The following is a 72089-nucleotide window of genomic DNA, read 5'->3' on the forward strand; positions in this document are numbered from 1 at the left end:
TCCCTATTCTATAGGTCTGACAAGTTACTCCTTGTTCTCCTAATTGGCTTAAGGTATCACCTTTATATCTAAATCCTGTACACATTTCAGCATTATCTTGGTATACTGTATGATGTAGTTTTCTATGCCTAATTTCCCAGTATACTAAGCAGTTTTTTTTTTCCTCAAGAATCTTAAATTTTACTCGGAACATACAGACAAATAAATACAAAGGATAAACTGGGAGAAGCAATAAAGACTCCTTCTAAAATGTTGGCTGAACCTTGCTTTGAGAGAAGCTTGGAATTCTTTCTTTTTTTGTTTTATTTATTTTCGAATTATATACAATAGTAGTTTCTACCTATCATTTTTGTAATGTTAACAATTTTTCTTAAATAGGAAATTCTTATCCCAGAAGCTAAGGTCTTTGATTTAATCAAACAGTAACTTGCTATAGTCACTTACTACTGATTCTTTTTTTTTTACTAATTTATTCCACCAATTCACTTTGAAGACTTTCACTTTATAATAAAGTTTTAGATCTGTTTTGGTTAGATTTCCTTCCTTTGCCTCCCCCCCCACCATTAATTCACTTCATATTCTTGACATTTTATGCCCGATGAATTTTAACCCTCTTTTTTGTTACTAATTTGTTACTATATTTGTTACTCTTTTTCCAGCTATGTACAATAGATTTTTGGTAATTTGATTATTTAATTGCTATGGAACTGAATAAGTAAATTTAAAATAGTTAGAATTGCCATTTTATTTTATTTACTTAGGTAATATGATTAATTTTCCTAATTCCTAGATCTGACATTATTTATGTTTAAAGTATTTTGCTATTGTGTTCATAGAGAATCTGGGTTGATTTTGGAAGAACAATTTCCAAATATTTTATGTTCATTACAATTACTTTAAATAGAATTTCTGTTTCCATCTCTTTTTGTTGGGTTTTGTTAGTTGTCTATAAAAATGCTGATGACTTATGTGTGTTTATTATATACAGCTACATTGCTAAAGTACTTATTTGTTTCAAATTGAGTTTTACTTGATTTTCTAGGGTTCTCTAAGTATGCATTTATTTGCAAAGAGTGAGAGTTCTGTTTACACATTGCCTATTCTTTTTCATAAAATTATTTTTTTTTGTTGGATTATGGTTCAAACTAATATTCTAATACAATACTGAAGCATATTAATGATAATGACCATCCTTATCTTAATGGAAATTTGTTATTTTATGCCTGTCACATATGCTTGCTTGTGTTTTTAGATGGATTCAGATCATCATTTTGAGGAAAACTCTATTTTTACCCCTGTGTTCTCGATTTTTTAAAATGGGAACTGTATTTTTTGACCTTTTTCAGATTCTATTGAGATAATCAAATGATTTAATAAAGTTACACCAAAATTGAAATACAGGTCAAACTTTCTTCTTATAAAGGAAAATAAATAAGGGAGCATATTTGCATTCATCATATATAGAACAGTAATAGGAAATGTATCCAGGTTATGAATTGCAATAGGTATTTTTGGTGCCATCTCATTTAACCCTCACCAATATGAGAACTGGCTCAATAAAATTGTATTATTATAGAATTAAAACTTGAGAGGATCTTTGATAAGGAACAGTACTCAGAATATTTAAGTATCCAGTCTTCGCAGCATCACCAAGAATGTAAATAGTAGAGATAGGATTTGAAAACAATTATTTTATCTCTTTTCTTTTGTACCATATTGCCTCCTAGTTATACTTGTCAATTGTTACTCCACTCTTCTTAAAGTAAAATACAAAGAAAACTCACTATCTGACTGAATCAGTTCATTCATTATAGCACAGATCTAACATTGGGAAAAGTTATGGATGTTCATTTTTATTTTTTGATGAGGATGAGGAGGAACATAATTGTGGTTGTTGTTTTCCCTTACATAATTCAAAAAAATCTAATTCTTTGTGTTTCTTTTTTCCTCATTCTATGTTGTGGGACCAAGGGAAACAATTTTATATTAAGTGAAATACTTAGAGATAGCTCATATATTCTCCTTTAAATATTTTCTCTTTCATGATAAACACCTCTAGTTCCTTCAGATTATTTTCATATAGCACAATCTTAAAGATTATTGCTATTCTATTTACTTCTCTTTGTTTTAACTTCTAAAAGTTCAAAGGAAGAATGAAGTAGAATGATTTCACATCAGTCACCTGGAACACTCTATCTCCTGGGTTATCTTGAAATATAATCATTTATTTTTGATGTTACAGTGTGACTTTGTCTTGGATTTGTTGCTCACTAAACATGATATTATATATATATATCCCTGTTCTAATTAGCTTCGTCTAACTTTTTAGTATGAGATGTTTTACATTTTCTTCAATGTTAATTCTCTATACAAAGTGTATGTTACTTGATAATTTAATAAGAAAATCACCTATGCCTTAAAAAATTAAAGGTTTCAGAAAGAACTCTGGAGAGTTACAATTCATATTTTTCTAGCTGATGTTTATCAGCTGATGACAGCTCCCAGGGTATGATATTTTACCTGGATTCTAATTCATATAACTGCCTTAACCCCATATTATTCAAAAGATGATATGTTTACCTTATTTCTCTTATTCTCAATGTTAGTTAACCTTCCATTGAATATGTCTTTTTCATCAACCATCTCTCAACCTGAGAATGTTTTTAGCTGTCAAAATCAAATTAACTGACTGATATCAATACATTTTGATACCCAGTGAATGTGTTCCAAGGAAAGAACATAAAAAACTACATTAATTTCTTTGTTATCAGGATCAAGAAATTAAAGATTTCAAAGACATGATTAAGAATCATGGATATTTAACTCAATTATGTGATGCTGGATAAAGTGGAAAGAAAAAGATACAATTAAAATATAATTGTTCTCAACAGAGAGAAGATATTGGTAAATATAAATGTGTTAGGCATTACAGAATTAGCTCTCTCTGGTGAGATAATAAAGTTCCACTAAAGGAAATGCTAATCTGAATGCAAAATTAGAAGAAATATAAAGAAAAATAATATTACTGTAATTACATCAATCCATATCCAACTTGTTTCATCTGGTATTCATTATTATAAAATATGTGAGAGAAGAAACTTTTATTTAACATTGAACTTAATTATTTTATACCTCATTTTTTTGAGACTAGCAAAGTGCAGCATACTCAACAATATTCACTGGAACTGTAGAAAACTTCCCAAAATAATAAAGTTACTTAGACTCTGTCATAAAATTCTCTTCTTGGAGTCCACAGAAGAGTTTGCAATGACATTAGTGTTATACCTGTATAAGAGATCCAAGACTGGGGAGGTTCACTCCAAGGGTACCATAATTTCCCATGTATAAGATGCACTCTTTTCCAAAAAATTTGAGTTTAAAAACTGGGAATGTCTTGTATAGCAGTTCTAGATTTTTTTTTTTACTTTCATTTCTCACTTTTTCGCACTTGTTATCTTTGCCCTCATTTTCCCATTTGTTACCTGTATATTAGGTAATTTTGTCATGTTCAGGCCAGAAATGGCTCAGAAAAGATATAGTGCTGAATTTAAATTTTCAAAAGTGAATAGAAACTGTGCTGCTGAACATAAGTTTGATTCTCCTCCAACTTAGAAAACAAACCAAGACTGGCTCCATGTAGGCGAAACCCTACTGAAAATGCCATGGAAGAAGAATGCCATAAGAGGCAAGTCAGCAAAAGGGCCTGATATAGAAAGAGAATTGAAGATATGGATTGAAGATTAAAGCACAATTAGAATTCTTATGTCCACAAAGATGGTTTAGAATGAGGCAAGAATTGCTGATGCAAAAGAAGTGACTGATTTCAAAGAAGGACACATTTGATGCTTCAGTTTCATGAAGGAGAATGGACTAAGCATGTGTACATGCATCAAACTTGTCCAAAATATGCCTAAAATCTATAAGAAGTAGGTTTTTGAATTTCATAATGAATAAAACTTGAGACCAACACTTATGTAAAATTTTTTTTTCAAATTTTGGGCCCCCAAATAAAGGTTCATCTTATACTTGGGGAAATATAATACATACTCTCTTGTTTTACATAAGAATAAAATAGGGATAAATATACTTGACCAAAAGGAAAGGTGTTACTTTTTGAAAGCAGTAAAAAGAAGATGGTCAATGGATACTTTCTATAATTTTCTGTATTAGAAAGTAAGAGGAGAACTGAGGAAATTCTAGAGTATCTGTTTTTCATATTGTAGTTGTAAAATGTATGAAAAGTAAGTCAACGTTAACAACAATGATATCTCTTAAAATTTAAGTGCTAATTTTATACTGTTCATGTGGCAAATTGAAGTGAAACAACCATGACTGAAGTCATAGAAGTTCATTGAATCAAAATGAACTGTGATTGTGACATTACAAAGAACTAGATCATGACAACAAATTCATTTTTCATTTGCAAATAAACAAGGAAGTAAAACCTGTTGCTCTCAAATGCCTGAGTAGGCATGCAAAATGTAATTCCTAAATAATAAATTCAATTATATATATATATATATTATAAATTTAATTAAAATCACATTTCTGTGCAAATGTGCTTTAAATATAAATAATCAAAACTGAAATTATATTGTTGCTATGAGACAAATTTATAATCTATTATTTGTAATTTTCTTTTCTTAGAGAAAAAAATGCACTGAAGCAATTAACACTCTGCTTCTTCTGATTGTTTCTAAAATGCAATTCAATAAGTATGTCACGTATGAAAACAATTCCTGATCTAAATACATTTGCATTTTATAGGGAAAATAAAAATTTCATAAAGTTTAAATTCAGCATGAATGATTAATGATGGAAGATTTACTCATTCAGAGACTGTAGCATATATATATGTATGTATATATACATATATATATACATATATATTTAATTATAACTTGTGTAAACACTGCCTATGGAATTATACTATAACAGTTTATAGCAAGTCACAGTGTAGGTATATTAGGAAATGGATTCAGTCATCAAAGTGAGAAGTGATAAAGGTACAAATCATGGGGGAAGAAGAAAAAAAATCTATTGAAGAATGACCTTTTACAAAAGCTAAGTAGCACATTCTTTAAATTTGAATTTATACTTATAAGAAACCTATTAAGGCTATTTCCAGATTAATCAATATTAAACTTAAGTGGACAGAACTCTCTTATTTTACAACAAAATTTAACACAATTGGCAACTAAGAAATAGTTTTAACTAATCTAGATGTAAAATGAACTGAAAGGAACATTATCTATAAAAGAATTTGAATTTCTGTTCTTTGTTAACTATTAAACTATAAGGTTTTTATTTTTTTTTTACAGACTGATTATTTTAACTCAATCAGGTTCAAGTATAAGATATATCCAGCGCAAATTCCAATTTGTAGCAGACTGAAAAAATGTGTGGGGAGATTTAGAGGCTAGGGAATTCAGCACAGGAACTGATCTTGTAAGAATAACAGAGTAGGGAGATTGAAGACAGAAGAGAGAAGTGGAAATCAATCCAGTTTCTAGAAAAATATGACCTTCCTTAAATCTAAATTTTTTAAAGTTCAATCTCTATACTGAAATATTCTTCCTTTCTCTTTTTCCCCTTAGTTTTTGAAGAGGATTAAAGTCAAATAGCTTCAAGATACAAGGCACATCTTTTAGGACAGCAAATTTAGAAAGGTTTTATTTGAATTAAACTGGTGGTTTACTGGTGTTGAGAGAGCATATTAATAATAGACTCTAGGGAACTTTCTTTTTCCTTATTAAATCAATGAAATCTTCAAAAGTAGTGTCTTATATAAGTTTTCATTTTCCTTTTATCATGTAGAATTTTTTGTTGTTCAAGGATAGTTCGGCTAAAGGAATGCTGTAAATAAACTCCAACTCAATTCAATAAACATTTAATATATGCTTAAGATGGACAAAGCAGTGTGCTAAGTTGTAGAGGTAAAAGATATCTCAAACAACTTATCTTTATTAAAGGGGTATAAAATTTACACATATTAGTAAAACTAAGACAGTTAAGTTAGAGAGAAAAACATACATCTGGAAAATAAGATAGTACTTATTTCCCCTTGAGTGGAGATAGGGATTTCTTATAACAGGATAAAGAAAAAAATGTGTTTTCAATGGGGGAATTACGTATAGAATAGCTCATTATAAGAGTAGCACTTTAAAATTTTAGATCAATTAAAATGGTATTTAATCTAAATTTTTTGAGATGATAAAAGAGAGTGATATAAAATTAGACTATACAAAGGGACTGAAACAGATTTTAGAGGGCTTTAAAATTAGAAAAGTTACTATTGGACCCTAAATATAATATGAAATCCTTGAATACTTTTGAATGTTAGTGTGATATGGCCAGCCCTGTATTTTGCAAATAGTAATTCAGCAACTGTGAAAAGAACTGATTGTAGTGAAAAGAACCCAGAAACTGAAAGAGCAATTGGAAAACTTTCAGGAATTGAAGTAAGAAGTGACAAAGGCACAAAGAATTACTAGCCCTTTGAATACAGAAAAGTGGGGGCATCTTCAGAAGATCCAGTGAAAATAGAATCGACAAGATATTTTAACTAATTAGATTGGAATGAGGCATGAGGAATGAGGGTGTTAAATATGGTTCTGAGAAAAAATATGGATATGTTGTAAAGAGGGCTCATCTTTAATGATGGTTTGAAATAAATGGTTACAAAGACCCATTTCAGCTATCTAAAGCTGAGATACTAAGAATCCGAACATTAAAAATATTCTTTCTTGTCTCAAACATAGTGATGGGATGTTGGATCTTTTAAATTGATAGACAAAACGCAATCATACCTCTATGCTTTAGGTTCATTTTCTTCAAATATATTTTACCCTTTATTCTTAGAGAAGGAAAATTCTAAAGAATTAGAATTGTTATATCTTCCATTTCATGGACCAACATTTGTTTAAAACAGTTTTGAATTTTTAGTTGCCTTTTTCATTTGCCTTTTTTAATGCAACTCTTCAGTAGTGTGTTTGGCAATTGAATTCTCTGTTCAGTTCTAGTCTTCATGTAAAGAAGTTCTAGAAGTTCTGTATTTCATTGAACATCCCTCTTTTCCGCTGGCAGTATATGCTGAATTTTGCAGGATAGTACATTCTGGGTTGTAATCCCATGTCCTTAGCTCTCTGAAATATGCTATTCTAGTTACTATGATCCTTCATTGTTGAGGCTGATAGTTTTCCCTTTGTATTTGAATTGTTTTCTTTTTGCTGTTTGTAATATTCCCTCTTTAATTTGAGGGTTCTGGAATTTGGTTATAGCCCTTGGAGTTTTTATCCTTGGGGGTCTCTTTCTGGAGGGGGGTCTGTGGATTCTTTTAATTGTTATATTGTTATCTTCTTCTGATAGGTTGGGGGAGTTTTCCCTTATAATTTCCTGCATTTCCAGATTCTTTTGTTGGTCTATGCTTTCCAGTAGTCCAATGATTTATAGATTATCTCTTCTGGGTCTGTTTTCCAAGTCATTCACTTTCCCTTGAAAGTAGTTTAATTTTCGTCAGTTTTTTCCAACTTTTTTATTTTGTTTAATGGGATCTTGTAGTATTATTGATTCCTTAGTTTCTAACTGTTCAATTATAATTTTAGAATTTTATTTTCTTCAATTATCTTCCATGTTTCCTTTTCCAGTTGGTTATTTTTACTTTTAATGGAGTTGATTTCTTTGGTCAACATGTCACAATTTTCCTGCATGACTTTAATTTCTTTTCCAACTTTTCTTCTTCCTCTCTTCTTTTTAAACCCTTCAATGAGCTTTTGTATTTCAGTCCAATTTATAGACTGTTGATACTTCTCCTGTGACTAATGTTTTGTTACTTTCTTGTTTAGACATGGCATTGCTATCATCTTTATCTATGAAGTATTTTTATATAGTGAGTGCTCTTTTAGCTTTTTTGTTCATTTTTGTTGTTCTGCTCCTTGGGTACATGGAATACAAGATTTTATTTTCTGGAACTAAGTCCTGATCCCTGGCTTGTTATTGGCCAAGATATTTCATATGCAATACAGCCCTTGCCTTTGCAGAAGTTTGTTTCCTCTCTTATGCCCAAATTCTGACTTAACAAAAATTGCTCACTACACAATCCCATCTTTTACCCCTGTGCTCTAAGGGTTCAGATTGTGTTTGGGGTTTGGGATCCTCCCTTCTGGCTTGCTATCTAACTACTGGGATTTCTGTTATTATTAAGCTTTTAGGACCTGGAATGCACTGTGGATAAAAGATCTTGCTAACTTTCTCTTCTCTCCCATTTCCTGGACTTGACTTACCCTTTTCCCCAAAATAGACAGACCTTCACTGAAGATCCTCCATGATGTCTACAGCTGAAAGCTTCTTTGAATCTTCTCTCTCTTTTGGTGGTACCTGTAGCATGAATGTCAGAGTAGAGGCTTTTTATCTGTGGTAGGGAAAGGCTCTGGAAGCAGGTAAACTTCTTGCTCCCATCTTGACTCTGCCCTGGAAACTCATATTGGAAACATTCTTGAAAGAAAAAAACTGCAAAGGAGAGATATTTGAAGGAAAAAATAATTTAACATTATGTGTATCATAAATGTCAAAAGATGATCTATGCTCAAATGTCCCAAAAATCAGTTGATAAGGCAGGACCAGTGTTTATGAGACAGCATCAATTAGCTTCACCTGAAATCAATCACTATCACTACCTCACATCTCTTATCAGTTGTCAAATTTGTCTTTTCTAGAACATCAATTATTAGAATCCATTTTGACCCTTTTACAAAGTTGTCATCGTAATTTAGTGTTTGGTTGCCTGGATTATTAAAACTTCCCCTTAAGCAGTTTATTTTACTGAAAACTTTAGTCTATATAGTCACCATTATGATTTTCCTAATATAAAGGCCTCCCAATTTCAATTCTTAACCAAAAAATTCCAGAGGTTTCACATTAGCTCTTAGATCAATTAACTCTCTGGGATTTAATACTCTTTCCAACATCTCTTATATGATTTGTTTTTTTTTTCCATTACCTTTTCTTTTCTCTTTTAAAATCCATTATTGCATTTAACCTCTGGCAATTAGTTGCTATGTAACCTTTGGTAATTCACTTAGCCTCTGTTTGTCTCAGTTTTATTGACAAAAAAACCAAAGCAATTGAGTGACTTGTCACACAGCTAGCAATTATTAAGTGTATGATGTGGAATTGAACTCAGGTCTTCCTAACTCTAGGGCCAGTACTCTATCCACTATGCCCCCAGCTACACTTTTGTTCCAATTGCTTTTTTTTCTTTTATTCTTTTTCTAATTGATATTTAATTTTCAAAATATATGGTAGGAAAATTTTTCATCATTCATCCATATGTATATGTATATTTTTAAGTACATAATATCCTTCTGCCCTCTCTTCTCATGCTCCTCCCCTCAGTGATGAATAGACAGGTTAATATTTTCCATACCCATTTGTGTTGAACATGTTTAAAAGTTAGTCATTTATCGTATCAGGAATTACAAATAAGGGAAAGGAGTACATGAGAGAATATTTTTTGAAGTGAAGATAGTGTTCTTCATTTTCTGAAGCTTTTATTCTGTTTGCTTTGTTTTGTTTTGTTTCTCTTACTCTGGATAGGAAATGTATTATCCATAGCTAATCTAATAGGGTTGCCTGTATCAGTTTATTTATCTGTAAAATGGGAATAATAAATTTCAGAACTATCAGATAAAAGAGAAAATCCTGCAAGGAGCCAGAAAGAAACAATTTAGATACCAAGGAGCCACAGTAAGGATCACACAGGACCTGGCATCATTTACAATAAGGGATCCAAGGTCGGGAATGCAATATTCTGAAAAGCAATGGAGCGTGGAGTGCAGTCAAGAATTCATTATCTAGAAAAACCAAGCCATCTCTTCCAGGGGAAAAGATGGACATTTAATGAAATAGGAAACTTCCAACTTTTCTTGATGAAAAGACCAGAACTTAATAGAATATTTGGACTTCAAACAGGAGAATCAAGAGAAACATGAAAAGATAAACAAAAGGTGGGGGTAAAAAAGAAGGGGAGAAAATTGATATTCAATAAAAATGAACCAGGCTATATCCCTATGTGGGAGAAAGATTTCAACAACTGTCAAGAATTAGAGCACTATTAAAATTGAATTAGCCAGAAGAGATGGACACTCATGACTTATTTGAGAAACTGCTATTCAATAAGATGAAACTGGCTATATCCCTACTTGGGAGAATGACACTAACAATTCTCAATAATTGTAATTCTATTATAGAGATTATATTTAGCTAGAAGTGATGGAAACTCATGACCTTTCTGGGACTCTAAAAGAATGATTTAATAGCAATACCTCCTCAAAATGGAGAACAGTAAAGAGATGGGAGGATGAAGGAGACTGAATGGGATTAACCTATTTACTTTAAGAGGTACAAAGATCTTATTGTAATAGAGGGGAAGAAGGGAGGAGAACCACCTGAATCTTACTCTCATCAAATTGGCTTAAAATTAAGATACATACACTCATTTACATTAAGAAACTTATATTACCTTTAAAGTGGCAAAAGAGGGAAGGGGGAGGAAAGGGGGGAATCTGCAGAAGGATGGGAAGGAAGAAGGGGCAAAGGGAAAGGGGAAAAAGGGGGAGGGTAGTTGGAAACAACACTGAAGGTGGTGGTGTTCAGAAATAAATTACGAGGTAATATGTATAAAGGGGAAAAGGGGGAAAATAAAAACAGAAGAAAGATAACATGGAAGGCAATAAAGTGTTCATAATTATAGTTTTGATTCTGAATGGGATGAATGGTCCCTGTAAACTAAAGCAAATAACAGAGAGGATTAAAAACCAGAATCCTACAATATGTTGCTTCAGCTGAAATGAAAAACACAGGGGTAGAAATCCTTATCTCAGACAAAGCATCTACAAAAGTAGAGTTAAAAGAAATAAGGAAGGAAACTATATCTTCCTAAAAGGTACCATAGACAATAAAGTAGTATTAATACCACAGATATGCACCCAATGGTATAGCTTCCAAATTCTTAGAGGAGAAATTGAAGGATTTTCTGGAAGACATAGACTGGCAAACTCTACTATTGGTAGACCTCAACCTCTCTCTCTCAGATTAGAAAAATCTAAATGTAAAATTAGCACGAAGGAAATTGTGAAGGTAAATAGATTGTTTAAAAACCTAGATATGATAGAATTTTTGAGGAAATTGAATGGGGATGGAATGGAATATACTTACTTTTCTGCAGTAAATGGCACTTACATAAAATTTTTGCCATTTACTAGGGCATAAAAATCTGATAATTGCAGAAAGGCAGAAATAGCAAATATATCTTTCTCAGATAAAAATGCAATACAAATAATAGGAAATATTGGGCAAGGAATATATAGACCCAAAAGTAACTGGAAACTGACTAACTTCATTTTTAAGAATGAGTGAACCAAGCAACATATCAAAGAAAGAATTATTTTATCTTAGATAATAATGAAACAACATACCAAAAACTATGGGATACACACCGGGCAGCTGTCAGGGGATATATTATATCTTTAAATGCTTATATGAATAAATTAGAGAAAGAGGAAATCAATAAACTAAATATACAACTAAAATTATCAGAGAAAGAACAAATTAAAAATCCCAAGTTAGATACTAAATTAAAAATTCTAATAATTAAAGGAAAAATTAATAAAATTGAAAGGAAGAAAATTATTGAACTAATAAATAAAAGCAGGAGCTGGTTTTAAGAAAAAAACAAGAGTTGAAAAATTTATGGTCAATTCAATTTAAAAAAGAAGAAAGAAGAAAATCAAATTGCTAGTACATTAATGAAAAAGGTGAACTAACCACCATAAAGGAGAAACTTAAAGTAATAATTTGAGAATTATTTTACCCCAATCTATGCCAATAAATTTGGTAATCTAAGTGAAATGAATGAATGTTTACAAAAAAACATAAGTTAGACAGGTTAAATAAGGAGGAAATAAAGTAGCTAAATCACCCTATTTCAGAAAAAGAAATTCAATAAGCCATTATTATTCCCTAAGAAAAAATTCTCCAGGGTCAGATGGATTCATAAGTAAATTCTGTCAAACATTTTTATTTATTGTTTATTTTTAATTTTTGCAAGGCAATGAGGATAAGTGACTTGCCCAAGGCCACACAGCAAGGTAATTATTAAGTGCCTGATGCGGGATTTGAACTCAGGCACTCCTGACTCCAGGGATGGTGCTTTATCCACTGCACCACCTAGCCACGCCTTTGTCAAACATTTAAGGAACAACTGGTTCCAATTCTATATAAACTCTTTGGAAAATAAAAGAAAACAGAATTCTGCCTAACTCTTTCTATGACACCAATATGGTATGGACACCTAAACCAGGAAAAATTAAAACAGAGAAAGAAAGTTATAGACCTATATCTCTGATGCATATAGATGCAAAAATCTTAAATCAAATCTTACCAAAATGATTATATCAAGTTATCACTAGGATAACAAATAATTACCAAGTAGGATTTATCCTAAGAATGAAAGATTGGGTCACTTTAGGAAAACTATCAGTATAATTAATTATATCAATAGCAAATCTATCATAAATCATATGATTATATCAATAGATGCTGAAAAAGGTTTTGACAAAATACAGTGCCCATTTGGACTAAAAATCATAGAGAGTGTAGGAATAAATAGATTGTTCCTTAGAATAATAAGTAGTATCTGTTTGAAAACATCAACAAGCATTAAATGCAATGGGCATAGGCTAGAGGCATTCTTAATAATAATAGGGGTGAAGCAAGGATGCCCATTATCACGACTACCATTCAATATTGTATTAGAAATATTAACTTCAGCAATAAAAGAAGTAAAAGGAATGGAAGGAATTAGAATGGGGAAGGAGACAAAATTCTCACTTTTTTGCAGATGGCATGATGGTATACCTACAGAATCACAAAAAATCACATAAAAATATAAGAAATAATTAGAAAATTTAGCGAGGTCACAGGATATAAAATAAACTCTCATAAATCCTCGACATTTCTATATATGACTAGCAAGATGCTGCAGAAAGAACTACAAAGAAAAATCCCATTCAAGGTAACTTAAGAAAATATAAAATACCTAGGAGTCTACCTTCCAAGGCCAACTCAGAAACTTTTTGAAAACAATTATAAAACACTTCTCACACAAATAAAATCAGAATTAAATAACTTGGTAAATATCAACTACTCATGGATTAGTCAAGCAAATATAATAAAAATGACAACTCTACCAAAATTAAACTACTTGTTTAGTCCCCTAACAGTAAAAATTCAAAAAAAAATTACTTTAATTAGTTAATAAAAATAGCAAGTAAATTCATATGGAGAAATAAAAAGTTGGGCACCTCCAGGAATTTAATGAAAATAAAGTGCAAAAGGAGATGCTTAGCCTTACCAGATCTAAAAATACATTATAAAGCATCTGGAATTGGCTGGAATTGGCTAAGAAATAGAGTGGTGGATGAGTGGAATAGACTAGGTGCAATAGCAGGAATTGATAATACTTCTGAAATTTCTGGGTGTCATTACCAATTTTTCAATTGCCATTATAAATCTTTTGATTTCTAACTAATCCTAGATATGAAGATACTCACATCCACATCCAACCATGTACACTCATATGGTTTTGTTATAAAGTAGATTGCTAAATATGAATGTGTATCAAGTGGTTCAATAAACTGTGGTATATGTATGTGTTGGATCACTATTGTTCTATTAGAAACTAGGAGGCATAGGAATTCAGGGAAGCCTGGAAGGATATGCATGAACTGATGCTGAGAGAGATGAGCAGGACCAGTAAAACACTGTGCACTCTACAGCAACGTGGGAGTGATGATCATCCTTAATTGACTTGCTCAGACCAACAGGGCAACAATCAGGCACAATTTTGGGGTATCTGCTATGGAGAATGTCACCTGTATACTCAGAAAAATTGTGGAGTTTGAACAAAGACCAAAACTTTTACTTTTATTTAAAAACATATTATCTTATGTAATTGTACTATACATCATACTTTATGTTTCTTCCTCAGGTATATGATTTCTCTCTCCTCACATACCATGTAAAGACTAAAAAAAAACTGCATTCTTTGGGGAGGGGGAAGAGGGAAGTAAGATTGGGGGGGGGATTGTAAAATTCAAAATAAACCAAATCTTTCAAATGACCTCGTACCCTTACTTAGCTAAATTACCCTGAGTCAATCACTTAACCCTGTTTACTTAAGTTTTCTCACCTGTAAAATGAGCTAGAGAAGGAAATGGCAAATCACTTCAATCTAATTGCCAAGAAAAACCCAAATAAGGCCATAAAGAATCAGAAATTTCTGGACAGCTAAGTGGTGCAGTGGATAGAGCACTGACCCTGGAGTCAGGAGTATCTGGGTTCAAATCCTGCCTCAGACACTTAATAATTACCTAGCTGGGTGGTCTTTGAGCAATCCACTTAACCGTATTGCCTTGCAAAAACCAGAAAAATGGCAATTGAAAAATTGGTAACGACACCCAGGAATTTCAGAGGTATTATCTTGAAGGAGCCCAAATTTTGTGATTCATGCTATAATGCAAGGTAAAGAAAAGGTAGAAAATTTATAATATAAAACTGCAGAATTCAAACTGAATCATGCACTAAATATCTGAAATAACTTGATATAGTAGCTAGAAATAAACAACTTAAGGTCACTATTTTTCATGGAATAAATGAAAAGAAATATTTTTACTACCAATATAGTTTCAACATATACTAATAAACTCAGTCAATTAACTGTACCATAACATTATCATAGCCTAAATGCCTCTTATTTCTAATCAATATGACATAATATCAATTCATAAAATCGTTGAACAATTTAGTATATACTTTCTTACCAAGAGTATATAAATTCTAATTTGCATTAAATATTTTGTTAAAATGTCAAAGCATAGGGATTTATGGAGAAATATCAAGGCCATTTGGAACATAATGAGGTATATATCATCCTTGTCCTCCTATTGACTACTTAAACTATAACCAGGATGTTTAAATGAAGCATATAGAACATGAGGTTATATGCTAACACATCTGCAGTGGAAGAAATAACTTTTTACTCATCTATATATAAGATTGACATTATACATACATACATACATATATATCTATCTATATCTATCTATCTATCTATCTATCTATCTATCTATTCATTAAGGATACTGGTTTATCCCATTTTTTTCTATCTGATGCTTAGAAAAATGAAGTTTTTGTAATTGCAATAATAATGTTTAATTTTGTCAAACAATACATTTAAAGTTTTTAAATAGCCATTGCATCTAAAAGCACTCTTCATGGAGTAAAAGAAAAATCACAATGGAATTATTTACACAAAGATTTTAAATATTATTTAGTATAATAAATTAGTGAAATGTTTTATTGAGATGGTGACACAAGATGTTCACATCTGTAAAATATATGTTCTTGCACAATGCATTTAGAATGTTCATGAGGGACAAATACAAGAAGTTAACATATAAAGAGTTAGAATAGAGTTTGGATACATTTAAATATTAGAAATAAATTAATTAGCCCATTTTTCTTTTGAATACATTAATATTGAATTAAATTATCCTATAAGAATAAATTTTTTGGGTGGCTACTTGGTGCAGTGGATAGAGCACCAGCCCTAGAGTCAGGAGGACCTGAGTTCAAATCCAGCCTCAGACACTTACCTAGCTGTTTGGCCTTGGGCAAGTCACTTAACACCATTGCCTGGGAAAAAAAGCCTAAAAGAATAAATTGTCTATGTATTTTCATAACTAAGTATTGAAAGTTTAATGATTAAATATAAGTATTATATCATAGAATTTATATGAATCCAACAACAATTCTAATATATATTTTTAAAATATATTTTATATTATTCATATAAAGGTGTGATCAAAATATTCTCATTTGATTGCTAGTCAATTAACACATGGCATTTAGCCTAAATGAATTGTGATTTGTAGTTTTGAAAATATATTATATATATATATATATATATATATATATATATATATATACACATATAAAATTATTATTTAACTTCCACTTTTGGATGTGGATAGTTTATTTAATGTTATTGAAAATCATTTTGTCAAGAAATTTAAAATTGAAGTGAAAACTTCCTAATTATTTTTAGCCCTGTCCCCTAGACCTAAAACACTCTCTGTCACTGTTCTTATTACAGAACTCTGTGAATTATTTCAAGATCCAACTAAAATTCTGACTTCTGTAGTATGCTTCCTTATTACACAATCTGAGTGAAAAAAATAGAATATGTTCAAAGCTTACCACAAAACCAATTGCCAAAAAAACAACAAAAAATGATTTAAAATTGAATGTTTGAAAATTTCAAAGATCAAATGACTAAAATAAAATGAAAAAAAAAATGATAGGGAAATCACAACCTGCTTTTTGGCTGAGGGATGAGGCCCAAAGGTCTAAAACAAAAACAGCATACATTTTATAATTTAATCGACATTTATAGATTTCTCTCTAGTTCTCATTTTCTCTTTTTTCTTTTTATAATATTTACAATATTTCCCTGAAAATAAACCCTTGTATGATTTTTCAGGATGCACATAATATAAGTCCTATGTTCAAATTAAGCTACAATTAAGATTCTTAGCTGGATGGATGGATTTGATATGTCCATTGCCACACACAATGGACAGACTGAATTATAAAATAATAATATTAATATGTAATTATATATCAACAAGTGATATTATTGACATTAATACTTAAGTAACTGGTAATAAAATAATAATAAGCTTTTGTAAATACCCATGTACAAGTTGCAGAGAGAAGAATAGATCAAATAATGATTTCAGTAGTAATGATTCCCTCACTCCAACCTCTTCCTATTGTAGGAAAGAACTCATTCAAAAACCATTTGTGCATGGGAATCAATGAGTCTGCATGAAGTTTTGACTTGGGTGAAGAATTCATGACAGATGTGTTGGCAAAGCACAATTAGCAGGCTTACATGGACAAGAAGTAGTTATTTAGAAATAACTTTGCTCCTGTACAGGAGAGATTGAAGCCCATGGTTCTATAAACAACAGATTCACAAGAAATTCAGGATTTGGAGAATTATAACAATATTCCAGAAGTAGATGAAACGACTACATTTGAATAAATTATAGTTTATGTAGATGGGGGAAAATAGTGTCATCCTTTGAAAATAAAACTTATGCATCCTTTGGAATAAAAACTAATATAAAACCCAGTCTATTTTTGAGGAAATTGCAGTACCTTGAAAATTAAACTTTTTATACAGAATGATCCCCTGGGAGGGAAAGATGTGATCGATAATTGGAGAAATTGATTTAATGAAGAAAGAAAAATATTAACACATCAAAAAAATCATTTTTTTTCAAAAAATACTCTTGGTAAATATAAATGATTTTTTTACAATAAATATCATAAATGTTGGTTTTACAACAAATACCAAAAAACCTCTCTTTCTTTTGGTCAAAAACTCCATTCTACATAGATTTAAAAAAAGAGATGATTTCTTTCTCTCTTAATAATTCTATGATATTTATCTTTATGCCTAAATCCTGTAACCATGTTTACATTACTTTGATATAAGAAGTGAGATGTGGTTCTATTGTCACCATATTTTTTCAATTTTACCAGCAGCTATTGTAACATATTGAATTCTTATCCAAGAAACTGGAATTAAGGGATTTATCAGATAATAACATGTTATAGGAATTTACTAGTTTATTTTGCACTCAATCTATTCAATTAATCCACTTTTGTATTTTTTAGCCAGTGCCAGTATCAATTTAATTAGTTTTAGATCAAGTACAGTTAGGCCAATCTCCTTTGTCATTTTTTCCCATTAATTCACTCAATATTATTTATTCATTGTTGTTCCATATGAATGTTGCTGCTATTTTTTCTGTTGTTACTATTATTATTTTTACTGCTATTTCCATAAAATAGTTTTCTTGGAATGGCACTGAATAATGAATTTAATTAATGTAGAATTTTGGTTTTTTATTATATTAACTTGACCTAACCTTATACAATTCATACTTTTCCAGTGGCTTAGATGTGACTTTTTTTTGAATAAAAAGTATTTTCTAATTAAATTCATAAAGGTTCTGGGTTTGCTTTGGAAGTAGATTCTCAGGTATTTTATATTGTCTACAGTTATTTAGATGGATATTTTTGGAATTAAATGGAATGTTTCTTTCTATTGTTGCTGGGTTTTGCTGATTGTATATAAAAACCAGGTCAGCCCTAAATTAGGAAACAAATATTTACACAGGCAAATAATAAGACAGGCAAACAAAAAAAGAACAAACAAAACACTAAACATAAATCACTACAATCCTGATAGGTATAACAAAAATGTCATCTCAGAAGAGAAGAGTAGTAACAAAATGACTTCTTGTGAAATCTCAAAAGAGATAATGAATTGACTTCAAATCAAAAGAAATCTCTTGGGAAGTGGGGCCAAGATGGTGACAGAAAAAGAGCGTCTTTTAGGTGCTCTCTCTATAATATTTCAAAACTTATAAAATCATGATTCTAACTAAATTTTCTAGAGTCAGAACCCACAGAGGGATCCAGGGAGGCAGTTCTCCAGACCAAGGTAACCTGGAAAATAGTGGAAAGGCTCCACTCCATGGGATAAGATGGGCAGCCCACCAGAATGAAGGAACTTCAGCCTCCCAGAGGCAACCCCAGGGTGCCTGGGAGCTGTGGCTCTTGACAAAAGGGCAATTTCCTGACATACACCCTGGGGACAACCAGGCACAACTTGGAAGATCAGCAGGAGGACCTCTGCCAGAACCAGTGCATGAAGCCCAACCCTCAGGGCACTCAGCAAGTAATGGTGGCCTCCACAGCCCAGATCCAGAAAATGGAAGTAGGTGGAGCTGGTAAGCAGGAGCCCCAAGGCACCTGAGCCTTGAATGCTTAGCCTACAAAAGGTAGGGAGGGGAGAAAGACTTCTGAATTCTGTCCTCTTTACCTGGAACAGGACTGCGGCTCTGATCACATTCAGATCCTGATCACAGTTTAGGACCCCCATAGAACAGCAGCTCCCCACCAACCTCAGTCCCATGGCAGGAGGGAAGACAGACCTTCACACACTGAGATCCTTGTAGGGGTGGTGTTCAGTAATACTCAAAAGCTCAAGAAGAAGCCCAAAACAAGACACAGGCTGGGGAAATGAGTAAACAGAGAAAAAAAGGAACACCATTGAGAAATACATTGTCTATGAACCCAAGGAAGAATCTGAAGATAAGGAAGTATAAGCTCCTGCATCTAAAGACTGCAAGAAAAACAGAAATTACGCTCAGGCAATGCCAGAGCTCAAAAAGATTTTGAAAATCAAGTAAGGGATATAGATGAAAAGTTGGGAAAATAAATGAGACAGATGCAGGAAAAAAAACATGAAAAAGAAGTCAGCAGCTTAGTCAAGGAGATCCAAAAAAATTGCTGAAGAAAATAACATATTAAAAACCAGGTCAGATGGTTAAAGCATTCAAATAGTTATAGAGGAGAAGAATGCTTTAAAAAGCAGAATAGGCAGGGAGGCTAGGTGGTATAGTGGATAAAGCACCAGCCTTGGAGTCAGGAGTACCTGGGTTCAAATACTGTCTCAAACACTATATAATTACCTAGCTTTGTGGCCATGGTCAAGCCACTTAACCCCATTTGACTTGCAAAAATGTAAAAAAAAAAAAGCAGAATTGGACAGATAGAAAAAGAGATCAGAAAGATCTCTGAGGAAAACAAATCCTTCTGATGTAGAATGAAACTGAGGTAAGTTGCTGACTTTATGAGAAGTCAGAACAGAATACTTCAAAACCAAAAGAATGAAAAATTATAAGAAAATGTGAAACATTTCATTGAAAAAAACAATAACTGATCTGGAAAGCAGATTCACAAAAGATAATTTAAAAATTATAGGGACAGCTGAAATTCATGATCAGGAAAAGACCCCTTGACTTCATTTTTAAAGAATTCCTACAGGAAATTGCCCAGATAGCCTAGAATCAGAGGCCAAAATAGAAATTGAGAGAATCCATCAATCTGCCCCAGAAAAAGATCCCCCCAAAAAAACAAACCCCAGGAATATTATAGCTAAGTTCCACAAATCCCAATTCAAAGAGAAAATATTACAAATATCCAGAAGGACACAAATCAAATATCATGGAGCTGCAGTCAGGATCACAAAAGTTTTAGCAGCAACAAGTTTAAGTGCTCCTAGGGCTTGGAGAGCATAGAATGCAAATGAGAATCAACTAGCCAGCAAAACTGAACATCCTATTCCAGAGAAAAAGATAGACTTAAAATATAGTATATGGTAGTGGGGAAGTATGAATGGAGGGATTTTTGATCAGCAATGGCAATTGATGGAAAAATATGGAACTACCTTTTGTGATGGACTTATCATAAAGAATGTGATCTGCTCATGACAGACCTGGACATGTTGGAACACAGACAAAATATTATTATTATTATTATTATTATTATTATTATTATTATTATTTGGGGGGTGTTGCAGTGAAATGAGTTTGGGGTGGCTTGCCCAGGACACATAGCTGGGTGATTGTTGCATGTGTGATGCCAAATTTGGACCTGGGTGCTCCAGGGCTGGTGCTCTTTCTGCTGCACCATCTGGACACCATTCTTCTTCTTCTTCTTCTTCTTCTTCTTCTTCTTCTCATTATTATTATTATTATTATTATTACTTTATGTCATTTTGTTTTTTTTTTTTGGGGGGGGGCTTTGCAGAGCAATGGGGTTGGGGTGTCTTGACCAGAATCACACAGCTGGATGATTGTTGGGTGTCTGGGCCGGTGTCTGCACTACCTGGGTGCCTCTATTAGTCTGATGCACCACTCAGCTACCCTACAGCATATTTAAGAAGAGGGAAAGAGTATGCTTTATCTCAGTCCTGTATTTGAAGATCAAACCTTCTGTTCAGCTCTGGCCATTCCAACGAGTCTATATTTTTTTGAGGGGAGGGGGTATTTTCTTTACTCAAACAAGAATAATTTATTAATGCATAAAACCATTATTTGTACAAAATGAGAATAAATAAATATTAAATAAAAAAGCAAAAAGAGGGACAGTGAAAAATAAATTATAGCATTTGGTAGTGAGGAAGTATGAATGGAGGGAGATTCAATTAGCAATGGCAATGGTGGAAAAATATGGAAGATTTTGTGATGGACTTATCATAAAGAATGTGATCCACCTGCAACAGAGCTGGTGGTGTTGGAACACAGACTGAAGCACATTTGTATTTTTATTTTTTTCTCTTATCTTTCCTTTATTTGCTCATGAGGGTCTATTTTTGGGGGGAGGGGGTATTATGTTTACACTTAATCAAGAATATTTAGTAATGTATAAAAATCATTTCTACAAAAATAAAAATAAATATAAAAAATTAAAGAAAAGATCTCTTTGAAGAGCACAAAAAGGATTTTTAAATACCCTAGAAGACAGGAAGAAGGAAAACCAGAATAAAGAAATGAGAATCATGCAAATCATTATGAAAAATTTACTGAAGGATACAATTCTTTTAAAAGCAAAGTTAGACAACTGGAAAAGAAATCAAAATATTTAACTGAAGAAAATAAAATCTTAAATAATAGAATTGGAAAAAAGGAAACTAAGGACTAAGGACTAAGGAAACTAAGGTAAAAAAACAGAAGAAAATGTAAAGTATCTCTTGGGAAAAATTACCAATTGGGAAAATAAGTCTAGGAAAAAGAAATCGCAAATTATTTTTCTTCCAGAAATCCTCAATCAATAAAAATAACCTAGAAATTATCTTTGAGGAAATGGTCCCAAAAAACTGTCCTAATATACTAGAACTAGAAGCAATCAATCATGGCCAGCAAGAGATTCCAGAATAAAAATTACAAGGAATTTTATAGCTAAATCTCAGAATTCTCAGTAAAAATTTGAGAATAAAGCAGAAAAGAGTAATAATTTAAATATAAAAGAACCCTAGTCAGAATTACACAGGACTTAGCAGCTTCACCTTTTCCTAGGAAAAAGGTCCCAAAATGAAGAAAGGCCAACAGAATTTGGGATCCATTTAATCTTACCTTGTAGACAAAGATCCTAATTCAGAGAGGACTAGAGCTTCGGAGGTGAATAGAAATTGGTCTCCAGCCCAGAAAATCTTCTTAGAAGAAATCAAGAAGGAGTTTAAAAATCAAATGGAAAAATTGGGAAAAGAAACATGGAAGAGAATATTAACATCTTGCAACAAGAAAACAAATCCTTATAAAATACAATTGATAAAGTGAAAAAAGGAAATTATTCTCCCAAAAATCCAATTGAGCAAATGTAAAACTCCTTTAAAAATTAGATTTGATAATTGGAAAAGAAGTTGCAAAAAATAAAGAAAATTATTCTCTAATATAGAGATTAGAATCTTTGGAAACTTATGATGTCATGAGACTTCAAGAATCTGTAAAACAAAACCAAAAAATGAAAAAAATAGAAGAAAATGTAAACTAACTCATGGGCATAACAGCTGACTTGGAGAATGGATCTATAAGAGAAAATTTAAGAATATTAGGACTACTAGAAACTTGTAGGGGAAAAATCTGGATTCCATGCTTTAAGTTATAATGATCAGAACTGCCCTGATATCATAGGACCAGAGGCAAAATAGTTAGGGAAAGAATATATCAATCAATATATCAATGAAAAAATCAAGGAATTTTTGACCAAACTACAGATATATCAGATGAAGGAGAAAAACCTGCAAGCAGCCAGAAATAAATAGTTCAAATACCAAGGAGCCAGAACGAATTACACAGGACTTATATGCATCAACATTAAGGGCTTGAAGAATATGGAATGTGATATTCCAAAAAGCAAGGAATTGTGGAATGCAGCCCAGAATTCAGTATCCAGCAAAATGGAGCCTTCTCTTCCAGGGGAAATATTGGACATTTAATGAAGTAGGAGATTTCCAACTTTTCCTGATTAAAAGACCAGACCTAAATAGAAAATCTGGACTTCCAACAGAAGACACCAATGATCCATGAATAGATAAATAGAGGAAAAGCAAAAAAAAAACCTGATATCCAAAGAGATAAAAGTGGTTATATCACAATCTGGGAGAAATATTCTCCTAACTCTTGAGACTTATAACTCTATTAGAGGAAATATATTTAGCCAGAAAAAATGACTTCGATAGAATGATATAAAAATAATATTTCCTTAAAAAGGGGAACAAAAAAGATATAGGAAGATGGAGGACATCTAAGGAGGTAAATTACATCACATGGGCAGATACAAGTGACCTATTTAAATAGAGAGGAAGAAGAGAGGAGTTTGAAACCACCTGAAACTTGCTCTCATTACAATTGCTCAAAGAGGGATTAACACACAAACACTAATTCGAATATGGAAACTTATCTTACCCTTCAAGTATTAATAAGGGAAAAGGGGAGGGAGGAGGAAAAAGAAACTGATAGAAGGAAGAGAAGGAATAAAATGAAAAGGAAAAGGGTATAGAATGTTGAGGGGAGTTGGATATAAGGGGACAGACTGAAGGGAGTGTTATTTAGAAGCAAAATACTAGAAAATTAGGATGATGAATAAAGGGGAAAAATAAAAATGTAGGGAAGATAGCATAGAAGGCAATAAAGAGTTAATAAGTAGAACTAATTATTAGTACTTCAAATGTGAATGAGATGAACTCCTAACCCCCCAAAAAGCATAAACAGATAGCCCAGTGTTTTTAAAAATTATTCTACAATATTTTGATTAAAAGAAACTCATTTGAAGAAGAAAGTTACATACAGAATAAAGCTAATGGATTGGAACAAAATATATTATACTTCTGCAGAAGAGAAAAAGGCAGGTGTTTATCCTTATCTCAGACAAAACAACTGCAAAACTTGATCTTATTAAAGATAAGGAAGGAAACTATATCCTCCTAAAAGATATCATAGACAATGGAACCATTAGAAAAATTAATATGAATATACCAAATGGTATAGAATCCAAATTTTTAGAGGGAAGTGGAATGAGTTACAGTAAGCCAAAAATAATAAAATTCTACTGGGGGAGACCTTAAACTCCCAGTTAAGGAGGTAATAGAATGTTAGAAAACATAGACATGATGAAAATTTGGAGAAAATTGAATGGGGATAGAAGGGAATATATGCCTCATTTTCCATAGTACATGGCACCTACAAAAAATTGACCAAGTACTAGGACATAAAAACCTCATAATCCAATGCAAAAAGGCAACAATTGTGAATACTTCCTTTATAGACATTAATGCAATAAAAATCATATACAATAATGGCCCTTGGAGTGATAACCATAAAACTCATTGGAAAAATAATAATCTCTTTTTAAAGAGGATAAAGAAACAAAACATAGATATAACTAATAATTTCATACTGGACAATGACAATATTGACACAATATACCAAAAATTATGAGATTCAAAGGAGTTAGGGAATTTTTTATATCTCTAAATGTTTACATGAATACAAATAGAGATAGAGAAAATCAATGCACTAAACATTCAACGAAAAATATTAGAGAAAGATCAAAATAAAAACCACAAATTAAACATCAAATTAGAAATTCTAAAAATTAGAGGAGAAATTAATAAAATCAAAGGAAGAAAGTTATTGAACTAATAAATAAAACTAAGTATTTTTATGAAAAAAAATAGTTAATTTAAAGAAAAAGATGAAAATCAAATTACTAGTATCAAAAAGGAAATAAAGGTGAACTCACCACCAAGGAGGAAAGTAAAATAATAATTTAGAACTTCTTTGCCCAACTCTATGGCAAAAATTTGATAATCTAAGTCAAATGGATGAATAGTTACAAAAATATAGGTGATGCACATTAAATGAAAAGTATATTAAATAACTAAATAAGTCTATCTCAGAAAAAGAAATTCAAAAAGCCATCAATTGACTCCAAAAGAAAAAAAAATCCAGGGCCGGAAGGATTCACATTTTACAAAATTAATTCATTTAAGTAACAATTGGTTCCTATTCCATTTAAGCAATTTGGAAAAATAAATGAAGACACGACTCTGCCTAATTCCTTCTATGATACTAATATGGTGCTGTTACCTAAACCAAGAAGAGTCAAAAAGAGATAGAAAATTTCCCTAATGAATACTGATGCAAAAATTCTTAGATATTATCTTAGCAAAGCAATTACAATATATTATCATTAGGACAACACAAGCTGGATTTATTCCAGGAATGTAGGGTTGATTCACTTTTAGGGCAACTCTCAGCATAATTGACTATTTAAAAAAAAGTAACAGAAATCATGATTAAATTAATAGATGCTGAAAAAGCCTTTGACAAAATGCAGCATCCATTCCTACTAAAAACACTAGGGAGTGTAGGAAAAAATGGATATTTTTCATAAAAATGGTAAGCATTATCTATCTGAAACCACCAGCATGCATTTTATGCAATGGGCATAAGATAGAGTCATTCCCAGTAAGATCAGGGGTGAAGCAAGATGTCTGTTATCACCACTATTATGCAATATTGTATTAGAAATGTTAGCTTCAATGAAAAAAGAAGAAAAATTAATTGAAGGAATTAGGTAGGAAGAAACAAAAACTCCCACTCTTTGCAGATGACATGATGGTATACCTAGAAAATCCCCAAAAATCATTTTTAAAAAACCCTAGAAATGATTAGTAACTTCAATAAAGTGGCAGGATATAAAATAACACACATAATTCCTTAATGTATTTATATATTACTAGTAAGATACATAAGCAATAGTTAGAAAAAGAAATATAATTTACAATAATTTCAGACAACATAAAATACTTTGGAGTCTACTTGCCAAGGCAGACACAGACACTTCATGAAAATAACTATAAAATACGTTTACACAAATATAATCTAATCTAAATAACCAAGCAAATATCAACTGCTGATGGATTGGCCAAACTAATATAATAGAAGTGACAATTGTACCTAAATTAAACTACTTATTTAGTGCCATAGCATTCAAAAAAGAAGGTGTCATAGTCTCAACAGATCCAAAATTATATTGCAAAGAATCAGTCATCAAAACTGCCTGGTACTTCCTATGGAATAGAATACTGGATCAGTGGAAAAGATTAGGTGCAAAAGAGGCAACAGAAATGATTATAGTATTCTATTGTTTTAAAAACCAAAAGAATCTAACTTCTGGGATAAGAATTCAACCTTTGATAAAAACTGCTGGGAAAACTTGAAGATAGTATGGCAGAAAAAATGCATTAAATCAACATCTCACACCATATACCAAGATAAGATAAAAACAGGGCCAGGATGTAGACATAAAAGATAATATTATAAGCAAACTAAGAGAACAAGAATAGTTTACTTGTCAGATCTATGGAAAGGGGAGCAGTTTATGACCAAGGAAGAGATATAGAACATCATAAAAAAATGGAAAATTTTGACTACATTACATTAAAAAGCCTTTGCACACAAAAAACCACTGTCACCAAGATCAAAGAAATGTAGTAAACTGGGAAACAAAATTTCAGTGTTTCTGATAAATGACTCATTTTTAAAATACATAGAGAAATGAGTCAAATTCATTAAAAAAGCAAGCCATTACCTAATTAACAAATTGGAGAAGGATATGCAAAGGCCATTTGCAAAAGAGAAAGCAAAGTTATCTACAGTCATAGGAAAAATTGCTCTAAATCATTATTGATTAGAGAAATGCTAATTTAAGCTAATTAAGAAATGCTAATTAATCAGATATACCACCTCTTAACTTTCAGATTGTCCAATATGATGAGAAAGAATAATATGTGAGACAACTGGGTCACTCATACATTGTTGTTGGAACTTTGAACTGATTCAAACTTTCTGGAGAGCAAATTGGAATTATACACAAAGGGCAATAAAATGCACATAACTTTGATCTAACAATGCCATTATGGGGTCTTTATTCTGAAGAGATCATGGAAAAGGGTAAAAACATCTCTTGTACAAAATTATTCATAGAAGATCTATTTATTGTGCCAAAGAAATGGAATTCAAAGTGATGTCCATCAATTGGGGAATGGCTAAAAAGATTGCAGTATATGTGCATGATGTAACACTATTGTCGACTAGAAATCAGGAGGAATGGGATTTTAGAGAAGTTTGAAAAAAAATTGCATGAATTAATGCTGAATGAGAGGGGCAGTACCTGAAGAAAACTGTGCATCCTAACAACAATCTGAAAGTGGTTCTCACTCCATCAGTGCAATCATCAGGAACACTTTTAGTTTATCTGTGACAGAGAATACCATTTGTATCCAGAGAAAGAATTGTGTAATTTAAACAAAGAGTAAAGATTTTTGAAATAATTTTGCTATCATTATTTTATTACTTCCTGTTTTTTTTCCTTAACACATTCAATTTTGATCAATGCATATCATGGAAACAAAGTAAAGATTATCAGATTGCCTCCTGTTAGGGAGAGGGTGAAGGGAAGGGAAGGAGGAGAAAAATTACAAAATTCTAAACCTTACAAAAATGATTGGTAGAACCTACTAATGTTTATAATTAGAACAGAAATAAAGTAATTATATAATAAAAATACTTAACTTGGGGGGGATTCTATTTCTTTAGAGGGTACTTGGACAGAATGTAGTTACAATTGACTTTAATTTAATGATTCTTATGGTTCCTGCAAATTGTATTTCTAAGTGGATTGTGGAGGGGAATGGTTTTGGTCAAAGATTCTGATAATGAAGTGATCTTGAGGTAATGATGCTTATGAGTGGAATATTCCCTCTTCAGAGTTAATATACTTAGTGCAGTGCTCTCAGGGTTAAAAATCATTGAAAGAAAGGCAGACTATTACTATTAGACTATTCTTATAAGAGGGAGCAAGACATTGCATTCCCCAGTCAGTCACCATCCTGATTCTGCTAGGGAGTGAAACAGTGGACTTTTCCACACAGACCTTGCATTGATTCTATTAGGGAAGGAAATAGTGGAATAGTTCCAGAGAAAAGACCTTGCAGTCTTAGTTAGCCACCTATTTGATAATAGACTGTGAGTACAGTAGCCTGTCTTCTCTTCTTTAAGAAGTACTAAACTAAGATAGTAGAGTTCCTTAGAAGATCTTGCATACTCAGACATTAATTAATTTAACAGGTCATTAGAAATCTTCTCCTGATACCATTGCCATCTGGATGGTGAGGTAATATTTTATGAAAATCTTTTATTATTTTCTTTGTTGTTGGGTAGATTTTTCACATAAAGATTGTTAACTCTGAAAACCTTAACCAATCAGGTTGGAAGAGAGGGGGCTAGGGAGGGAAGAATAGTGCTAGGCCGTATATAATTGCTTGACTTTCACCTCGGGGCAGCTCCTTGATCTTCACTATATTTGTGAGACTCGGAGTATAACCTTTTCTCAAGAAAAGCCAAAATAAACTTTCCTTTTTGCTCAGAGGAGTCTCTATATTTTTTAAAGTGTATTCTTAGCCCACACACTTTTGAATCAGCTGATTAATCAATCAACCTGTGAAAATTGTAGTTCTTTCAGGACAGAAAAAAGGACTTTATCTTCACAGAGGATGTTACCAAAAGACAGGTACAAAATAAATAAAATATGAATGGAAGGTTTATAATAAGAAAAGGTGAGGTATTAGAGGATAATTAATACTACAGGAAAATGCACAAAGGGGGAAATAAGAGGGTGTTTGAGCACTGAGTAAATCTTATTCTTAACAGATTAGACCCAAAGAGGGAATAATATACATTGTCAATTGGTTTTAAAAAAAAATTTCCCTATACAAAAGTAGTGTGGGGAAGAGAAGAGAAAGGGGAGGAAGGTACTGATCAAAGGGAAGATAAAAGTGAATTAAAGTTAAAATTAAAGTAAAAATTAAAAAGAAAATCAAAAGGGAAAAAGGATTAGAAAAAGGACAAGGTTCATAGAAGGAAGCGCTGATAGACAACAGTCAGAAATAAAACATTAAGGAGAAGGGATAAGAAGAAAGGAAAGTAAAAAATACAAATGGTGTTTGATGGCTATCTCTCTGGCTTAAGATGGCGACGCGGGTGCCAACTGTAGCATCAAGCCAATGGCTCCAGGGTTTTTGAAAATGGTATTACAATGTTGCAGGATTCAACAAACTTGGGTTAATGTGGGATGACATACTTTATGAAGATGAAGATGTTAAAGAGGCCATAAGGAGGCTACCAGAGAATTTGTATAATGATCCAATGTTTCGTATCAGGAGAGCTCTGGACCTGACCATGAGGCAACAGATCTTGCCTAAAAACCAGTGGACAAAATATGAAGTAGACAAATTACACCTTCAACCATATTTGAAGGAGGTTACATGTGAAAGAAAAGAGAAAGAAGAATGGAATAAAAAAATCATGTCAAAAAAGAATTTCAATGTTAGTCCTCAAAGTATTTTTAATAAGTATGGTTTTAAAAAATATTAGGTTAACTAACCATTTATAACTGTGCTGCAAATTTATTTCATTTAAATAAATGACTCATAGGAACTTATGGACTATAAAACTTTGCATCATAATATCCTGAAACTCATTGCATTCACATTAAATCAGTATTATATAATTTAAAAAATGGTGTTTGATGGCATAGAGGGAAATACAGAATAAGTAATCAAAACTATGAATGTGATTTGGATTACATCTCCCATAAAACTGAAACAGATGGCAAAGCAGATTAAAAAGCAGAATTCTACAATATGCTTTTGTTTTGTTTTAATAAAACACATTTGAAAAATAGAGAAAGACACCAGGTAAAGTTAAAAGTAATAGTAAAGGTAAAGGTATTCTGGACCATAATACATTGCGCTTTAGCTAAAGTTTAAAAAATAAAACAGGGGTAGAAATCCTGATTTCAGACAAAGCAAAAATAAATCTCATCAAAAGTGACAAGAAAGGAAACCATATCTTCTTAAAGATGCCATAGGTAAAGAACTAATATCACGATTAAGCATATGCATCAAGTAGTATCATATCAGATTCTTAGAGGAGAAGCTAAATGAGTTATAGGAAGACATAGACAAAAAAATTATAATGATGTGTGATCTCAATCTCCATCTCTCATATAAGATAAATCTATCCACAAAATGAAGAAGTTAAGCAATTAAAGAGAATGTTAGAAAATCTAGATATTGTAGACATCTGGAAAAAATTGAATGGGGATAGAAAGGAATGTATCTTCATCACTCCTGAATTTGTTTTTCAAGGTAGTATTTTTTCCTATGAGTTATTTTGCATTTTCTTCATGTTTTTAGTCTTTTAGTTTTGTTTGATGGAATCCGGTGGTCTCATAGTGTCATTGGTTTCCATTTGTTCATTTATAAATTTTAGGGCTTTTTTTCTTCAATTAACTTTTGGCTTTTCTTTTCCAATGGATTATTTTTTTTTCTTTTAAAAGAGAAGGTTTCTTTTCCTTTTGTTAACTTTAATTTTAAAGGAGTTCATTTCTTTTTCTATTGAACAATTTTACTTTTAAATGTCATTTTTCCCCATAAATATCCTGGATGACTCATTTCTTCTCCATTTTCTTCTCCATCTCTTCTTTGTCTTTTAGAGACTCTCACTGTGGACCTACTGTACTGATTGATTTCTAAACTCTGACCTGAACTATGTTGTGACTAAAAACCTTCTACTGCTTTCTTAGCTCTTCATTCTATTGTTCCCCTGAATTTCCTCTGAAATATGTTGAGTTGAGACCTGGTTTCATTATGCTTTTTTTCCTGTTCTTTATCTTAAGTATTTCTTTATAAATTTCAGTAAAATTTGTTTCAGGAAGGACATCAGGAGCTTCCTAACTATGTATCACCATTTTGGCTCCACATAGGATTAGGAGGAGTTTTAAAGTGTGATAATTTTCAAGTAAAAGTTGTGTTTACAAACTGAGCTGAAATTTGCCCTGGAATGTGATTGTTACAATGCTTAATGTAATGAACACAATGATTTAACAACATATTCAAGAAATACATGCTACAAAAAGTTTATTTTATCTATTTTATACTATACTAACTCATAACAATATGTATAAAACTCACAAAATGTGATATTCTATTTTTCTCAAGGAGAATAATATAATGTATACTAGAGTTATCAACTATTCCAAGCTACTGGGAACTAAATGGAGTTTTGATTGCATATTTTATCATTTCTCCAATTTTTTGATAAATGTTAAATGTTTCATTAGTATCATATTTTTAATTTCAGATTACAATCATATTTTTAATTTCTGATTAAAATCTAATGAAATTCTTTCACTATTTCCTTTTCTTGAAAAAATGGGTCATTGAGGAAGAATAAAAGAACCCTGAATTTTGTGTCTTAAAAATACCAGTTACTAGACATGATTTACAAAATTCTGATATTTCTTTCCTTTAGCTGTAAAATTAATGTTGTCAGCCCTGTCCTACTTACTTCACAGAGCTATTCGTATATGTGTGAGTGTGTGTATAATATATATGTATGTATGTATATACATATATGTATGCATATAAATGCATATATATTGCTATATAATCTATAGTATAAATTATATGTAATATTTATTGAATGTTGTATAAAATGTTATAATATATGCAAAGTTTTTCATGAATTTAAACATACTCTATGATAGTCGAAAAATAAGGAGAAGCAATGGACCTGTAGTTCACTTTTATATGGAACTGTTGTTGAGGAAATTCCATCTAATTCAGTTTTACTGTTTCTGTTGTTTATTATCTTTCTTATAGTGCACTAGAACACTAAGATTTGAAGTTGGTTTTCTAAAGTCACTATATTTCAAGACTAAAACCAAGGTTACACATATAAATACAGATACAATCTAAAGATATATAGGTAGTTATAGCTACTTCTTTAAATAGACAGGTATCTATATCAACATACTGATCTTTAAATATAGTGTTATCTCACTATATATCATTATCTTTTATCTTCCATCTTGCTATGTCTTCTCTACGTGACCTGCAAAGTCCTTTTCATGACTGTGAATATGCTTTTGATGCTTACTTGTCACCTAGATCTCTTCTGTAACTCTATGAAATTCTGCTGTGGATACACAGAGGTCACATGACTAAAACTGTCTACAAAGTCAGGCTATATTAGGTTTAGGGGTATTGAAAGTTCTTACATTTTTCAATGAGCTTGGGAAATGTTTGGTTCAAGCTGTGTAATATTTTGAGCAGATAATATATCCAAATTTCTATTTCATTAGTATGATTCTCCCTATACTAATTCAGATAACCTATATAATTCCAATTACCTTACTAATTCAGTTAACCTGCCTATATAACTTTTTCTACCATAAGGTTCAAGAATCTGTACATTTTTCCAAAGGTTTTCATTGTCAGGTTTTTTGTTGGTTTGTTTGTTTGTTTTATGGTATGGGTGTTTTCTTAATGTTTAACTATCCTTGCCTACCTAGTTTCAATCCTAACTTATCATGGTGTATTTTATTAGGAATAACTTCCTGGAGTCTCATTTCTACAATTTTATTTAAGATTTTTGCATCAATATTCATTAAGGAGATTGATCTGTAATTTTCTTTGCCTGTTTTGGTTCTTCTTAGTTTAAGTAACCCATCAGGAAAACAACCAACCTCAAGAACTGTCCAAGAAGGGACAACCTGAGAAATATAGGAGTTCCTGACAACATTGAAGAGAAAAAAAATCCTGTACTTAATATTACATGATTTAGTGATAGAAAACTGCTCTGATATTATGGAACCAGAGGGCAAAATAATTATTGAAAGAATACATCTATCACCTTCCTGAAAGAGATCCTAAAATGAAAATACCAAGAAATGTTGTGGCCAAATTTTAGAACTATCAGCTAAAAGAGAAAAACCTGCAAGCAGTCAGAAGGAAACAATTTAAATACTAAGGAGCCACAGTAAGGATTTAGCATGACCTGACTGTACAAACATTAAGGGATCAAAGGGCCTGTAATGAGATATTCTGAAGAGCAAGGGAGCTTGGAATTCCACCAAGAATCCACTACTTGACAAAGCTGAGCCTTCTGTTCCAGGGGAAAAGATGGACATTTAATGAACTGGCAGACTTATAACATTTTCTGATGAAAAGATAAGAGTGAAATAGAAAATTTGGACATCAAAGAGGAGGCTCAAGAGACATGAAAAGCTAAAAAAAATTGGGCCAAAGAAAAAGAAACTACTATCTAATAAGATGAAACTGGCTATATCCCTAACTGGGAGAGAGATTCTATTAAATCCCAAGAATTAGACAGAATATATTTAACCAGAAGTGATGGACACTCATAACGTTTTTGTGTGTCAAATAGAATGACTTAAAAAGCAATACTGCCTTAAAAACTGGGACAATTATGAGACAGGAGAATGGAGGAGACTGAATGGGGTAAATCACATTGCATTAAGAATTATTAAAGACCTATTGCAATAGAGGAGAAGAAAGGAGGAGGCTAGAAACACTTGAATCTTTATCTTATCAGAATTGGCTTAAAGTTAACTTGCACACTCAGTTTAGTTAAGAAAATTATCTTTCCTTTCAAGTATTAAAAGGGGAAAAGGGGAGGTGGTATGGGGAGGGGGGAAAGGAAGGAAGGTGAAAAGGGGAAAGAAAGGGAAGGGGAGATGATACAGGAGGGCAAACACAATGAAGGGGGCATTATTCATAAAAAAATACTGGGGAATATGGATAAAGGGAAAAAACAGGAAAAATACAAAGAACAGAGGGAAGATAGCATGGAGGGCAATAAAGAGATAGTTATTAGAACTTATGAGGTGCATGTGATGAACTCTCCCTTAAAACATAAGCAAATAGCAGAGTGAATGAAAAATCAGAATCTTAAAATATGCTGCTTACAAGAAACTCATTTGAAGCTGAGAAATACATAGAGACCAAAACAACAAGGTTGGAGCAAAATATTTGCTACTTCATTGGAAGTAAAAAAAAAAGCAGGGGTTACAATTCTTATCTCAGAGAAAACAACTGCAAAAATAAATGTCATTAAAGAGATAAGGAAGGAAACTGTATCCTCCTTAAAGTTACCATGGACAATAAAGTAATTTCAATACCAATTATGCGTGCACCCAATATGTAGCAACCGAATTCTAATAGGAGAAGTTAAAAGAGCTACAGGAAGACATAGACCAAAAAACTTTACTAGTGGGAGACCTCAAACTCCCACTCTCAGATGTAGATAAATCTAGTCATGAAATTAACAAGATTGAAGTCAAGGAGGTAAATATATTGATAGAAAACTAGATATTATCAACTTATGAAGGAAATTGGCACTTACACAAAAATTGGTCATGTACTAGGGCTTAAAAAAACAAATGATCAGTTGCAGAAAGACAGAAATAATGAATACATCTTTCTCAGACCATAATGTAGTAAAAATGCTGTGCAATATTGGATCTGAGAGATATAGACCCAAAATTAATTGAAAACTAAATAACCTCATTTTAAAGAATGAAGAGAAAAAAGAACAAATTATAGAAAGAATTAATTATTTCATCCTAGATAATGACAATAATGAAGCAATATACCAAAACCTATGGGATTCACTCAAGATGACTGTCAGGGGATAATTATATCTTTAAATGCTTATATGAAGAAATTAGACAAAGAGGAAATCAATGAACTAAATATGCAACTAAAAAATTAGAGAAAGAACAAATTAAAAAAAGCAATTAAATACTAAATTAGAAATTCTAAAAATTGATGGAGAAATTAATCAAATCAAAAGCAAAACATTGTTGAAATTATACATAAAACCAATTGTTGGTTCCATGAGAAAACCAATATAATTGATAAACCTCTGGTCAATTTGATTTTTTTTTCAACAAAGAAGAAAACCAAATTGCTAGTATCAAAAATGAAAAAGGTGAACCCACTACCAATGAGGAGGAAATTAAAGTCATAATTCATAATTATTTTGCCCTATGCAAATAAATTAGACAATATAAGTGAAATGGATGAATATTTACAAAAACATAAGTTGCCCAGATTAAATGAAGAGGAAATTAGTTACCTAAATAACCCTATTTCAGAAAAAGAAATTCTAAAAACCATTATTGAAATCCCTAAGAAAAAATATCTAAGATCAGATGGATTCACAAGTGAATTCTATCAAACATTGAAAGAGCAATTGGTTCCAATTCTATATAAAATCTTTGGAAAAATAGGTGAAGATGGGCCTTTGCCTAACTCTTTCTATGACACCAATGGTGTTGATACCAAAACCATGAAGAGTTAAAACAGAGGAAAAAATTATAAACCTATTTCCCCGACAGAGATGTAAACAACTTAAATAAAATCATAGCAAAATGATTGTAACAAGTTATCATTAGGATAATACATTAATGGTCAAGTAGGATTTATTGCAGGAATGCAGGGTTGGTTCAATATTAGGAAAACTATTCGTACGATTGATTATATTAACAAAAAATCTATCAGAAATCTTATGATTATATAAATTGATATTGAAAAATTTTGGAAAAAATACAGTACCCATTCCAACTAAAAACACTAGAGTGTAGGAATATATGAATTGTTCCTTAGAATAGTAAGTAGTATCATTTTGAAACCATCAACAAGTATTATATGCAATGGGGATAGGCTAGAGGCATTCCCAATAAGATCAGAGGTGAAACAAGAATGTCCATTATCATCACTACTATTCAATATTGTATTAGAAATGTTAGCTTCAGCAATAAGAGAAGAAAAAGAAATTGAAGAAATCAGTATTGGGAAGGAAAAGACAAAACTCTCACTGTTTGCAAATGACATGATTGTATATCTAGAGAAGCCTAAAAATTCATGTAAAAAACTCCTAGACATAATTAATAACTTTTTCAAAGTAACAGGATATAAAATAAACCCTCAGAAATCCTCAACATTTCTATATATTGCTAGCAAGATAAAGCCAGAAGAGCTAGAAAGAGAAATCCCATTCAAATTAACCTCAGATAATCTAAAATACTTGGGCGTTTACCTGCCAAGGCAGATTCAAAAACTTTTTGAAACAAATTACAAAACACTTCTCATACAAATAAAATCAGATTTAAATAACTGGGCAAAAAAAATCAACTTTTCATGAATAAATTGAGTTAATATAATAAAAATGACAATTCTCCCAAAATTAAATTTCGTGTTTAGTGCCCTACCAATCAAAATTACAAAAAAAATTACTTTAATGAGTTAGAAGAATGTTGTCAGTAAATCCATATGAGAAATAAAAAGTCAAGAATTTTCAGGAATTCAATGAAAAAAGTGCAAAAGAAAGTATCTTAGCCTTACTAGGTCTAAAATCATATTACAAATCTTCAGTCATCAGAACTGTCTGGTTTTGATTTAGAATGGATGAGTGGATTAGACTAGGTACAATAGCAGGGATTGATTAAAGTAATCTGCTGTTTGATAAATCCAGTGGATCCAAGTAATTGGGATAAAAACACTCTCTTTGATAAAAACTGTTGGGAAAATTGCAAGTTATTATGGCAGAAACTTGGATTAGACCAACACCTCACACCCTATACCAAGATAAGATGAAAATGGATTCAGGATTTAGACATAAAAGAACAAAATTATATGCAAACTAGATGATCAAGGAGTAGTATAACTGTCAGATCAATGGAAAGGGAAGCAGTTTATGACCAAGGAAGATATAGCGAACATCATTAAAAACAAGCTAGGTAATTTTGATTACATTAAATTAAAAAGGTTTTCACAGACAAAACCACTGTAACCCAGATCAAAAGAAAGATGGTAAATTGGGAAACATTTTTTGCAACTAGTATTTCTGACAAAGGACTCATTTCTAAAATATACAGAGAACAGTCAAATTTTCAAAACAGCAATCCATTCCCCAATTGACAAATGGTCAAAGGATATGCAAAGGCAATTTACAGATAAGGAAATCAAATAGATCCATAGTCACATAAAGTTGCTCTAAATCATTACTTATTAGGGAAATGAAAACTAAACATGTCTGAGCTACCAGCTCATACCGTTCAGACTGGCCAATATCACCAGAAAGGATCGTGATCAAGGATAGAAGGAATGTGTGAAATCTGGGACACTAATAGATTGTTGGTGGAACTTTGAAATCATTCACCCTTTCTGGAGAGCAATTTGGAATTATGCCCAAAGAGCAACAAAAATGTGCATACCCATTGTTCCACCAATACCACTACTTGATCTATACCCTGATGAGATTATTGAAAAAGTGTAGAAACATCACTTGTATAAATATAATTATATCAGCCTTTTTTGTGGTGGCAAAGATTTGAAAATTAAGTTAATGTCCTTCAGTTGGGGAATAGTTTAACCAACTGTGGGTTATATATGTCATTGAACACCATTGTTCTATTAGAAATCAGGAGGGCTGGCAATTCAGTGAAGCAAGGAAAGAATTGCATGATTTGATGCTGAACTTATAGCTGTGACACATTCCTTTGCATTATTTTCTTTAATTCTCTATATATCCTTGAAATGAAATTTGTTACTATTTTTCTAGCTTAATAAAGTAATTTTTGCTAATTTGCTTTCATTTCTTTCTTGTCGTTCTTTTTTCTCTTCTCTCTCTCTCTCTCTCTCTCATTTCCTTTTCTTCCATTTGCCCATGCATATGTTCAAGTTATAAAATTCCTATCCACATTCCCTTCCTGCCACCCTCTCCTCAGTGGTGAATAGTAAGGTTAGCATTGTATATACATATAAGGCTAGCCCCTAAGAGTGATTTAAGCATATTTTGGTGACCTTTTTCCACCAGAGATATGCATGTATGCTTGTTCATTAAATGGATTTGTTGGCTCATCAGTAAACCCTGACCTAAAACATCTGTGGCACTAGAGGTGTGTGGGAAGCTTTCTGACAAAGAAGTCTACAGACTTTGAAAGATAAATATTGTAAATTTAATCAGGGAGACTATGTGACTGGGATTCATCTGACTTGTCATGTCTGAGGTAATTACAAAAATCTAGTATTGAACAATGAAGTTAAGAGAATGTTTTTATGACCTTATGTTTTGGTGCTTTCATGATATCTAAGTGTTCGTGGGATACCTCTTCAACCTGGCTCTCAATTAAATATTCAGGTGCACATCTGAGTTGTCACAGACAATAGATAAACATGATTATGGATTAGTATCAGTATTTCTGGTATGCTTAATTAGAATTATGAAAAAAAATACATGAGATAATTTTATAAAACTTTTATAATATTGTGAATGATTTTGTTGTGGTGGTGGTGGTGGTGGTGGGTGTGTGTATGTCTTTGTTTTTGTGTTGCTTTGCTTTTTCTTCCTCTGGATGTGGATAACATAGTCCATAGCCAGTCCAATACAACTGTCCTAGCTTTCTTGCTGATAGTTTTCCTAATTATTGAACCAAACCTGCCTTTCTCACATAAATCCTCTCTAATCATAGTGTATATTTTTAATGATTACTTTCTGTAATCACTTTGATAATATTTTATTTTAATTTTTGCATAAATATTCATTGGAGAATTTAATACATAATTTCCTTTCTTTAAAATATTCTTGGTTTGGGTATTAACACTATATTGTAGTTATATAAGGAATTTTCAGAAATCTTATTTTTTGTTCCAAATACAATTGGAATTATTTATTATTTAAAGGTGAGACCATATAGTTCTAAAGATATTTTTTTCTTATGCTGTTCATTCATGTTTGCTCAATTTCTTTTTTTTTGAAATTGCTTTATTTAAGTATTTAGCTGTCTTCTGATTAACTGGGTAATTTAAAATTTGTATTAATATCCATCCATTTCTCATATATTTATGGGCATTTACAATCTTCCTTCTTGGTGGTGAGTTCATCCATTTCATTTGTGATATTGGTGATTTGGTTTTATTTCCTTTTTGGATCAAATTAACCAAAGTCTTCACTATTTTTTGTACTTCAATAAACTCAATTAAGCAAACACTTAATAGGATGTAGGTGAAAGAAGTAGCTAGGTGATGGAATGTACATGAGGAATAATTGCAGTCAGAAATGGCATATTTGATGATTTTATCTTGTTTAGCATCACATTGTTACAAGGACACCATATGAGGATGGGGGAAATAACAGTTTGAATATAAAACCTTCAAATTGCTGTCTTTTCCCTTGGAAAAGAATATTCAGTTTGCTTGATAGTTGATTTTAGGTTGCATTCCAAGCTCTTTTAACTTCCAGAATATTATATTCCATTCCCTATGAACCCTTACTGTTGAGGCAGCTAAATCCTGTGTTATCCTGACTGCAGCACTACAATTTCTGAATTGTTTCATTCTGGCTATTTATAATATTTTCTCTTTGACTTGGGAGTTCTGGAACTTGGCTATAATAATCCTGGGTATTGTTTTTTTGGATCTCTTTCTCTCCTGGTGGATTCTCTCAATTTCTATTTTTCTCTTTGCTTCTAGATTATTTTCCTGTAGAAAATTAAAAAATAAAATAAAATCAAGACTCTTTTCCTCAGGTAGCCCAATAATTTTTAAATTGTCTCTTCTGCATTGGTTTTCCAGATCAGTTTTTTTTCAATGAGATAGTTCACATTTTCTTCTAATTTTGAATTTGATATTGTATTGTTGTTTCTTGATTCTTTGCAAAGGCATTAACTTCCTTTAGCTCCATTCTACATTTAAAGGAGTTGTTGTCTCCAGAGAATTTCCTTACCTTCTTTTCCATATTGCCAATTCTGCTTTTGAAGATATTCTCCTCATTAATTTTTTGGACTGCTTTTTCCATTTGACTTAAACTGGTTTTTAATATGTTACTTTTTTTCAGCATTTTTGGGGGGAATCTCCTTCACATGCTTCTGACTTGGTTTTCATGTTTTTCCTGTATCTTTCTCATTGCTCTTCCCGATTTTTCCTCTAAGTCCCTTACTTGATTTTCAAAATCTTTTTTGAGCTTCTCTATAGTGTGAGTCAATTTCTTATTTTTATATGGCAGCTTGGAATTTGTCATCTTCAGAGAGTGTATCTGATCCTCCATGGGACGAAAGTAATCTGTGAGTTCTGTCTCTTTAAAATTTAGTTAAAATCATAAGTTTAAGATTTTTGAAATACTTTGGATATCCTGGGAAAGACTGTCCTCATGCCATCATCTTGTCTCTCTACCCAGTTTTTACTATTTCAATTTTTTCATAAAAGTAACTCAGCTTTATTAGTTCAATAATATAATTGCTTTTTTATTTTATTAATCTCTCCTTTGATTCTCAGAATTTCTAATTTGCAATTTGAGTACTTTTAAATTTTTTTTCTTTTATGTCTGTATGTCCAAATTGTTGAATTACTCTTTCTTGTTTTATTCATGTAGATATTCAGAGACATAAAAGATTTCTTAAAATCTGCTTTGGTTGTATCCCACATTTTTTGTTATGAACTCTCATTGTTGACATTGTCTGGGACAAAATAATTATTTCTATGACTTGTTTAAGTCACTAATTCTTTAAATTTAGACTATTTAGTTTCCATTTTTCAGTCTACCTTTTCATACCCTTTATTACACATGAATTTTATTTAATCATGTGCTGAAATTGATGCATTTATTAAGATTTCTGTCTTTCTGCATTTAACTGTGATGTTTGTTTAAGTCCTAATTCTTGGTCTATTTTTTATGGAGGAACCATGTACTATGAGAAAAATGTATTTTCCTGTCTATCCTCATTCAGTTTCGTCCAGAGGTCTGACACATATATCATTTATAAAATTCTATTAACCTTATGAACTCCCTTCATGTTTGTTTTATAGTTAGATTTATCTAATTCTAAGGCCGAGAGGCTGAGCTACCACACTAGTATATTCTTGCTGCCTATTTCTTCCTATAGATCATTTAACTTCTACTCTAAGAATTTAGTGACTATATCACTTGATGATTATATATTACTTTATATTATATATCAAACATTTTGGGAATATTTAGTTTCTTTCCTTATCCCTTGTCATGAAATCTATTTTTGCTTTTGTCTTGTCTGAGATCAGAATTGTTAACCCTGCTTTTTTCCCCTTTTGCTGAAGCATAATAAATTCTACTCCAGCCTTTCACCTATACTCTGCTATGTATCTTTTTTGTTGAAAATGTGTTTTTCTACACAACATAATGTAGTATCTGTTATTTAATCAACCCTGCTATCTGCTTCCATTTTATGAAAAATTCATCAAATTTGCATTCGCAATTATAATTACTAATTCTTATTTCATCTCTATTCATATTTTTCTTTCTTCTTTCACCTCATCCCTCCTCACTAGTGTTTTGATTCTGAATATCACATCCCTCAATCTACCCCACTTCTAGCATTCATATTCCCTTTTATTTTCCTTGCCCCTTTATTTTCTCTTGCTTCCTTATCGCCATTCTCTCCATCAACCCTATCTGACACCTTCCTTTCTCCTTCCAAATTGTAGAAAAATTAGATAAATTTGTTAACCCAACTGAATGTATGTGTTATTCCCTCTTTGAACCAAATCCAATGAAATGAAGACTAAAGCAATTCTTACTCTATTCCTTCTTTTCCTATATTGTAATATAGTCTTTGTTTCTCTTCACGTGATGGAATTCACCCACATTTTACCTTACCCTTCCTCCCTTCCCAGTACATTAATTTTTTTATATCATTCCATTAAAATAAACTTACATAGCTACCTTCACTCTAAGTATATTCTCTCTAATAGAGTAACAATTCTGAAGAGATTTGAATGTCATCAAACACTGTATGAATGTAGCTGTTTTAATCAATTTGAATAAAAGTTATTTTCCCTTTTCTACTTTTTACATTTTTATGTATCTCTGGAATACTTGAAGATCAATTTTTTTTGTTGTTCTATATTTTTTCATCAGGAAAATATGAAAGTTACCTATGGCATTAAATGTCCATCTTTTCTCCTGTAAGTGTAAGCTCAATTTTTTCTGGGAAGTGTATTCTTTGTTATCGTCCATGTTCTTTGCCCTCCAGAATATCATAACCCTTTTAATATAGTTAATGCTATCATATGTATTCCTGACTATGATGCCATGCTATTTGAATTCCTTCTTTCTGAATGCCAGTAGTGTTTTCCACTTGACCTAATAATTCTTTTATTTTATTTACTTATATTGCAAGATTCTTGTATTTGGCTACATTATTCCTTGGCATTTTCATTTTGAGATCTATATCAGGAGACAATTGGTGTAGTATTGTAATGATTATTTTGCATTCTGGTTCTTTGATATCAGGGCTGGTTTTCTTGAAGATTTCTTGAAATTTGTTGCATAGTCCCTTTTGTGATCTTGGCTTTCAGTGGGCCAATAAATCTCAAATTATCTCTTCTGGATCTATTTGCAAAGACAGCTATATTTCCAATGAAGTATCTTACACGTTCTTGGTTTTTTTTTTCATTTTTTAAAATTTTGCTTATTTGTTTCTTGATAGAGTCATAGTTTCAGTATATTCATCAAGAAATTATTTTCAAGGATGGAGCCAAGATGGCGTAGTGAAGGCAAAAATTCCTGGAGACCCATTCCCCAAAACCTCCAAAAGACATGAAATTATGACCCTAGCCAAAATTCAGAGGGACAGAATCAACAGAAAGGATAAATGATACAATTTCCCAGTGAAAAACAACTTAAAAGTTCTGCAGGAAAGGTCTATTTCACCATAACCAGCAGTTTGAAGAGTACAGTGCAGCAGGGTTGGAGCAAACCAGCTCATCTGCCAGAAATATCCCATGGGGCACCTGGGTCCCTGTGGATGCCTGGGTCCATAGCAGAGGGGGAGGTTTCCTGGCCTCTTGGCCCAGGAATCACCAGGAATAGGTTGAAGGGGTGATGAGAAAACTCTGCTGTTCCAGAGAGATCACATTGTGGAGCTCTGGCTTCAGAGCAGCCCTGCAGTGAGAATCTGCCCCAGGAATCAGCAGAGCCATTCAACACTTCCAGAGTTCACATCCCACAGATGGTAAGGAGGTCAGGGGAGATTGCAGAGGTCTCTCTGCTCCCCCTGGGGTAGGATTCTGCTCTCCCTGGGGTAGGTTTCAGAGGAACAATGAACCTTCTCACAGCTCCAGGTCAGAAGAGAGGTCCTATGGTCATTCACATACCATAGCACCAGCAACAGAACAGTCAGAGGTTCTCATAAGTCATTGGAGGCATTAAGGTCCCTGTGGGGTGTTCCAAAAAAACCCCAAAGATTTGGAAGTGTATGTAAGGGTATAGTCATAGACTGAAGAAAAGAGAAAACAAGAGAAAAAGAAGAAACTGACCATAGAAAATTACTTTAGTCCCTTGGAGCTTCAAAATACCTAATCAAAAATGATGATAAAGTTGAAGCTTCGGTATGCAAAACCTCCAAGAGAATTGGAAAATGGGATCAGGCTATGGACAAACTCAAAAAATACATTGAAAAGAAATTAAGAGTAGAGAAAAAATTGGGAGGAAAAAAGAGAGCGATTAAGATAAACATTGAAAACCGAGTCAGCAACATGGTGAAAGAAATACAAAAAAAAAACCTGAAGAAAATAAGATATTAAAAAAGTTTAAGCATAATGGGAAAAGCAATGCAAAGGGAAAATGAGGAGAAGAATTCTTTAAAAAGCAATTTTGTCTGATGGAGCTCTCTGAAGAAAATAACTGATTCAAATCTAGAATGGAACTAAAGGCACCCAATGACTTTGTGAGAAATCAGGAAAAAATAAAACAATACCAAAAGAACTAAAACTTAGAAGAAAATTTGAAATATCTCATGGGATAAAAAATTGACCTCAAAAACAGATCCAGAAGATATAACTTAAAATTATTGGGCTATCTGAAATTCAGGACCAGGAAAAAGCCTAGAATTCCTGTTTCAAGAAATAATACAGCAAAATTGCCCTGAGATCCTAGATGCAGAGGATAAAATAGAAATTGGGGGAATGTGCCAGTGACCTCCTGAAAGAGATCTCAAAAAAAAAAACTTCCCAGGAATATTATAGCCAAATTTCAAAACTCCCAAGTCAAAGAGAAAATACTAAAAGTTGCCAGAAGCAACAAAGTCAACTACCATGGCTTGATAGTCAGGATTACACAGGATTTGGCAGCATCTACATTAAGGGCTTGTACATCTTGGAATACAATACTTCAGAAGGTAAAAGAGTTTGGATTACAATTGAGAATCAAGTTCCCAGCAAAACTGAACAGGGGACTTTCAAAATTTCCTATTGAAATAACCAGAGCTGAATGAAAGTTTGATCTCCAAGTATGGGACTGAGGTGAAGGATAGAGGTGGTAAACGAGAAGGACTAATTATGAGGAACTTAATGACATTGAGCTGTTTGTATTACTTCATGGGAAGAAGATACTGACAACTCATACAAACCTTCTCATTTATAAGAACAGTTAGAAGGAGCATATATAGAAAAGGCACAGGAGGGAGCTGAATAAAATGCTATAATATAGTAAAAAGTTGGAGTCAATGGGTGATAAAAGAAAATACTAGGAGGAAGGGAATGGAGAAGAAGAAGGGGCTAAAACATTTCACATAAAAGAATCAAGAAAAAGCCTTTGCAAAGGAGTGGAATGGGAGAAGGTGAGTGGTAATGAGTGAGCCTTCATCAGAAATGTCTCAAAGAGGAAATAACATAAACTCTAATTAGAGTATATAAATGTTTCTTCCCCTAGAGAAAAGTGAAAGGAAGGAGTTGGGATAAGGGGGAATGGGGGTCAGTGCCAGAAGAGAGGGAAGATCATGGGAAGTGTACTCAGATAAAATACACTAGAATACACTAGTGAACATGGACAGGAGAGAAGAGAGAGAGAGAGAGAGAGAGAGAGAGAGAGAGAGAGAGAGAGAGAGAGAGAGAGAGAGAGAAAGGAGGAGAGAACAGAATAAATGAGAGTACATTATCCATAGGATAATGTATAGCATTGTCAAAAAACAGTCTTCTAAGGTTGTCTTAGTTCTCTAAACTGCTATGATAAATTGCATCCACCATGTCTGATCAAGTCACAATATTTTTGTTAATGTGTACAATATTCTCTTAGTTCTGCTCCCTTTGCTCAGCATCTGTTCCCATAATTAGTTCCAGGTTTTTCTAGGGTTATACTACTCTTGGTTTCTTATAGGAAATTAGTATTCCAGAAGATGGAGCCAAAATGGCTGCATAAGAACTGACTTTCCCAGGAGCTCTCTCCAAAATATTTCAAAAACTTTAAAATCACAATTCTAATTAAATTTTCAAGATATGGAACCCACAGAAAGATCCAATGAGGCAACTCTCCAACCCAAGGTAACCTGGAAGATCCTGGAAGGTCTCTGTTCCAGGGGTTTGGGGGGGACAGGAATGCAGTCAGGGTAACCTCACTAGAGGCTCCAATTTTCTCAAAAGAGACCATGACTTGCCTTGATCCCTGGGAGTGCTGACTCTTGGCAGCAGAAGCAAAACCAGGGAATACCAAGCACAATTTGGAAGATCAGCAGGGTGACCTCAGCCAGAGTGAGTGCAGAGTCCAGACCAGCTTAACCCTCAGAGTGGCCATGGCCCTCAGTGAAGCCCAGATCCCAGGAAATGGAAGCACATTCACAGAGCTGCCCAGAAGGGGGCCAGCAGAACAGTTAGCCTACACAAGATAAGGGGATGGAGGAATAGTCGATGTTTCTTCTCTGTCCCTATTAAAGGATTATGGTACTTTGTCCATAATCAGACCCTGGTCACAGTCTGAGCCCCATGCTACCAGAGTGGATCCCCCTCACAGCTACAGGGCAGAGGTCTGAGCTTGGGGTCATCCACAGACCAAAGCACAGGCCCGGAGAGGAGTTAGAGTAGTAAGAACCTCTCATAAGATTTTGAAGGAACTGAGGCCCTTATGGGGGTGTCTCAATGACACTCCAAAGCTCCAGAAACAACTCAAGACCAGAGCATGTGCTTGGGAAATGAGTAAATAGTAAAAAAGGAACCCGATGACTGACAATTACTGTGGCTCCATGGAGGAACAAAACACACTCAGAAGATGACAAAATTCAAGCTTCTGCATCTAAAGCCTCCAAGAAAAAATAGGAAATGGGCTCAGGCTATGGTAGAGCTCAAAAAAGATGTTGAAAATAAAGTAAGGGAAGTAGAGTAAAAATTGGGAACAGAAATATGAGAAATGCAGGGGAAAAAATGAAAACCAAGTCAGCCACTTAGTCAAGGAGATCCAAAAAATATGTAGAAAACAAAACACCACGTTAAAAATGGTTTATTTCAAATGGAAAAAAGCAATCCAAAAAGTTAATGAAGAGAGGGCTATCTTAAAAAGCAGAATTGTACAGCTGGAAAAGGAGATAAGAAAGCTCTCTGCAGAAAACATCCCCTTCAAATGTAGAAAGGAAGCCAACATCTTTGCAATGAATCAAGAACAATAAAACAATACCAAAGAATGAAAAACTACAAGAAAACATGAAATATCTCATGGAATAAACAACTGAGGGGCAGCTAGGCAGCTAGGTGATTCAGGCCCTGGAGTCAGGAGGACTTGAATTCACATTTAAACACTTAATAATTACCTAGCTGTGTGACACCAGACAAGTCACTTAAACCCACTAAATTGCAAAAACAACAACAAAAAAACTGGCTTGTAGAACAGATCTTGAAGAGACAATTTATAAATTATTGAGCTAAATGAAAATAATGTTCAGGAAAAGAACCTTGACTTCATTTTCAAAGAATTTCTATAGGAAAATTACCTATATCCTAAAAGCAGAGGGAAAAATAAAAAGGGAAAGAATCCATCAATCTCTTCCTGACAGAAATCCAAAGAAATTTAACCTCCAGGAATATTGTAGCCAAATTTCAGAACTCCATGTCAAAGTGAAAATATCACAATCAGCCAGAAGGAAACCATTCAAATATATGGAGCTACCAGTCATGCTTGTACAGGACTTAGCAGCATCCACATTTAGAGCTCATATGGCTTGGAATATAATATTCTGGTAGGCAAAGGAGCTTGGAATGCATCAACTACCCAGCAAAACTGAATCTCTTTTTTCAGGGGAAATGATGGGCATTCAAATGTTCCTGTTGAAACAGCAAGAGCATAAAAGAAAGTTTGATCTTTAAGTACAGGACTCAGATGTAGCATAGAGATGTTGGATGAGAAGGATAAATTATGAGGGATTTAAAGATGAACAACTGTGTGTATTCCTGCATGGGAAGATGATACTGAAAATACTCATGAACCTTCACATTTATCAGATCAGTTAGAAGGAGCTTATATAGACAAGACACAACAGGGAGCAGAATTTGAAAGTATAATATATAGAAAGCAATGATTTTCTTGGTCTCAATTTTATTTATCTCTTTATTAGTCTCAGAATTTCTAATTTGGTATTAAATTTGGGATCTTTAATTTGCTCCTTTTCTAGCTTTTATACTTTTCAAACTAAATTCATTGTTCTATTCCTTCCCTATTTTTTCTTCATATAAGATTTGGAAATCTAAAATTTCCACTACAAACTCCCTTGACTGCATGCCATCAATTTTATATTTTTGTCTCATTTTATCCTTTTCTTGGATATAATTATTGATTATTTCTATGTTTTGCTACTTATAAAATCAATATTTAAAGTTTATCCATTTAGCTTTCAATTAATTTTTTGTTCATCTTTCTGTGATCCTTTATTTCTCTCTTTCTGCATTTGACTATCAGAATTTTAGGTTATGGTATATGGTCAATTTTGGAATAGGTACCATGTTTTGCAGAGGAAATATATATCCTTTTCTATCCCCATTAAATTTTGTCCAGAGGTCTATCATATCTAAGTTTTCTAAGATTTTATTCAACAGAAGTTATAGTTAGGCTTATCTAGTTCTGAAAGAGAGAGATTGAGGTCCCTCATTATTAATGTTTTGTTATATGTCTCTCCTTGTCATTCAATCAGTTTTTCCTCTAGGATTTTTGTTGCTGTACCACTAGGTGTCTACATATTTAATAATGATATAACTTCATTACCAATGGTGCCTTTTTTTTAGATTTTTGCAAGACAAATGGGGTTAAGTGGCTTGCCCAAGGCCACACAGCTAGGTAATTATTAAGTTTCTGAGACTGGATTTGAACCCAGTTACTCCTGACTCCAGGGCCAGTGCTTTATCCACTATGCCAACTAGCCGCCCCCAATGGTGCCTTTTAAAAAGATGTTGTTTCATTACTTATGCCTTTTAATGAGTTTTGTTTTTGCTTTTGCTTTATCTGAGATTATATTATTATCTTTGTTTTTTTCTTCAGCTGAAGCATAATATATTTTGTTCCAGTCTTTTACATTTACCCTGTGTGTGTCTCTCTGCTTCAAATGCATTTCTTGTAAACAGAATTCTGTCAGATTTTGATTTTTAACCCATGCCTCTATCCTGTCTTTTACCATTTAAATTTCCCCTTCCTCTTATGCATCGTCACTAAAATTTAATTTCCTTTCCCATTTTTCTTTTTCTTTTAAAATTTAATTTTTGTCACTTATACCTTTCTCTTCTCTTTTATCATTCCCTTTTTTCCTTTTTATTCCATCCCCCCCCCCCAAAGCCAACACACTTTCATGTAGAATAGGATAGATTTTTAACTAAGTGGAAATTTATCTCATTCTCTCTGGCTCAAATCTTTTGAATAGAATTTACTCAGTGTTCACACTCTTTCTTCTTTCCATCTAATATAATAGATCTTTTTGCCTCTATCACCCAGTGTTATTTATCCATAGAAGTACTCTCAATGAAGTACTATCTGTTAAAAAATGATTAATTGATTGCTTGTTAAGCATAAAATTCTATTAAAGTAAAATCATAGATTGATTAATTGTTTGATAAGCAGCATTACCTCAAAATCACTATCATCTCCTCTTCTATTTATTTAGAAATATACATCTCAACAGTCATGAATTATTCCAAATTACAATCATTTTTTACCTTATCTCTTTTTCATGTACCCTCCTAGGTAGGACACACAGTCCTCATGAGCCCAAGTATCTTCAAAGCCAAACCATTTAATGAACCATTTTTACCTACCTGAGGATACTCTCTCCTGTAACCCTCCTTTTTAGTACCACACCTAGGGCACTTAAACACTTGTAAACAGAAGTATGGATTAAGTCCAAGTCTTCTAAGTAGGTTCTCAGCTTCTGCCCCTAAAGTCACTTCTGCTTTAAGTAGGTGTAGAGTCTCTAAGTGTTATAAGTATTGTGACACTGAAGATCTCTCTTAAGAATTTTACAACTGATTGAAAATTATGGGAAACACTTACTCTGGAACACCCAATCAAGGATGCCCTCATGAGAGAAAGTGCTAAACTTTGTAAACATAACAAGATTGAAGTAGGTCAAAGGAAACTGAATCTCATAAATTTATAGCAAACAAATCTGCTTTTCATCTGATTTTTTTGTCTCAAGGAGAGTGATGTCATCTTGATCTCTTCAATGGGAAGACAAGAACCAACCATACCCATACCCTCTAAATCTAATCTCTACAATTATTTTCAACTTTTTAAGTAGACTAAGAGAAATACAATTTTCAAGAGTTACAAGAATTATATCTTTCCTTATAGGGTTGTATTCAATTTGACATTCTTGACTAACATTTGGTTTGTGTTGTTTTTTTCTTCTGCCTTTGATTTACCTTTTTATGCATCTCTTGAGTCTTATATTTGTAGACTGAATTCTCTGGTCACTTCTTATCTTTGTAACAGGAAATTTTACAAGTTCTCTATTTCATTGAACATTCATCTTTTCCCCTGAAAGGATTTTGCAGGGTAGTAAATTCTTGGTGGTAATCCAAGGTTCTTTGCCCTCCAACATAGGTTATTCCAGGTCTGCTGGTCCTTTAATGTTGAAACTGACAAATCCAGTGTAAATATGATTGTTTTTCCTTTATATTTAAATTAGTCTTCTTTGCTGATTACATCCTTTTTTTGTCCTTTATCTGGACTTCTGGTATTTCGTTATTATAATATCTGGAGTTTTTATCCTGGGGTCTTTTTTGGAGGATTTCTGTGCATTCTTTCAATGACTATTTTGTTTTCTTCTAGCAGATTTGGAGAGTTTTCTCCGAAAATTTCCTTCAAGGTGTTTTCCAGGTTCTTTTTTTGATCTAATTTTTCTAGTACTTCAATAATTTCTAAATTATCTCTCCAGGATCTATTTTCCAGGTCATTTGTTTGTCCTAAAATGTACATAATATTCTTGACAACCCTTCTATTTCGTTTGATGGAATCTTGTAGTCTAGCAGATTTTGTTCAATTCTTATTGTTATGGTTTTACTTTCTTCACTTTGCTTTTCTGTTTACTTTTCTGGTTGGTTAATTTTACTCTTTGCTGAGTTGCATTCGATTTTCAGTGGGTTGATTTTATGTTTTTGAACAGTTACATTTTTTTTTTCCATTTGGTTATTTATACTTTTAAAGGAGTTGATTTCTTTGGTAAGAATTCTTGTAAGTTTCCTGAATGGCACTCCTTTTGTTTTTCCATTTTTCTTTTGTCTTTCTTTTTTTGTTTTTTAAATTCATTTGTATGTTCTTCTTTGAGCTTTCAAATTTGAGTCCAATTCATAGATTGTTTTGAGACTTTCCTTGTGGGCAATTTTTCACTGACTTCTTCTCTTATGGTGGCACTGTTATCATCATTATCTACAAAGTAACTTTCTATATTTAGCACACTTTTAGCTTTTTTGCTCAACTTGAAATGTCTGAGTTCTCATCCTGGGGTATAGGGAGTGTAGACCTAAGGTTTTATACTTGGGCTGGGATCTAATCCTTGAGTTATCATTAACCAAGATGTTGCCTATACAGTCTACACCTTGCCTTTGCAGAGATTTATTTCCTACTTTATATACAGGTTGTGCCTATGTAGTGGTTTGTTCCTAACACTTAACTGTCTCTTGATTCAGTGCTCCCAGGTTTCAGACTTTTGGGGGGTTGGGACCCTATTTGCTGATTGTTATTTAGCTTTTGTGACCGATGTTTTTGTTTAGCTTTGGGACCAGGACTGCCATGTGGCTAATATTTTCCCACTCACTTTGCTGTTCTCCTGCCTTGCAGGGCTTTTCTTCCCCTTCCCCCATGAAGAAATGGGTTTTAACTGAAGATCTTCCATGATGTCTTCTATTGAAAACTTCTTTGGTCCTTACCTTTTATTATTGGTAGAATTTGGAACTTTATTGTCTAGGCAGAAGTTTTATTTCATTTTGTGTAGTGAAAAGTTTCAGCACCAAGCTAGCTTCATGCTGCCATCTCAGCTACACCCTGGAAGTGCTATCCACTCATTCTTTAAAATCAGGTTTTTAAGTTTCCTATTGGTTTTAAATTTATCCCTCCATGGACCTTTATTGCACATGATTTTTATTGAATCATGCAAGATTTGTGAAGGTTTTGTCCAATATTTTGGCCTTTGTGCATTTGGTGTGTTTATTGCCTAGTACATAGTCACTTTGTGTGTAGGTGTCATGTATTGTAGGAAAAAAAGGTACATTCCCTTCTGTCCCCTTTCAGTTTTCTCCAGTTCTATCATATCTTAGTTTTCTAACATTCCATTCTCCTCCTTACCCTCCTTCATGTTTAATTTATAGTTAATCTAATTCTGCAAGAGGGAGTTTGAGTTTCACCACCAATAGAATTTTCTTATCTATGCCTTCATGTAATTCATTGAGCATCTCCACTAAGAATTTGGATACTATACAACTTGGTGCATACAAATTTAGTTTTGAAATGAATTCATTGTCTATGGTACATTTTAGGAGGACGTAGCTTCCTTCCTTATATCTTTTAATGAGATCTTTTATTGTACTTATTTTTTCTGAGATGATTGCTCTTTATTTTATTCACTTAAGCAGAAGCATAATATATTTTCCTCCAGTCTTTTACCTTTACTCTGTGTGTATCTGTTTGAAATGTATTTTTTTCAAGCAGCATATTGTAGGATTCTGTTTTTTTTAATTCACTCGATTATATGCATCCGTCTTTTTATTAAATTTAGTTAGTTAGTTATTCAATCCATTTGTGCATGCAAATTTCCAAGTTGTAAAAATTCCTTCCACCCTCTTTTCATACAACACTTCCCTCAGGAGGGAACAGTCAGGCTAGTATTTTAGATACATATTTTGTTAAAATATTTACAATTTAGTAATTTCTGGCACGAGGAATTAGGATCAAAGTAAAGAGAAACACAAGATATAATTTTTATAAAGATTTCCTCAGATTTGGAAGGGTTGTTTTGTTTTTCTTGTCTTTTTTTTTTGTTTTCTTTTGATTTTCTTCCTATGGATGCCGATAATATAATCCATAACCAGTCAAATACAGTTGTCCTAGCTCTCTGGACTGTCAAGAGCTGCTGTTTCCATCAAGGTTGTCAGTTTTATATATAGTTCTCCTGGCTTTACTCCTTTCGCTCAGCATTAGGTCCCATAAGTCATGCCATGCTTCTCTATAGTCTGGCCATTTATATTATCTTCTAGAACAATAATGTTACATATTATTTTTGTACCATAATATGCTTAGCCATTCCTTAACTGATGGGCATCCCCTCAATTTCCAATTCTCTGCCACTAAAATAGATCTGCTATGACTATTATGAAACATTTAGGACTTTTCCCTTTTTTATAATTTCTTCTGTATATAGACCTAGGATTAGAATTGCTGGGCCAAAGGGTATGAACAATTTTATTGTTCTTTGGGCATAGATCCATATTGCTCTCCAGAAAGGATGGATCCATTCACAACTCCACCAATTCATCAATGTCCCAATTCTCCCAAACCTCTCCAACAGTGACCTCTTCACTTTTTTCTCATCTGGGTTAATCTAACAGGTGCAAGTTGATACCTCACTGTTGTTTTAACTTGCATTTTTCAAATCACTAGTATGGAGCATTTTTAATATGATTATGTATAGTTTTAATTTTTTCATTTGAAAACTGTCTGTTCATATCATTTGACCATTTATCAATTGAAGAATAACTTATGGCCTTATAAATTTGTTACAATTATATATATATATATATATATATATATACACATATATATATATATATATATGTGTATATATATATATATATATATTAGAAATGAGACTTTTATCAGATGACTTACTGACTTACTGGTGAAGATTGGTTCCCAGCTTTCTGGTTTCCCTCTAATTTTGGAAGCATTGATTTTATTAGTGCAAAAACTTTTTAATTTAATATAATTAAATCATTCATTTCGCAGTTTAAAATATGCTCTAAATTTTGTTTGGTCATAAAGTTATCCTTTTTTATTGATGAGATAGAGTATATTTTGGTCCATTAATTTTTCCACATTATTGTTCTTAATGTCTAAATTCTGTATCAATTTTGACCTTATTTTTTATAGGGTGTGAGATGTGGATCTATGCCTAGTTTTTGCCATACTAGTTTCCAGTTTTCCCGACAATTTTTGTCATATAGTTTTTGTGAGACAGGGTCTCTAAGCTGCTTGACACAGTCGCAGCAAGAAGACAAGATAGTCACACAGCCTGATGGAACAACATTTCCTCCTTGAATATATATAGGGATTCCAGGCATACCAATATTTATAGGCCTATTATTGATTGCAATACTTACTCATCCTAATAGTGCAATGACTATAAAGGAAGGATTCCAGAGAAATTTCCTGAATAAAACAGATTGTAAATTCTGTCCAAATTTAACAGGACTGCCTCTCCCTGAGGCATACAAAAGACTTCAATATTATGAAATCTCTGGGAAACCCAACACTGGGAATTCCAAGAAAATGTCAAAATATATACAGGGAAAGCAGATACAAGGTGGTTTAGATAGAATTACAGGGAAATTAACAGTTTTGCCCCCCTTACCACATGCAGGAATACGTGAAAAGGATGGTGAAAAAATAGTTTTTATAGGTGACCGATATGTGAACTCTAAAAGCTTTAGGTTCGTGGGAAAGAATAAAAAAAGTCACAGAAACTGTGGTTTCTACCAACAAGGGATGAAAGGAAAATTGGTTATTGTAAGAGTTAATGGATGGGTGGACAGCATAACGACCCTCACTATAGATTTTTAAGGGAGTGTGTTGAAGAACATTACTTACACAGAAAATATAAAAAACTTTCCATTAAATGAATTGCTTAATTAATAACTTTAAATGATATAAGATTTATACAATTGTAGTAATAAACTAGGTAACAGGTTGAGGCCATCATGGTCTGATCAGGGACAAGAAAATTGACTACATGATTAATAATGAAATTTGTAACTGCATGAATTATATGATTGATAATGAAAATTGTAAACTTTTGTAAACAAGGAAATAACTTTGGCTTGCTTGCTTGATGCATACATGATTCTGAGACTGTAAAAATAAATCCGAGCAGCCAGTCAGTCAAGCTGCTCCTGCTTTTAACCCCTGTGATGACTCAACTCATTTTGCCAACTCTATCTCTCCTGTCAGGTTCCAAGGACCCCGCAGAGGCTGGGCCCCTGCATATAGTGAGTTCTTATCCCAGAGGCTGATGTCTTTGAGTTTGTCACATAGTAGATTCCTTTATTCATTAACTGAAGTTTCTTATGAATGTATTCTAATACAATGATAAATTACTCTATTTCTTAATCTGTAACAGACAGTTTTGATGACAGCTGCTTTACAGTATAATTTTAGACTTGGTAGAGCTAGGCCACCTTCCTTTACATTTTTATCATCTGTTCCCTTGCTATTCTTGCCCTTTTGTTGCTTCAGATGAATGTAGTTAACTATTTTTTTCTTGCTAGGTAAGGTAGTTAGTTGGTAAGTTGATTCATGTGGCAAATAATGAGTAATTTAATTTGGGCAGAATTGTCATTTTTATTATATTAGCTCAACCTATCCATGTGCATTTGACATTTTACCAATGATTTAGACCTTACTTTATTTGCATGAGGAGAGCTTTATAATTTTGTTAATACAGTTTCTGGGTTTGTCTTGGGAGGCAGACTCCCCAGTATTTAATGTTGTCTACAATTATTTTAAATGGAATTTCTCTTTCTATCTCTTCTTGGGCTTTATTGTTCATATATGAAATGCTAATGATTTATGTGGGCTTATTTTATATCCTGCTACTGTACTGAATTTTTAATTGATTCAAGGAATTTTTAGATGATTTTCTTGTGTTCTCTAGGTATACCATCATATAATCTGCAAATTGTTTGCTTCCTCATTGCCAGTTCTGATTCCTTCAATTTCTTTTTCTTCACTTATTGCTACTGCTAGCATTTCTAATACTATATTGAATAGTAATGTAATAGTAATAGTATTTGCATTCTTGTTTCACCCCTGAATTTATTGTAAAAGCTATGAATTTATTCCCATTAAACATAATATTTCTTGATAGTTTTAGATACATACTTTTTTTATTATTTAAAGGAAACCTCCACTTATCTCTAAATTTTCTCATGCTTTTAATAGGAAAGGATGCTGTATTTTATCAAAGGCTTTTTCAGCATCTCTGTATTTTATCAAAGGCTTATTCAGCATCTAGGTCAACATCTATTGAGATAATCACATGTTTTCTGTTACTTTTAATATTTATATGTTAATTTATGTTGAATGTTTTCCAATTTTTGAACCATCCTTGCCAATCTTGTATAAATCCAATCTGATCATGGTGTATTGTCTTGGTAATAACTTGCCAAGTCTCATTGCTAAAATTTCATATTCTAAGATTTTTGCATCAATTTTCATTAGGGGATAATAGTCTATAAATTTCATTGTCTGTTTTGGTTCTTCCTGGTTAAGGTATCAGCACCATGATGGTGTCATAACAGGAGTCTGACAGAACTCATTCCTCTCTTATTTCTTTAAATAGTTTATGTAGAGTAGGAAGTAATTATTCCTTAAATGTTTGGTACAATTCCCTTGTAAATCCATCTGAACTTCGAGACATTTTCTTAGGGAGTATGTTAATATATTTTTCGAATTCTTTTTCTGAAATGGTGTTATTTAAGGAATTTATTTCTTCTTCTATTAATCTGGGCTGTTTATTTTGCAAATATTCATATATTTCACTCATGCTGTCCAATTTAAAGTTTGGTAAAGTAGTTTCAAATTACCTCTTTAATTTCCTCCTCAGTTAACCTTTTTCATTTTTTTAGGGCTTTTGCAAGGCAATGGGGTTGAGTGGCTTCCCCAAGGCCACACAGCTAGGCAATTATTAAGTGTCTGAGACTGGACCTGAACTCAGGTACTCTTGACTCCAAGGCTGGTGCTGTATCCACTGTGCCACCTAGCTGCCTTGACACTTTTCATTTTTAATACTGGCAATTGGATAAGCTTCTTTCTTTTTTAAAATCATATTAACAAAAGTTTTGTCTGTTATAATTTTTTTCATAAAATCAATTCTTAGTTTTATTTATGAGATCAACGGTTTTCTTGCTTTCCATTTTTATTAATCCCTCTCTTGATTTTCAGAATTTCTAATTGGGTATTTAATTAGGGATATTTAATTTTTTCTTTTCTAGCTTTTTTTTAATTGCATACCCAATTCATTGATCTCCTCTTTCTTTATTTTATTGATACAGTCACTTAGCAATCCTTATTGCAGTTAAAATAAAGCCCAAAATTATGCTCATTTAGTGGGATGAGGAAGGAAGTTACATATTCTTAAAAGGCACAAATGGAAATGAAACTATCACATTATTAAACATATACACACATAATGGTATAGCACTGAAATTCCTAGAGGGAAAGTTGAATAAATTACAAGGAAAAACAGACAGCAAAACTTTAATAATGGGAGGGCACAGTCTCCCTCTCTCAGAACTAGATGAATCTAACCACAAAATAGACAAGAAGGAAGTTGAAAAGATGAATGAAATTTTAGAAAAACTTACATATGATATACCTCTGAAGAAAACATAATGGGTATAGAAGAGAATAGATCTTTTGTTAGACTATTTTTTTATAGGTAGTACATGACCCTTCACCAAAATTGACCATATATTATGGCCCAAAAAACCTTAAAATCAAATACAGCAAGGCAGAAATAATAAATAAACACTTCTCAGACTAATATGTAATAAAAATTACATGTAATAAAAGGTCAGGGGAAAGATTAAAACAAAAACTAATTGGAAATTAAATACTTTTAAATTACACAATGGGTGGATCAAACAGCAAATAAAAGAAATAATCAAAATTATATTCAAGAAAATGATGATGTGATATCATACCAAAATTTAAGGGATGCAAGCAAAGCAGTTTTGAGGGGAAACTTTATTTTTTTTTCTTCAGCTGTGACATTATATATTATGATCCAGCTTTTCATCTTTTGCCTGTGTGTAACTCTGCTTCAGATGTGTTTCTTGTAAACAACATATTGTAGGATTCAAGTTTTCATGCATTCTATCTGTTTCCATTTTGGGGACAGTTCATTCCATTCACATTTACAATTAAGTTTGCTATTTTTATATTTCCCTCCATTCTATCTTTCTTCACTTATGTGTTTCTCATTCCTTTTCACTGATTCCTCCTCACCAAAATTTTACTACTTTTTCCCTTTGACTTTTCTTTTAAAAATTTAACTTTGTTTATTTTCACTTATGCCTTCACCTTCTCTTTTATCAGTTCCTTCTTCCCTTATCTTTCCCTTTCCCAATCTCCCTCCCCCCCTTATATTAGGGTAGCTTTCTAAACCTAGCTGGGAATGTAACTTATTCCCTCACTACTCTAAATTTATTAAATAGAATTTATTTAGCATTCACATATTCCCTTCTTTCCCTTTAGAATTCTAAAGTTTTTGCTTCTTCTCTTGGTGTTATTTATTATTCTAGTATTATTAATTAGCTATCATCAATGGTAATTTGATTATTTGATTTTGTGATAAGGATTGTGAACAAGGTATCATCACAGATTGTTTCCATGATTGCTTGATAAGCATTGTTGTGTCAAAATATAGCAAATTATAATTATAATCATTTCTCACTTTATTCCCTTTTCAAGTATCTTTCAGGTACACACAATCTTCCTCATGAGCCAAAGAATCATCCAAAACTAAATCATTTCTTGAATTATTTCTGACCCTTCCCTAATGCCTATTTTAACTCACACTTCACACTGCCCCTCCCAGCCAGTTCCTTAATCCTTTATTAAATGAAGCATGATACATTTTCTCTCACACTTTACCCCCCCTCCCCAAATATTGCACTTAACCACTTCTTAAGAGAGGGAAATCCTGTTTTCTTTCACATTTTTCTCCCCCCCCCCCCAAGGTACTTAGGAACTTGTTAAGTGAAACAAAGACTATTTTCTCTCTCACTATATTTCCTCCATCTCAATCCAGGGTATTTAACCCCTTTTTAAGTGAAGTCTTGGTATGGTTAGACCATTATCTAATTAACTGGAAGCATCTTAAAGATCTCTAAGTACTGGTAGTCTCTGGAGGTGTCACCTGAGAATTTTACAAATCTTTGTAAGTTATGAGAAACACTGCCTCATTACCTCATAGTTTATGAGGCCCTCATTAGACAAAGTGCTAAGCACAATACAATAAAAGTGGGTCAATGGATAATGAGACCCTTTAGTGTAAAGTTAACACCCCTGCTTTTCTTCAGGACTTTTTGTCTCAAACATAGTTATGTCATCTTGGAACTTTTCAATGCAGAGGTAAGCCCTAGCTATACCCTTATCCTTTAGGTCCTTTGTCTTCTATTATATTCTACCCTTCAATTAAGCTAAGGGATGTAAAGTTCTAAAGAATTAGAAGTGCCTTATGTTCCTTTATCGGGTTGTTTACAATTTGATGGTCTTGACCAACAGTTGTATTGTTTTGCTTTTTCCTTCCTCTTCTAATTTACCTTTTTATGCAACTCTTCATGATATCTTTGTTCATTGAATTCTCTGTTCAGTTCTGATATTTTTGTCAGGAAAATCTGGAAATCCTATATTTTGTTGAACAACCATCTTTTTCCCCTGACAGTATATGCTGAATTTTACAAAGTAGTACATTCTGGGTGGTAATCTCAGGTCCTTTGCTTCATGAAATATGCTATTCCATGTCTTCTTAACTTTTAATGTTAAGGCTGATAGGTCCTGTGTGAGTCTGATAGTCTTTCCTTTGCATTTGAATTATTTTCTTTTTGCTGCTTTCAATATTCACTCCTTTATTTGAGAGTTCTGGAATTTGTCTATAATAGCCCTGGAGTTTTTACTCTGAGGTCTCTTTCCTGGATGGATTCTGTGCATTCTTTCAATGGTTATATAATTTTCATGTTGTAGTAAACCTGTACAGTTATCCTTTATATTTTCCTGTGTGATATTTTCCAGATTCTTTTATTTTGATCTAGGCTTTCTAGTAGTCCCATGATTCATATATCGTCTCTCCTGGATCTAGTTTCCAGCTCATTCATCTTCCCTGAAAGGTACTTTCCATTTTCCTCATTTTTTTCAACCAATTTATTTTATTTGATTGAATTTTATAGTCTTGTAGATTCATTGATTGCTATTTGCTCAATTCTAATTTTTAGGATTTTATTTTCTTCAATTAGCTTTTGTGTTTACTTTTCCAATTGGTTATTTTTACTTCTTTTTTGTTGTTGTTTCTTTTTGTAAGGCAATGTGGTTAAGTGACTTGCCCAAGTCACACAGCTATGTAATTATTAAGTGACTGAAATCAGATTTGAACTCAGGTCCTGCTGATGCCAGGGCTAGTGCTCTATCCACTGCATCAACTAGCTGCCCCTCTTATTTTTACTTCTAACAGAGTTGATTCCTTGGGTCAATTTTTCATAATTTACCTGCATGATTCTCATTGCTTTTTTCCATTTTTCTTTTTCTTCTCTTCTTTGGTTTTCAAATTCTTTTTTTAAATTCTTAGATAAGTTTTTGTATTTGAGTCCAATTTATAGACATTTGATTGATTTTTTACTGCTTTTTTCTTCAGACATGGTATTTTTCATTATCTTTGTCTGTAAATAGTTTTCTATACTTAGTATTCTTTTAGCTTTTCTGCTCATCTTTGTTGTTTTTAGCTTTGCTAAAAGCTTTGAGATATAAGGAGTATAGATCCAAACTTTTTTTTTTTTTTTTTTTTTTTTTTTTGCTGGGGTCTGATATCTGGCTTGTTGTTTATCACATTGTTGCTTATTCAATTCAGGCCTTGTCTGTGCAGACTTTTATTTCCTCCTTTATGTCCAGGTTCTGACTTAGCAGTGGTTTTTTCCTGAACCAATCTGGTATTTTTCACAGTGTTCGGACTTTATTTGGGGTTGGGATGCTCCCTGCCAGCTTGGTATCTAGCTTCCAGGACTTCTGCTGTTGCCAAACTTTCAGGAACTTGGATTGAACTGTAGCTAAAAACCACCAGCTAGTTTTCCCTTCTCTCTGTTCTCCTGGAATTTGCTTCCCCTTTTCTTCTTTTTTTAGGTTTTTGCAAGGCAAATGGGGTTAAGTGGCTTGCCCAAGGACACACAGCTAGGTAATTATTAAGTGTCTGAGTCCGGATTTGAACCCAGGTACTCCTGACTGCAAGGCCAATGCTTTATACATTATGCCACCTAGCCACTCCATTGCTTCTCTTTTTCAACCAGAGAGACAGACCTTCACTGAAGATCCTCTATGATGTCTACAATTGAAAACTTCTTTGAATCTTCTTGTTTTCTTATTGTGATCTGTAGTTTGATTGTCAGAATAGAGGCTTCTTTTATCTCTGATAGGAAAACCTCTGGGAGCATGTTAGCATCAGGCTTCCATCTTGGCTTGCCCCGCCTCCCCCTTCCCTCCTTCCCATTTCTAATGAAACATTTTTTTGAACATTCCGTCAAATTTATGCACATAACCATGAATGCTTGTGCATTCAGCCTAAGTTTATTTCCTTTAGTAGAGTGGCAGTTCTCAAGAGGTATGAGAATTTTTCTCCCAGTTTGGGATGTAACTTTTTTAATGTTATTGGATATGAGATTTTTTTTTCCTTTTCCCCCATTTACCTTTTCATGTGTTTCTTGAGTCTCCTGTTTGAAGGTGAAATTTTCCTTGGAGCTCTGGCCTTTTCATCAGGAAAATTTGAATGTCCATCTTTTTCCCTGAAAGGGAAGGCCCAGTTTTGCTGGAAGATTTATTCTTGATTGTAATCCAAGCTCACTTTCTCTCCCAAATTTCATATTGAAGACTCTTTGATCCCTTAATCTTGATTGAGTTATGTCTATTGTAAACCAGACTGCATCTCCATAGTATATGAATTCCTTCTTTCCGGCCTCTTGTAGGGTGTTTTCTATGATTGGTTAATTCTGGATTGTGGTCAAACAATTCCTTGTCATTTTCATTTTTGGATCCTTTTAGGAGGTGATGGATGAATTTTTTCAGTGACTATTTTGCTCTTTGACTTGAGGATAGAGAGACAATCCTCTCCAAGTATATTCCGAATTGTGAAGTCCAGGCTTTATAATTTTGATCAAGTTTTCAAGGAGTCATAGTATTCTTAATTTGCCCCTCCTATATCTATTCTTCAGGTTAGTTGTTTTACCACTTAGGTACTTTAGCTTTTCTTCATTTTTAAAAGAATTTTGTTTCTCAGAGGAATTTCCCCATTTAGTTTTTGCCTCTCCTTTTCCATTTGGTCAATTTATTTTATTTTTTAAAAGAGTTGCTATCTTGTTCCATTCATGCAATTGTGTTTTTGAGGGAAATATTTTCTTTTTTAGCATTTATCCAATTATGCTTTTTTACAGATTTGTCTTTTTCTGTCATTTTTTTGTATTTTCATGTTAATTTTCTCTTTTATATTGTTAATTTTATCTTGCATTTCACTTACCAATTTTTCATTTGATTTTTAAACTCCCTTTTGATCTCTTCTTAGAAGCATTTCTGGATTGGAGACCAATTCATATTAGCCTCTGACACTTCTCAGAGAGCTTTTCTTCTATCCTAGTTTTCTAAGTTAGTATCCTTTTCTCTAAGGAAACATTTAATAGAGTCTGCTTTCCGCTGACCTTTTTTAATTCTGAATGTCATCTTTCTGTTGGATCTTGTGTTGGGAAAAGGGTTGGTATCCATACCTTTAGTACTAAGAACCCTAGATTCCTGGCCCCTAAGAGTTAGGAATTCCAGAGTTTTACTCTGTGAACCATCCAATAAAGAAACCAGAAACATTCTCTGCATTTTCTGTGTTAGGGACATCATCTGCCCAGTCACTTTGCCTGGGGTTGTCCTCTCACAATCCGGGCATTGGGTTAGGTATTTGGAACCAGAAATGCCAGAGGGTGTCTCTGTGTAATCAATATTGGAGAAGTCCCTGGTCCACATCCAGGCCTTGGGGAAAAGTGGGAACATCTGGGGCTGTTTTCCATGTTTGTACTTGAGATAGTCAGACCATCCCACAGGACTACCAGGGGCTCTGCTGCGAACACTGGATGCTTCTTTAGTAACATTGGAGGCTTGTGGTTTGGGCCAGTGTCCAGACTTGTTGAACTGGCCAAATCAGTTTCCTGGCCAAGTCCACTGGAGCTCTCTCTATCAATGTGCTGGAGTTTTCCCAGGTTGCCCACCATACTCACCTTGCTCACTTGTCAAGGCTTCAGTTTCCATCACTATTCAGATATTTTTCCAGTCTCACCAATACACTAATGCTCTGAGTCTCTTCTCTGGACTGCCCCAGTGTCAGACCTTTCTGGAAGATGTTCCCCTTTGCTTTTTTGTGTGTTCTGTCAATACAAAATATGTTAAGAAATTTGGTTCATGTCAATTCTGAGGGAAAGTAAGGAGACCTTAAAAGTGTCTGATTTCTCTCTGCCATTTTGCTCCAACTGAAATTTTAAAAGATCAGTTTTCTTAAATTATTTTTTGTACTTCATTTTGCAAAATGTTGAATTTATCTAGTATTTATTTTCCAAACTTTTCTGACTTTTAAAATTATTTTTGAACTCTTCCAAGAAGTCTTATTTGGACAGGAGACCAATTCATTATCTTCTGTAGCTTAATATGTAATTTTTTTTTCCTGTTATCCTCTTCTGAGATGATATTTTGATATCTTTGACTCCAAGATAACTTTCTGTAATGCTGGCTCTAATCTTCCATTTCTTGCTCATTCCGAGTTGTGTTACTGGACACTATTCCATGATTCTTATATTGATGGAAGGGTTAGCTCACAGACTTTACAAGTTGAGAATATTAGCAGTTTGATCACTGAGCTGGGAAATTCATGAACTAAATGGTGTTGTGAGGGTACCTGTGTTGGAGATCTCCCAACTGGGCTCCAGTTCTGTTTGATTACTGAGCCCAGATTCCAGGGCATCGGATTTTCTGCTGAGGATCTGTTCTGTAGCTGAGCCACTCTAGCTGGTCCCCATCTGGTTCCCATCATGCTCTGTGGCCTGTGTTTCACTTCCCTGTCCAGGGAATTCTCTCCTTCCCCCAAGAGAGATTTTGCTGGAAAATGTTCCTTTCTCTTCTTTCATGGATTCTTTTGTTTCAGAATCATTTAGAACATCTTGATTAATATGATTTCTGAAATAAAACTGGGAATACTTTAGGAAATTCTTGGCTTCACTTTTCCAACTTCACTCTATACCCAGAACCACTCATTCTGTAAAATAATTCTACATCTTTGTATCTACTTATCAATCCAGCTATCTCTTATTAAGCTTTATCTATATTTGGCTGCATCTTTTTTTCCCCCTATTATTTATATGTAACTGATATAAAGACAGAGAGATGGATAGAGAAAAAGTTGTTTTCAATAAAGTTTGGCAATACTAGTAGTGAATACTTTTCTCGTGACTTCTTTTGCTCTACCGTTTTAGAATATAGCTTTCTTGAGAGCAGGGAGAATTATTTTTCCCTTTCCTATATCTTCAGAGCTTTACATAGTGCTTGTGCATAGAAAAAACTTAAAAAATGCATTATTATAAAGCTGACTTGGTACAGTTTTGTTGTATCTTGTGTTTCCTTTCTTTTAAGACATCTCACCAAATTGAACTACTCAACACTGATGTGACCTCTTGCTGAAAAAAAATATCGCAAAGGAGTCTTCCAAAGGAAAGGTGGACAAATTATGACACTTGACAGGAAATCTATGTTCAGGTACTGATTAGATTGACCAGCTTTATCTTTTTTTTTTTAGTTTTGTTTTTTTGCAAGGCAATGGGGTTAAGTGGCTTGCCCATGGCCACATGGTTAGGTAATTATTGATTGTCTGAGGCCGTATTTGAACTCAGGTACTCCTGACTCCAAGGCCGGTGCTCTATCCACTGCACCACTTAGCCACCCCTCACCAGCTTTATCTTGAACAAGTCATTTTCAGGCATGTAAAGTAAATATGATTGTAATGCTTATATCATTTACTTAACAACATCATGGCTTTCTTGAGCATTTATAGGAGAAACAAGCAGGAAAGAAAGACAGAAAAATCACCAAAGACAGACAAACAAAGAAATAGCAGAGACAGAACGAGCAGAAATAGAGAGACTGAGAAAAGAGAAACAGACAGAAACAGAGCAAGAGAGTTCCCTTTTGAAACCTTAGTATCATAGTATAGTTCATTTTATTAGTTTAAAAATTAAAACTGCTCCTACACACAAGGATTTGGAATGCTCTACCTTCCACTTAATATTAACTGAATTCATGAATATCTCAAATGTAGATGATTCCTGGGCATGTTTTGTCACTAATGAGAGACATAGAATTATATTCTTTTTCTAACACTCTTTGAATATTTATGTTCCTATTCTATGTGGAGTGGGGATATATAGGTTTAGCTCATGTCTGAAGTCACTCTTATCCAGGTACATATCAGCTATTTATTTATTCTCTATCACAGAAATATTAGACACAAAGACAAATTCAGATCAATATAGACACAAAATAAGTTAACATAACATACTACTGATTATATCCTCACCCAGGGACTGAAACTTAAAATCATTAAGATATAAAACCATCTACAGAACTGTTTAAAATTCAGTTCTTTAATTTCACATTATAACTTATCTGAACATTATTCCCTGTTTGATCCTTTCCTTTAGCAATCCACATCTCTCTGATAGTGATTCCTCCCTAATACAAACATTTCCCTGTACAGTTCTGATCAAAAAACCTAGGGTCTTCAAATTCTTAAAATTTAACATTCATGTACTTATAATTTGTCATGTGTAAACTATACCTCATTTATGGGTTGGGAATTTGTAAAGAGATCCTCTTCTTTCCACAACTCCAATGGGAAACCTAAGAAGAAAGAACTACTTAGAATGAGTATTAGAGATAGAAAGTAAGAATGTTAGACTTTCTTTTTTTACCAAACTCTTTATTGTTATGTGTGTATGTATGGTATATCATTCATTCATCTACATATATATTCATAGATACAAATGAAACAGATAGTTTCTTATTGGATAAAGAGCTAGTCACAAAGATAGAAATAAGTGGGTGCAGTATATGAACCTGGAAAAGTTACTTGAGTTACCTCTAGGCAGAGGTACTAAGCCAAGCACTTAATTGGGCAGACTGTATATTGTCTCCCAACTGTGATCAAACCAAATGAAACTGTAATTGGGATATACTTAACAAAATTAATAAAATGCATAAAACATAGATGGAAATACTTTTGAAAATGATGTCAATATATGGGCCATGGGAAACCTTATGTTTGGTTTAATGACCCCTGTGTCTATCTGAGTTTGGTAAAGTTGTATTATAGCACCAAGGATTTAATGAAGTTCATGAATAATAGCTTATTCACTTTATTCATTGGAAAGTCCCTGAGGGACTTCACATATAAACTATTGCGTATTCTTACTTTAGAGGTCAGTATAGAAAAGTTTAACTATTGAACTTCCTAGCAATAGATGAATAGAAACTGAAAATTATAAATAATCTGCATAAGGCAGCATCATGTTACAGTCAGGCTCCTATTCTATGTACCTGTTTTTCCTATCAACCTTTCTTCTTTCAATAAAAGGCTCAAGAAGCAAAATGATTCCAGAGAAGAACACTCATTAAAAGTTAAAAGACTGGTTTGAATGCTAAGACTGGCAAATATTGGCCTTGTGACCTTGGTTCCTGATAATCTGTTCCCTCGTCTATAAAAGAAATGGGGTAAACCTAGGAGGTTTCTTTGAGTTCTGAGTTTCCACAATTCCATGATTTAGCTTAATAACAGTACCTTTAATGCTCTAATGGATTTTAGTTTAGTGAACCTGACTTCCATATGTCTTGATCGGACCACAAGGAAAGAATGCAGATCAATTATAGTATCTCATACTAATAAAACAAGCATAGCAAAAAAAAGTGCTTGACACAGAATTATAGGATAAAACTCTACCTTAGAATATTTTCTGATTGTACAATCATGATTTCACCTTACACTTCTGATCTTCCAATTACTCATTTGTAAATTGAAGACAATAACTTTCACTATTGTTCTAGTTATTGTTATGCTGAGAACTTTTTTTAGGGTTTTTTTTTTGCAAGGCAATGGGGTTAAGTGACTTGCCAAAGGTCACACAGCTAGTAATTGCTAAGTGTCTGAGGTCAAATTTGAAATCAAGTCCTCCTGATTCCAGGCCCAGTGTTCTATCTACTGCAAAACCTAGCTGCCCTCTATGCTGAAAATCTTTTTAAAAATTACAATACTATATAAATGTGGGCTTTTTCGTTTTACTTGAAAAGAATGAGAAAAGAACAAATAAGTTCTTGAGAAATTTTAAAGGGTTTTATTTTTAAATACATGGGAGCAGGACCACAGGGAAGTTAATGGAAGAAATAGTAGAAGTGACTTCAAATTCAGTTTGCTTTCTTAATACCTACTCAGAGTACAATATCCAAAGACCTTTTCCAGGTCTTTAGGTGAAGGTAGGTGAGTAAATGATTTTGTTTCCATCATTTATGAAATCATTTAAAATTTTTCAAAATAACCAAAAGACTATCATTATGATCCTTTGAAATGCAGATAAATGGTAAGCAATAAATCCATTTGAACAAGGTTCTATTCTCCTACCTCCCCTACATTTTTTCTCTTGGAATTATTTTATATTTGTTTACTTGTATATAGCAATAAATTAATCAACAAATATTATTTAAATGACCTCTAAAAAGGTATATAAGCTATGTAAAATAGAGGGTGGTGAGGATTCAATGGGAAAAATAAATGTTCCCTTCCACAAGACATTCTAATTTGCTGGGAGAAGCAAACAGATAGCTATATAGATAATGGTGATAAATAGATAGTACAAACAGCTGGTGAGATTAAGAACAGAATGTTTATACACTAATCTTCCAGATTCCTAAGACATTATTGTAAGAGAATAATGTAGGCTTTATGCAGAAAGCAGCCTTAAAGAGAGGGATTATAAGAACTGAAGATAAAAAGGGCATATTCTTCTGAGTGTCACTGAATACAAAGGGTTTGAAATGGAATAGGGGAAAATCAGTAAAAAATAATATGATTTAATCAACAAAGGAAGTGATGTACAATAAAATTGAAACATTATTTGGGAACTAAATGTACCATGTTTTCAATGCCAAGCAGAGAACTTTGTTTTTTTTTTCTTTTAAGTAATTAAGAGTAAGTGAAATTTTAAATTTTATTAGTGAAGCACCATGTAAATATCTGTACATTAGGAAAAGCACATTGCCAGTTGTGTGAGAGATAAATTGGAATGAGTCAATATTGAAAAGAGGTAAACTAGATAAGATATTATTCTGATAATATGAGTAAAAAGTCATAGTAACCTAGTTAGTGCTTTAAGGGCAGTGCTCTCTGTTTATATGTCTTACTATCCCCAGTTTCTGGTAGATTGATTTGTAAAAAAGAAGTATTTATATTTGTTGAATGGAGTTAAGAAATGTTTAGACTCAACTCTGTCACTATTAATGACTCTTAATGGAATATATACAGATCTAGGAAATTAGAATTCGATAGGAGGGGAGAAGAGAAGTAACAGTCAAATAAAGAGAAGGTTGGATGCATTCAAATATGAGGCATAGCTAAGATTGTATTTTTATCACTTTTCATCCCTGTTGCAAGTGATTGATCTGCTCTTATATTTACCAGCATTAGGAATTTCTCTTCTATTGTTGCCATAAACAGTCTTTTTCTTAACTTGCTGGGGAATAAGGCACAATGGAAATTTGAAGTGATTTCTCATTGTTGAGTTCCAAGTGGGATCGTGTAACCATAATAAAGTTAACTTACATTTACATAGCAATTTCTTTTTGAGGAACTGTGTGTTATGCAGTTTTTAACAATTACCTCATTTGATATGAATCACTTAGAAGAAGAATGTTTATTTTTCACCAGAAAATCAGAAATATTTCTGGAATTGTGATTATGAAAAAATATGCCAGTCTTAGTCCATTTACTTAGCTAAGAACAGGCCAAAGAAGTGCTAAATTAATTAAAAGTTTCCAGTCATATTTCCTTGAACTACAGGCTATAATTCTCTATCTCTGACTCTGTTTTTCTGTCTATGTTTATGTCAGTGTCTCATTCTCTGTCACTCTATCTCTGTCTCTATCTTGCTCTGTCTCTATCTGATAAGCTAGGTGGTGCAGTGGATAGACCACTGCCCTTGGAGTCAGAAGCATGGGACTTAGAATGCGACCAAAGACTCTTCACATGTACTAGCACTGTGTCCTTGGGTAAGTCATTTAACCCTGTTTCCCTCACATCCAGGCCATCTCTAGTTGTCCTAATCCATATGTGACCACAGGATCTAGATGTCTGTGGAGGAGAAAGTAAGACTGATGACCTAGCACAGTCACTCAAATCCAATTCAAGTGCCAGTCATGGTGTTGCCTCCCTGATGTCATGGAGTTCTTCAAGAATGAAGGACAAACATCATCACCATCATCATCTGTCTATTTCTCTCTGTCTCTGTTTCTGTCTCTCTCTCCCTTTGTCTAGTGCTCTGCCTGACTCTGGTTTCATTTGAAGACTCTGAAGAGGACAGAACTCATTCCCAAGTATCTTTCCCTATTCCAGCAGTAATAGATTTTACTTAAATCTAAAATAGAGGACATGTACATAACAAAAGAGATCCCTGGCTTTGTTTTTGTTGTTATTGTTGCAGTTTTTTGTAATGTCTTTATTTTTCATGAGCATAGAAGAGAAAGTTCAGTGTCTGACAGTAGAAGCACATGTAGCACTTCTCACAGCAAAGGAAACTAGAGACAGTTCAGTCCTTTAGCAACTTTCTGCATGAGATGCAAAGAAATGTCTACCATAGTGAAGTGGAATAATTCTGAGCAGTATTATTTCTCAGGTTTTCAGGAAAAAAACCTGTAACAAGAGCTCAGATATTAGTAGTAACACTTGTTTTGCCCCAAGTAAGTGACATCAATAGAACTTGCTAGAATGGAGAGAGGGTGGAAATAGTAACAATTTGGAAGCAGGGACAGATGTGGATTTCACTTATCAATTGAGAAATTGTTCCTATTCTTATAAATTTGTATATATATTCTTCATATATTGATACAAATATAAATCCAGAGAGATGGTTTCTGTTTAATTAATAATCACCTTTTTTATTTGGCTAGCTGACAATCAATAAAAAATAAACTGTGGTTTTGCTCAGTAACCAAACCCCAAAAGGGATGTCCCAAAAGACCTTACATATCTTCTGAATATTTCACTTGTCCTTTGGCAAGTGAAAATCAATCTTGATAAATTAAGGAGGCAAACTGGAAATATTCAATTCCTCCTGTTAAGCAAAAGACTTTATCATGAGATGCACTAGCCTCTAGCAATCTGCCCAGGAATTAAGTCAGCTCTATCTGCACATCTCTAGTTAGTTTTCTCCTTCATAAGCTAGGTCACCAGAAACTCTAAAGGAGGAGACCAAGGACAGGGGTTCCTTCACTCAGAGGAACAACTTGTTTAGACTAGATTTTGTTTATACTCTAAAAAGAAATTAGATCTTCTGTTTGGGTGAGATCCCACCCAAATTAAATGATATGTTCCTTGAGGCATGGGAGCAATCTCATCATTCAGTCACACCCTTTAGAGATTGATTAACCTTAACAGGAGTTGGGACTTTATAGAAAATTTAAAAAATGTGGTTCATAAGTAATAGTTATTAATATAATAATATAATATTAATTCTCTAAATGTACAGAAAATGAGACTTGAATTAGAGAAATTTGCTTCAAAGTGTCCTCCCACATTCTCTCCTCCCAATATCCCAATCCCACCTCCACTTTACTCTAGGTAACTTTTACTTCAGATCTTAGCTGCACTGGATTGTTTGAGCAATAACCTTTTAATTTTACTTAATCAAAAACTGTTAGTTTTATTTTCCATGATATGAATGGGATATACAGTCAGTGCTAATCTAGCAAATAACAGGAATAAAACTAATCTGTCCATGAGTTACTATTGTTGAAACCTTTATCTTCTATAATGATAATCATTTTTCTTATTTAGCAGTTGACAAAAACTTTAATAATAACTTGTTAAATGTTCCAGGAATAGAAATAAAAGTATATTATCTTAAAGTCTTCAGATTCCACCCACTTCCTTAAAAAATGCATTGAAAATCCAGATATTTCTTTTCCTTCATTCCTGGGATACCTCTCCCATTATCTATGATCATTGGCAGCAATAAAGCAATCCTATCTACCAGTTCTTTTAATAGGATATTATCATAAGGTCTGAAATACTTGAACTCATTGAGGGTAACTAAATTTTATCTTTTTTTCCACTCATCTTTGTATTTTATGCTTTGCTTTTCCCCCCTTTGCTTTCTAGTTGTTATATGAAATTTTTTGTCCAATGTTTATGAATTCTGTACTATAATCACAGTGCTACTGTGCTATTGAACTGTATTTATTCTTATCACCAAGATTTTAATTATACTTCTCTTCAATGGTGCCAAACAACCTTCTCTACTTTTATGATGAGAAATGGCTACAGCTTCATACAGATTACTCTCTGAAATGCCATGTAACCTAACAATTACTGAACTCTGTATAGATCCAATATAAAGGTCTTTATCTTACTTTGACCATGTCAGATGTCCTTCAATTGTGAAATCTTTTATTTTTTTCCATCTAAAAAGTAGAATTAATAGTAAATAGCCTCTTTATGATTCTGGTGATATCCATGTAGAGCACATTCTATTTTCTCTGTTTGATTGTTTCTTGATGGGCTTGATGTTTAAAGAAGAGTTCATGAGCCTGTTCTCCAAAATTCAATGATGAAGAAAGATAAGCAAAAGTCTCAAAGGATTCATCTTAAAAGTAACTATTTTTAAATGGTTGTAATGATCACCATATTATAATTCCTGAAGCTTGTAATTGCATTGAAGGATGATTTTCAGATAAAGGATGTATACTCTAGATAGCCTACAGGCATACAGATTAGATGCATAGGGAAAAAGAGATGCATAGATACCTTTTGCTCATTCAATAAGGGTTAAATGGTTCCTTATGTTTCCCTATTAATGAGTATTAATGTAATCTACATCAAAATCCATAATATCATTGTGTATATATATATTGCCTAAAAATAGATTTACATAGACATATATGGTTACATTTAGTATCATGAAATAAGGACACATAGCAAATATATACATATACATATATAAATAAATCTATATACACATATGTACATCCATTTATATACATATGATGCTATTCAGTCATTTTCAGTTTTGTTTGATACTTCATGACTCATTTTGAGATTTTCTTGGCAAAGATAATGAAGTTTTTCCCATTACCTTCTCCAGATAATTTTGCAGATAAGGAAACTGAGGCAGACCAGGTTAAGCGATTGCCTAGAATCTCATGGCTAGCAAATGTATGAGGCTGGATTTGAACTCAGGTCTTCCTTTATGGTGATACCTAGTTATCCTATATAATGTAACTATAGAAATCCATGTGGAATATATGCTCCTATAAATTGAGTTCATGTGTAAAATGAATTGAAGAAGGAAATGGCAAATCATTCAGGTTTCTTTGGCAAAAAAAAAGAAAACACACAAATTAGGTCATGAATTATCAGACATGGCTGAAAAATAATAACATCTATCTCTATCTCCATATTATATAAATATGTATATATATGTACATAATATATATATGTGAGTGTGAATGTGGGTGTAAAATTTATGATCATCTTGGAACATAATCTAGTGCCTTGAAGATGCATGAATATTTTTTGCAGAC

General features: G+C 32.9%; 1 pseudogene; it reads left to right on the forward strand.

Moving 5' to 3' along the window:
• Positions 1–29075: 29075 nt before the first annotated feature.
• Positions 29076–45612, forward strand: LOC141492253 (cytochrome b-c1 complex subunit 7 pseudogene; annotated as a pseudogene).
• The last annotated feature ends 26477 nt before the right edge of the window (positions 45613–72089 follow it).

This window comes from Macrotis lagotis, chromosome 6, assembly GCF_037893015.1.
Source record: "Macrotis lagotis isolate mMagLag1 chromosome 6, bilby.v1.9.chrom.fasta, whole genome shotgun sequence".
Lineage (NCBI taxonomy): Eukaryota > Metazoa > Chordata > Mammalia > Peramelemorphia > Peramelidae > Macrotis > Macrotis lagotis.